This window comes from Cygnus olor, chromosome 5 (genome assembly GCF_009769625.2).
Source record: "Cygnus olor isolate bCygOlo1 chromosome 5, bCygOlo1.pri.v2, whole genome shotgun sequence".
Taxonomy (NCBI): Eukaryota; Metazoa; Chordata; class Aves; order Anseriformes; family Anatidae; genus Cygnus; species Cygnus olor.
In genome coordinates this window covers 26,912,149-26,984,237 of record NC_049173.1, presented here as the reverse complement: position 1 = coordinate 26,984,237, position 72,089 = coordinate 26,912,149, and the positions used below count along the sequence as shown (strand labels likewise).

General features: G+C 42.3%; 1 protein-coding gene and 1 long non-coding RNA gene across 2 annotated transcripts; both read left to right on the top strand.

The window, feature by feature from the left end:
- The first annotated feature begins 5,432 nt into the window (after positions 1-5,432).
- Positions 5,433-8,157, top strand: LOC121071461. Its single transcript, XR_005820616.1, has 2 exons — positions 5,433-5,785; positions 7,785-8,157. It is a non-coding gene; the product is annotated as an uncharacterized LOC121071461 (long non-coding RNA).
- Positions 8,158-40,681: 32,524 nt separating this feature from the next.
- On the top strand, positions 40,682-70,612 carry KMT5B (lysine methyltransferase 5B). Its single transcript, XM_040558334.1, is given in 13 exon segments — positions 40,682-41,512; positions 48,420-48,662; positions 49,539-49,686; positions 59,451-59,616; positions 60,899-61,008; positions 62,568-62,685; positions 62,687-62,735; positions 63,415-63,434; positions 63,617-63,753; positions 66,354-66,550; positions 67,927-68,121; positions 68,124-68,551; positions 68,553-70,612. Coding segments are annotated over 12 exon segments (2,571 nt in total). The 5' UTR covers positions 40,682-41,512; positions 48,420-48,502; the 3' UTR covers positions 69,396-70,612.
- The last annotated feature ends 1,477 nt before the right edge of the window (positions 70,613-72,089 follow it).

The following is a 72,089-nucleotide window of genomic DNA, read 5'->3' as shown; positions in this document are numbered from 1 at the left end:
CATGTTCTTCCTGTGCCCCCAGCACAAGAAGGCCCCGGGGAGACCTTACAGCGGCCTTCCCATTCCTAAAGGCAGCTGCAGGAGGGCTGGGGAGGGACTCTTTGTCAGGGGGTGTGGTGACAGGACAAGGGGGAATGGCTTTAAATTGAAAGAGAAGTAGGTTTAGATTAGATATAAGGAAGAAATTCTTCACTCAGAGGGTGGTGAAGCCCTGGCACAGGCCGCCCAGAGAAGCTGTGGAGGCCCCATGCCTGGAGGTGCCCAAGGCCAGGCGGGATGGGGCTAGAGGCAGCCTGTTCTCGTGGGAGGTGTCCCTGCCCATGGCAGGTGGTTGAATTAGATGGGCTGTAAGGTCCCCTTACCTGGTCTTCAGCGGTTTCTTTGCTTTCCCGCCATCCTGCCACAGTGCAGCGGAATTCACTCCTCCTGTCATGTGATGTGTAAGCAGGACACCCCATGTTGGCTTGCTTTTAGTGTCCCATGCTGAGTCGTCTATGCCAGTGTTTGGGGGTACTTAGTGCTGTTTTGGGACTGTACCCGTGATTTCTGTTTGGGGCTGAAGCAATATTGTCTTCCCCCTGAAGCAACACTGTCTTTTGGGACAGTGTTCACAGTGGCCAGGTGTCACCACAACAACTTCCTCGTCCTGTGCTGCAGCTTCTGTTTATTGATGGGCCCATGGCATTATAAAGCTGGAAGAAAGCAGGGAATGTCTCCCCACAGCCTATACACAGACATCTTGTGGGGTGGTGAGGACCAGTCTCTGAACATTAAGCATTCTGATCACAGGAAAAATGCTTTTCTCCCACCTCACTGGAAGCACCCGTCTCACTGGGTGTCTCAGCTCCTTGCATCACCCTGGCATCTGGAAATGGGTACGGGCAGAGGGCAATATCTCTACAGCTTGCCTTTCCACTGCCAACAGGGCTAAACATATCCTTTCTGTTTTCATAGGCTAGGATATATATTCAGAGGTAGTGCCAGTTTCCAAACTCGTCTTTTTTCCTCCCTTTTTCTGTCCAGACTTCCAAAGATTCAGGACTGAAACTTTGCTTTGAGCCCTTATCTAGTACAACCAACAAATCCTATGGCTGTTATCAGTTTTGCTAGATGAATAAATGAATAAAAATTTGATAGCTGAGTAAATTAATTAAATTCCAGTATCTGTATAAACACCGGGGGACTGGATTGTTTTCATTATCTGCAAGGAAAGAAATAATACCTTAAAAACAAAAGCCTAAGTTAGATCTGAAATGCTACTATACATATATACATAAGTTAACCTTCCAGTGTCCGGTCACAAAACCACTGGCCAGATGCAGGTCATGGCACAATCCCGTAATACACCTTACCACTAGGTAAATCTGGTGAAGTACAGCTGGTGCTTGTCATGGAGAATCTGCTGTGAAGTTTAGCCATTTAGAATCTCAACATTTTTTATCAAGGATTTCAAATAAGCAGATTATTTTTCCCCCCATTTTTGGCATGGTATGTGAACCAGAACATGAGTTAATGCTCTGAAGATAATGTCTAGCCCTTGGGCAATTGCTAACACTGTTAAAAAGAAACCTCTTTAATGCAGAATATGACATTGCAGAGCAGTTGCAAAAATCACAGTGCAAAAAGTAGAAGAACATGATTTTGCATAGCCCTGGGTCACTTCCACAGCTTTTCCCCATTGCTGCACAGAGATGCAGAATATTGTCATTATTTCATTCAAAGGTTTCAACTGGAAGGGTAAAGTGTAGAGGGGTTATTAAAGACCAGTTTCTGCAGATAGTTCGTAGACCTAAATGTGCTGGTAATAAAAAGGAAAAATGCTTTCTAATATTCTTGCCAGCACTGAAATACCAAACCTAGAGAGAGACAGAAATAAGGGTTTCCAGAGTACTGATTTGCCTAATCTTGCTGGTGTTGCACATGAAGAAGGTCTGGACAGTCTGAGAGCAAGACTTTTGGGGTTTGATGATGGCTGCTTGAGTGCTGACAGATGTTTCCTTTTCTAAACTCATTGGGGAGTTACCTAGCTGCCTTCCCTGAGGAGGCAATGGTTGTCTGAGCTGGTCTCCTTTGTGTTATTAGCTTCTATGAAGCATTATAGGCAATACTCTACTTAGTGTGCTGGAGGAACAGCTGACTCCTGTCAGAGCTTAACTAGGGTGTCTCTAGGATGGCAGTACCAAACTGTATTAAGGGGTTTGGGATAAAACTCTTCTCTGAGTTGATTTCTTCTGCTCTAAAGAGAGATGCTGTAGTACAGTGAGTCCTGGCATTAGAGCAATCCCACAGCTTCAATAGGAGCTATTTGGTTTTCAGCCTAAACAAAGGTGGTTCCAGTTAATTAATGGTTTCATTATCCAAAAGAGAATTTATAAAGTCTTAACCCCTACTCCAGCCTGAAAGCTTTCATGGTTCCAGCATCATCTACCCGAAGATCTCAAAGCAACTTATTATATTACCTGCTACCTTGGAAATTATCTCCCTTCCCCAAAAAGAGAACAAAACCAAACTTCCCAAAGTGGCCCATCATTTTGAGGTGTGAGATTTTGTCCACCTTTTGGCAACCTCTTTCCAGAGGTACAGGATCTTCTGCATCTCACAGGTCAACAGTGCTGCACAGCTCTAATAGTGATAAAAACCAAAATCCAGAAATTCCATGTTTGCCATTAGGAGGAGCTAAAGATAATGAAAACCTGGCTTCAAAAAAAAAAAATCAGAAAATTTTCAGGATTAGAAATAGAGCATGGCACTGTGTCTGAGTGCCATAATCTGAGATTAGGCTGACACAGGCCTCTGTGAAGGCTCTCTGGCCAGGCAATAGTCAATAACCCTCTTTGGAGTCCATGGAGGTTTTCTGCCAAGGGAAAGACCTGCATAGGGCTATCTTTGGGAATACCGAAAGGTTCCTTTGCAGGTGACATCCCAGAAGAACAAGATAGGGGGTTGAGGGTGCCTTTTCCCCTACCCATCATCCCAGAGTGCTGTGGTCCTCCTACCCTGACTAGGAAGAGAAGGAATGCGTGTTCCATCCATCATTTCCCTGGGGTGATTGCACAACAGCCTGAAGTGACTCAGCTGGAGAAAACAACATGTATTCAGGACCATGAAGTTCCTGGCCTCCAGTCTAGGGCATAGCAGTTGTGACAGATTTTATCTAGAAATGCAGATGACTCCCAGATTTGGTCCGCTGAAGTCCTGACGTCTGATGCTCTAATTTCTTGGGCCTCTTCTTCTAACTGTCCACTGCTTTTGCATGGAGATGTGTGTTCAAGACTGGATGGAGAACTAATTGGTTTGGGATATATGGTCCCAGATTAGCAACTAAGGGATTTGGTTACACCAGTTCATCAGCATGTAGCATTATTTTGGCCTCCCTTACAGTGATGAGGCAGTATGTCTAGTGCTAATGGGCCTTACTTCTATATACAGCTTGAAATGTTTTTTTTCAGAATGGGTCTGTGGTACAGGTGTTTAAAACACTGATCAAATGCATGAAGGAATATGTGTGTGACCTCTCAGGTCACAGAAATACATATTTTCTCAATGGATTTAAACAAGTTCTTTTGATAAAAATGAAAGATAGCGCACATTGCAACTAAAAAGTAGAACCCATACAAAGTTTCTTGGGATAACAATCAGTTTGCCATGAAATTTAAAAACTAGCTTGCAAAGTTTATGCCATCCTTTATTGTCTATTTCTGTTAGTACTTCTAACATTTTCTGTTCTCCCCACTGTCACAACATGGCACTGAAAGATGTAAGGCAGCAGCTAGTGCCTGGCAGAGCCCTCTTTTCTGCATGTAGGCCTGGCTTTGTGCTTTTATTTCCCCCACCATTGCTGCACTTTACAGCCTTGGGGAGAAGCCAGTCTGCGAGCCGATTTCTAGATGAGTAAGAGTCCCGCTTGTGTCTTCCCGTGTAGTAAATACAGATGGAGAATTTGTGTGATCTTGCTTTCTCTGTAGGGCCATGGAGTAAGTAATTCATTTTCCCCTCTCAGCACTGTTTTGTACATATATGCTTATAAAAAATTAGGAGCCAGAGAAACCACAGTGCATTTTCAGTTGCCATTGAGCCAGTGACGTACCAGTAATTAAAGAGGAGGAAAACTCATTTCTTTGTTGATTCAGGCTGGGCAGGGAGGAGTAGATTGACTCTCTATTGCCCAGGTTAGAATTGGCTAAAGCCCATTCACCACTGTGGATAAAGAAGACACACTTCTTTACTTCACTTGCATGCAAGGGAATTTTCCTTGAATAAAAGCTGCTCCGTGTTTGAATCTACCCTCTCCCTTGATTTTCAGCACTCCCAGCCCTCTGCTCGTGTTCTCTCTTGACAGGCAGGCTGGAGAACTCATTACAGTCCTGACCTGCAACTGCTTTCCTGCATCCCTCCCAGCTCCAGGTCTCACATCTCCAAACGTATCCTCTAGCCTGCAGCGCACCTTGCTTTTTAGACTGCAGTCACCCTATAAAGCAAGGACCCTAAAAACAGAATCAGTCCAACGGAGCAGGTAACGTTTAGGAGAGCTCTGAGTAGATAAATTCTAGTCTTTTCAGCATTAAGTTACAATATGTTTTTTTTCCCACCCTTGGTGGTGGGAGAACTCTCTCCTACAAATCAAACTTGTTGCAAATTACAGGGTTAATCCTTAACACCACGAGGCAGTCTCCATCACGTGAGTGTTTTGGTCCAAAGAATATGCAGTGCTGCAGATAAAGATGGACAGATCCTATTACAAGTGGAAACCCCCACCGCTCACTGCTGTCTTCTGGGTTAGAGGACATGCATAGGGGCAGCACTGCAGCTTGACAAGGGCAAGGCAGAATCCATGGTCTTGAGGGTTTATTTAAGATCCAGTTAGCATGTAGCCTTTGCAACTTAAAAGCTCACTTCTTTGCTTCTTTCCCTTATGAGTTGTCAGTATAGTATATGAACCTATGATTCTTCAGCTATGGGCTGCAGAGCCCTGAGATCCTGCTTATAAGAGGTCCTGAAAAGTACCACCAAAAACCACGTGTCAGGAGGCTCAATTCGCATCACTTGCAATCTACCCATCCACTGGAAAAAAATATCTATGACTGTAAGAGGCTGGAAATAGCTGATATTGGCCAATTACACTAGTTCTGGTTTAAAAAAAAAAAAAAAAAGTGTTATTTTATTTTAACATGCTACTGCCACATCTCTTCCATTCCTATTACTGCTTTCTCTGCGTTGAACAGAGTGCACCTTTCTCCTCCACAGTGCCCAGATAGTCCCCTAAGGAAGTGCACACTGCGTTACCTAACTGAAGAGGAGACACCAGGTGGACATGACAGATGGGGGACAGCGAGGTAACAGTGAGGTAATTAGAATTAGGAGCATAAACAGCGGTCGGCAGACATTTTGAGAGACATTTGCATGAAAATTGGATCTTTGCTTATGAAGGGTTCGCCGCTTCCTGCTGTTCTCACCAAAAAACATGTTACTTTGACATCACAGTTGGTTGCTATGGAAATGCTGATGCTACCAAAGATAGGACTGAGCTGAAGGGCTATAAAAAGTCCTGGAGACCCAGCTGAGTCCATACGCATTTGGGAGAGGCCACTGCAGCATTTATTTTCGGCGGCGGCACATTAGCCCATTAGGGTGCCAGAATGTGACACCAAATTTGGATGAGGGGACGTCACACCAAAACAGAGTGCCGTGCTGCTAGGGCAGGGAAAGTTAGGAGTAAGGGGGTAAGAAAGCAGAGAGGAAATCAGCACCACCCTGGCAAGGAAGAACAAAGCTCCCCAAAAAGGAAGTAAGTTTTAGAAAGAGGAAATGCTAAAAATAGGACTTCTCCGTTCCCCGAAAGATGTCATAGGCTTTAACAACCTTGTGAGATAAGTCTGTTAACTAATTTTAAGTCTCGGTAAACATGACCTTGCTAACAAATACTATCGCCGTTATTTACAGCTGGGCTGTCAGCAGGTCATCATCACCATTTATACTCCTAGAGCTGGTTAAAAAAAATGGATTTCCCTTTTCAATCTTCCTTTTTTTTTAACTGAAAGCATTAAAAAAAAAAAAAAAAACGAAAAAAAAAAAAACCTTTTCTGCCTCCCAGCTGTTGAAAAATGAGGAGTAATAATATCCTGAATTTGTCAAGCATTAATGTCAGTTTTCTGAAGGAGGTCGGTATGGGAACATTGCCTCTGTGAGGGGACTTTGCCATCTCCAGATGAGCATCCAGAAGAGACATCTCCAGATACTTCTGGATGCTGACCCAGGGCATGGCCAGAGCCATTTCTGTGCCCAGGAGCCTGCCCCCCTCTGCCAGGCTGCTGAGAGCTGCCCCTGGGCGGCAGCACGGCAGCGAGCAGGAGGTCTCCTCTGGTGGGCACTGCTCCTGAGGGCCTTTGGAAAGAGACACCTCTACCCTACATTTGCAAAATCTGGCACCTGCCTCCTTCCTGGCACGCTTCTAAGTCAGATCAGGTGACAGAACAAGTCCCGGTGGTTTTGAAACCAATGACATGCTCACTGGTTTTCACAATAAGTTTTCAGAGGAGCTTCTACTAGATAGCAAGTGTGCACTTATCCAAGTGTGGCTGCATTTCAGCAGCTAGGTTGTTCCCTGTTCCTGAAAATGAATGGAGGATTTGCCTCCACTAAGCCTAACGCAAGTAGTAGGTTCATCCCCCATCAAAATAGCCCTCGAGCCATCGATACCAGACAGTAGCAATGGGTGCTATTTCTCCTCCAGTATTATAGATCTTCAGTGGCCACAAAGAGCCATTATTCATGTTCTACATCCCATCCTAAAAGCAGCGCAGTGCTTTCTTCAAATATCAGTTTGTTCAGCACTGAATGAGAAGGAACATAAGAACAGAAGATGCTGCTTGGGTTTACAAGAAGCATCATCCCCAGTTTTCACAGGCAAGCCCATCATACCCTTCTGTACACTTGGTGGGCTTCATTTAGGCTAGAAAAAAGCAGAGGGCATGCTATGATCACAGAGGTTGTTTCTGTAATTCATAAAACATACATTGCCTGTGACATGACTGAGCAAATATGATATGGATGCTGCGTGAAAGTTCATCCTGTCTCCTCCCCTCCCACTGTTTTATGCCAGAGGAGCTTAGAAAGGGCAGAAACAGCTCTGCATGCCTGCAAGTTCAGGAGAGGCCTGTAGTATGTGTGCTTAAACAGAGAGTCTGGGACAGAACAAGAAGGGGAAAACTAGAATAAAACCCACTTTCTTTTAAGAAAATGCTGCAGGTGTCAGCCTAGGATGACGTGCCCATTTTCTGTCTTCCGTCATGCCCATTTTCTGTGTTTTCTGACAGACCTGCCTGCTTTTGACATGGGCAGATTACCCAGAGATGCCCCAGGGAATTTCTTCCCAATATTAACCCAGTCCTTCGTGCCGTGAAACTGGAAGAGATCACCATGGCCAACACTGTGACCTCCTCTACAGTCAGAGTATGTCTTGAGCTGCCCATTTGGGCATGCTGCTTGCTGCGTGCCACAAAACATGCCAGTGAAGGCTTGGGTCAATAGTTTGGAGTGCAGTTACCCACTTTGTAGAAAGGGATGTCCCTGTAAAATTGCAAGAAAGGTTGAGAACAACTGTTGACGATTTAATATATACGTCCCATCCCTCCCTTCCTTTGGGAGGAAGTGCTCTGGGAGAGTGGAGTGATGGCTCGCTCTGCCATAGTTTTCTCAAATGTAAAGCAGTGTATAGCACTTTGCTTCCTGCGTCCTTAGAAATAAGTACCCAGAAATCATTAATCCATCTTCTCACCTTATTCTAGGGGATGCACCCGTCAGAAGAGGGAATGTGTCACACCACTTCCTACAGAAGCAGCTTCTTTATCCTTAGTCCTGCAAAAGGCAAATGCCAATTATTAGCCACAGATGAGCTGTCATAATGATTTGGGTGGCAGAGAATGGCAAAGGTGTAGGAGAGCAGAAGACAGACAGACAGTTCCTTTATTATTTCTGTCTCAGAATTGCAGTGATTCATTCAGAATGAGAAATGGAGTTGCCTGATTTAAGCACGAACCTGTCTGACTGCAGGAGAGAGAGAAATGGGCCTGAAACGAAGCTCTAAGTTGTTTTCTTTCTCCTCCCCCTTTTCTCCCCTCCCTGTCCTGTTGACCTATGAAGTCACGCAGTGCAAGTTCATTTACGGCTTGGTCCCATTTGCTGTCAAGTCTGCCTGGCTTTTAGGTGATGCATGAGATAGATAATGGCACGACTATTTCTAGAGCGTGCCTGTTCAAACAGGGGTTGTAGGATTGTCAGTTTAAGAGGGTAAGCGCACAGCACCTCCCCTAGCCTTGATCTGGCTGGCCTCAGTCTCCCTGCCACCCCAGCCAGCCCCAGCTGCTCCAGGCAAAGGTGCAGGGAACCCTCACCTTAGCAAAAAGAAAATTCATCTTCCTGACACAGTGGCTAGAACTCTGCTCTGGCAGAAGCAAACCATGCATTCAGTAGGGTCCCTAAATCCATCAAAGCCAAGCATGGGTGTGAACTTTTCGGGGGGAGCTCCCTGCAGGTGCACCCTACAACGGGCTGCTCTCTTCTTCCCTGGCAGCACCCTCATCTCCCCCTGGCACCAGCAGAAAGTGGAAGGGTGTGCTGGGGATGTAACCAGCCACTGGCTCCAGCCCAGGAAGGACTTGCAACTCCACCCAGGCATCTCTCAGGCCAGCTTTATTTATTTATTTATTTGTTTGTTTGTTTGTTTTTCTTCAGCAAACCACTAAACAAAATGCTCTATGTGTCCACTGCGGATTCCTGCTCCCCAAATCTCTTGCAACTTTTCTTTGTAGCTTCTTTGGTCCTTAGACAGAGAAATGAGCTACCTCTGGAGCTCCTAATGAACAGAGCTGACTGGCTCCAAGCTTTGGCCGAAATGGAGGCAGATTTTATCCTAGAGGCACACAGGGATATACAGAGCAGGCAGATGAAGACACATGGTGGAGCTGAGTTATGGATCTCTCTGATCCAACCTGAGCTACAACTGGAGAATCCTAATTTAGGGACCTGCAACCCATTCCCTGCAGCAATTTAATTATCACAGCAATGCAAAACCCCTGCATTTACATTGCTGAGGCTTTACATTTTAATCTTTGTTAATGATGCCTGAAAAAATTAGGTTCTCTTATTTACTAAAGAAGCCCCCTGTGGTTTTTCGTTTTTGTTTGTTTGTTTTTCATGAACACTGCAGAAGTGCAAAATATTTACTGTTCTTCAATTAATGGCCACATTGCTATCATTTCTGCAATTCTTTTTATGCAAAGGTCTCACCAAGCTTTACTAGTACTAGTGAATCAAATCTCACCACCTAGCTCCTCTGAAAACCAGAAAGTATGTTAACTTCATCCTGCGGTTATTCTACTTCACAAGCTATCAAGACAGAGCCAAAAAATCACTCAGCAACTCAGTCACAAGTCTGAGGACCTCAACTCCTCCTTTTGATGCACTCTCTTTCTACAGCTTGCTCTGCTGTTGCCACAATGGGCAAGTAGACAGAGAACACAAGCGTTACAAAGGTAAAACCCTAGACAGGAAATCTCTCATCACACAAATGCTCCTTGAGGCGACTTACCAGGCAGAGCACAAAACAATGAGGATAAATTCAGCACAGAGAGCCAAATGCATCTGGCCAGGCTCCTTTAAAGCCAATAGTGCTGTATTTCATAATGCCCAACCTGCAACGTCTTGATGTTGAAATGAAACGAATGCTATTTGCTTGACAATCAAGACTGACCTCCAGATGAAGTTTTAACTAGACATGGAAATTAGGCATAAAATAAACTAATATATATACATATATATATTCTTCTCTATAGTATTCAAAACCTGAAATCTGTCCTGTACCTCTCCAATCTTCCCTTGCAAGCAGCCAGTGCTTGCTAGATTTCTAATCCCACTCTGACCTGTCAGCATAAGGAACTTCCCCCCTTGAATAGGATTTCCCACCCACCCCTCACATGTATGACACAATACTTGAGGTACCTGGGAAAAGCACTTGCCATTGTGTTCATATGTCATTGTTTTTCGTCATTGTGTCAAGTCGTATCAAAACAAAGTCAATTTAAGTACCGTGGGTGTCACTGTTACAAAAATAGTTGAATGGGCTATTAAAGGCACAATACCTTCTTTTGAAATAAACAGGCTCTTGAGATATATTGTAGGATGCTGCTAAATTTTAGCTAATTTTCCCTATTTGAACTTGTGGGAATATGTGTGTGTAGGTTTTGAAGAAAATAACTTGAAAGTGCTTTGCAGCCCACCTCCCAATGTCTCATAGACAACAGATTAAGAAATGCTGTTCTGTATCAAATCATGCCACTTGTTAGAACCCCTTTTAGGTTTCCTTTATTACTTAAAAGCCCATAAAGATAGCAACCTGTAACAGATAAAGTGCCATAAGCCTTCAGGTTGCTTGAATACAACAGTAGGCATGATACAGCCAGTTCCCAAGGGATTTTCAGCCAGTCTTACTGATCTGCTGTGTCACACAATTTTTTTTAGGTAAGTCCATACTAGCAACAGATTGTTGAGTTTCAGAACTAATAACAAAAAATAATTCAGCAAATTATTTTCAGCTTCTGAATCAGTTTTCATTTTCCTTGTCCTGAGCATGCACTCAGATAAAAAGGAATACCCTGACCGCTGTGCCTGGCAAGATGATGGAGCAGATCCTCCTGGAAACTCTGCTAAGGCCCAGAGAAAATAAGGAAGGGATTGGTGACAGCCCACATAGCTTCACTAAGGGCAGGTCGTGCCTGACAAATCAGGTGGCCTAGGGTAAGAGCTTCTCTTCTAGACACAGCACCCAGGCTCATCCTCCTGTTGCCAGAAGAACCGTGCTGAATATACTCAAAAAGGCAATTTAAGAATGCAGTATCTGCCAAAGGGTGCTCTCAAAGCGTGGATCTTGGAGCACTTTGTGTTCAAGGAGATCTGTTAAAATCCTGCCACTGCAGTCAATTTACTTAATAATTTGGCTCATGCCACCTCAGAATGGATTTTATTTTTATGGACAATTAAAAGCATCCCCTTTCATTCATTTTTGGGTGTTTGTTTGTCAGTGGGTTTTTGGTTTGAGGTCACATGGAGTCCTCTGTGTGCTCCTTCCCTGATCCCTACAGGGTAAATCAGATTGCAACTATTAATTGGAAAATACTTTTCAGTTTGCTGTGTTTTATTATATTTATATTTGTAATTTATATTACAGTCCTCTAACGTCCCCTCCTCATCACATGAGGAATCCCTTTCCTCACTCTGTGCACATTTTCCTGCATTCTGTAAATGTTTTAACAGAGTGGCTTAGGTCTTTTATGAACGATGTCTACATATTTCTCCCACTATTTGTGCTGATTGCTACTTCACTGGTATTGTCATCTACTTCCCATTTTTCTGCCTTCCGTCGATTGTCATTCTGTTAACTCCTTCCTAACTGGTACAGCACTGAGCAATCCTTTTCATCATCCTTAACTTGCAATCACTTTTTTTTTTTCTTTTTTAATGAGGATACATGATCCTCTGACACTTCCAAACTTTCCACAAAATGCTCTGCCTTGCCCCCTGGCACTTTCACGGAGTGCAATGTCCTTATCTCACCTTCTGGGTCTGCACTGTTGAGCAGTCTTATCTACTCCTCAAGTTTAATTGTACCGGCAGCTTTTAATTTCCATTTGACACTTTTGCTTTACTGTGTCTTTGTGTGTCCCCTGGTTCTCAAGGCTGCACAGGCTCAGTATCATCTTTTAACATGACCTTTCTTTCCAGTTCCTTCACACTCTGTGCTGCTGTTTTCTTGATGAGCAAGACAGGTTTCAAGATAAATCCTTCATTATGAGTGAAAACTGTGCATGGAAAAAGATTTTTTAAAACTCCCTTCTTTCCTAGATGTAGGCTGTCACCATACACTGTCCCTGTGCCCTTTTGTTTGACATTTTTCAGCCTGGCTTGCTGTGAGGCACACTGAACTGAACACTTCTGGAAGCCTGCCCGCATGCCACAACTGGATCTCTGCATAGCATTTGTAGCAAACATCTGCATTTCTTGAAGTTTCAGGTTTCAGGGCAAACCCACAGCTTCACTAGCTTCTCTGGAACCTGTTAACTTTCAGAAGCTTTTGGAAGTGGCTTGAGCAGGGTGAGTTCAGGTGGAAGTCATGAAAAATTTGGAAGTTTTGCTTGGATTCACCCAAAATTTTACCCCAAAAGCTTAATTCTAAGCTGAATCTGAAAGGCTTTAAGATTTTTATTTTTTTTTACTCTCTCTTCTGAATGAATTATTTAAAGTACAGTAATCCAAACTGATGTGACATTCAGGATTTGCAGTAATGGAATAACATTTGAAAGTTCATAATATATATGCCACCTTAATTCTGCTTTCCTTGTGCAGATCCAGATTGCTGTATAACCAAATGTAACCTTATGCATCTGCATCTTTCAGCAATATTTGATAACTGAGTTCTAAGCTGATGTGTTCACAGTGTGAGAAACTGCTGCTATTAAATGACCTCAATCCTACATTTTTGGACTGACTGGGCTGGCCTGTGCAATATTGTGCTCGACCAGTTCGTCTTATTGATACAAATATTCATTCACAGACACTTTCACTGACTGTGGGCCCCCTTACATGTGGTAGGGAGGGAAAGAAATGGGCCTTTTCTTTACCTTTGTTGTACCAAACAGGTGTGTGTGGATCTCATGCACAGAAGCTACATCCAGAGCCATCCTTCCCTCTGCTTAAAGTCTTTATCCACATGCTTGTGGAAGAATTGCTACCATTCTGAACACAGCTCACAACATCAGAAGATTTCCACATGGCTGAAAATGTTTGCTGCTACAGGAATTTCACTGTAACACAAGCAGGGATCTGTCAAACCAGCTCTGCCTCTCCTTCAGCATACTAGCATCCAGACACCCATCATGGAAAAATCCACGCCAGAGTCAACAAAGCTCAGACCTGAAGAACTAGCCTCGTTCCTGGCCTGCAGCCATGCTACCACTGCTGGCTCTGATCTCGTCATACAGCATCCTGTAACCTCGGGAGGGTGGGCTCGGGTGCTCACTTATGGGAAGCTCAGCTGCTGAGGGGCCGGAGGGGTTCTGTGGCAATGGGCTGCTGTGGGGGCTCAGCTCGTGTTTCCATTCCCTCTGAACTTCACTTTCTGTGGTGTGGTTTCGACCTAAACACCTCCGAGTTAAGCAATACTGAAGGCAGTCATTTAGCTGAGCTGAGCTGGACAATGTGGTATACCCGGAGGTCCCACGTCACTGCTGTCAGTGGAGAAGGTGATGGGATGTGATCGGTCCTGCTCCAGATGGTGGCTTCTTCTCCTTGCTAGCTCACCTCCTCTGACAGTTCCATCTCCACACTTACAAACACACGTCTAACGCTGAGAGTGCAAATAATGCTGGTGTATAAGCATGTGGAAACACAGGGGGAGCACTTCCAGTTTGCAAAGAGCTTCTAGATCAGCAAATAAGATGTAAACGTAAACCCTGCATATGTACATACACGTGTGTGCACACAGACAAATGCAAAGGTGGTGAGCCATGCCGTCTCATTTATATAGCTACTTTGATCTTCAGACTTATCTTACAATAATAACTTCCTTCTGAGCTAAGATAAAGGGGCATCTTCCCTTTCTAATATGTAGTGGAAAATAGAGACGTGAGCTGTATCTAAAAGAAATAGTCTCCCCTGCCTAGTTTGTAGGTATTTGTTGATGCTGGGTTATTAAAACCACTGCAGCACTTTTATAGAGGCAAGTTTGCAGACTCAGACTCTTCACGCACATGAGTCAGAAGCTGATGTGCAACATCCACTATAGGCTCGCGTTAGACCCTGGGGCTACTCTAATATCAGGGTGTTTCTGGACACCAGATCTCACTGTGCTGTGTTAGCACCCCCAGACAGCTTTCCTTCAGGGCTCACTTTCAGCAGGATTACTAATTGCCCTGGTACCAGGAAAGCATCGCACTGGGAAACTAGACGGCTGGACTTTTGCACTGACCTGCTGTGTGGCTTAAGACACCTCTGCCAGTTTCCTTTCTCCTAAACCAGGAATAGGCTGCCAGGCATACAAACACGTGCTACTTCTCATTCAGAGCTCACAGCAAAGAATTCAGGACATTTGTGGTGATTGTCCAAATGAAGACACCGACAAAAGCAACAGGGCAGCTGCCTCGGCTTCATTCTCCCCCTTCCCCTCCACATCACTGTGCTCAGAGGTAAAAATTTACAGACTTAATATTTGGAAGTGACCCAAATGCCTTTTGCTTAGATACCATGTGCAAATCGAATCAGGTCTTAGTTTAAGAATGTCGTTAAGAAATTTAACAGCTCTGCAGAAAAATAAAGTGAAAATCCCCCAGTCCCCAACCTTCTTTCCTCAGCCAGCAAGACAATCATAAAAGTGGGACGAGGCGACCAGAGAACTGAATATGCTGTAGTCCTTCCAGAAGTAACTTAGTTTTGGAGAAACAATAATAATAATTAAAACAGGCTTTGTTAACCAAGGAAAACTCAACCACTAACAAAAACAGAATTTCAGGAGGGAGGAAGGGGACAAGATACACGTACCTAGTTATAAGGAGGAGGTCATTGATAGAGCCCAAAGCACATCCTGATTTCCTCTTGTCAATGCTGCCCTCCTCTCACTTTAGAGTAAAACAGGATCAAGCAATGCCAATCTCTTTTTTCACCTTGGTTTCCCACTTGCCTGGTGGAAATTCATATCCTGTGGCCAGCAGACGTTATGATCCAGGTTGTCACCTGCTACCCGTGAGACAGTTTTGGCAGCTTGCTGGGCTAGGGTAAATGAGTTTGTGACTCATCTGTTAACAATCTGAAGGGACAGAGTCGATCCATGGCTTCCAGTCCAAACTTTTTAAGGCTAAGTGAAGTGTTTGAGTGAAATTCTGAGCCTGCCTTAGACTTCCACACAGATTCAGTGACCTGTCAGCTCAGCAAGGATCACTGCTTATGTCTCCTGGTGAAAATGAGCCCTGAAGGAAAACTGTCCTTACTAAGAGCATGTCTTCACAAAAGGCACTATAATGGAATCTGAATTCTGTATTAGCACCCCCAGACAGCTTTCCTTCAGGGCTCATTTTCACCAGGATTAATAAAAATTATTTTATTTTGCTTCTGTAAAGAAGGCTAAGGCTTTGGGTCATGCTAAGTCAAGGTCCTTGGAAAGAGCAAGAGGCCAGCATGAGTTTTTCACAAGCCAAGTCTAAACAGTGTTAAACAGACAAGTTTTTTGCTAGTCATAAGAATGTAAGTGATGTTATTAAAAGCTTTGGTTTTGTCAACAAAGAGGCTATTTTCTAGGAATTTTGGATATTGCAAGTGTCCATCATGTCCATCATTTCTATCATATAACAATCATGCTTTTCCAGCTCAAATCTTAAAATAACAACTCAGACCTTATCATCTGAACAGGGCCAAGTGTCAAGGAGGTGCCTTCATTACATGACAAGAGTAGTGCAGTCAGCCCTGCGCATGCTCAGTCGTTGTGGAACCTCTAGAGTTCCAGACACAGAACACCCTAGATGCAAAAATGTACAGAAAAATCTTCCTTACACCCTTCAAGAGAGTGAAGAGTTACCACTTAGACCAGATGAATGGATGAGTCTGCACAAAGTGAGGATAGCTAATAATGTGTACACTGGTATGATGGACGCTTGCAATATCCAAATTTCCATACTGGCATCTTACTTTATGCTGTACCACTCCTCCTTTTTGTCAGGAAATAGCTAATGTCAGAACCCAGAAATATTCGGGTCAATGTCCTACCTACAATTTTGCAATTCAAATGTTATATCATTTACAGTTTTTGTCTGCCTTTAAGGTGTTAACTATTTTAGCACATACAATTATACCAAAGTATAATTCCAGGATAAATAAACTGCTAGTCTGATCCAGAATTTGTTCTGATGTGCTCTCTTGGTATGTGGAGATAGGTATCCCCTGTTAAACAGGAAGGATGGGGCCAGGCAATAATGGTGATCCCTTCTATTTTGAGCTTCTGACACTGCCTTTCTGCCTTAGCCCCATGGGAACAATCACGCTGAGCTCTTGCAAGCAGAAGAGCTTATAAAAAAGGTGTTGGAAAGCAGGATGGCATCTTCATGGCAGAGCTGATGGCGGTGGTGGCTGTTGCTTAGGAATGCACGTAGAAGCAGAAGCACACGGTGTCGTGGGGAAATGCTTTTGAAAAAGCAATGGCTGAGGTTTTACCACAGAGAGTTAAGACCTGAATCCCAAAGAAAAATAAAAGTAAATCATTAGCAATGCAGAGGATGAGTGCATTATCAAATAAAGCCTACAGAACTAAAGGACTCTGAAAAAAACAACCAACCAACCAAATGAACAAACAAAAATAAAAACACCACCACAAATGTCACTAGATGGATGGACAATTCACTGTGATGAAGGAAGTCAAAGAAGTCGTTGTCTGTGGGGTCTAAGGTTCTTTCTCCCCCTTCCTAATGCTAGGCCTAGTGTCCTATAATGACACCTTATAATGACAGAGTGTAAGCCAAGCAGAAGATTTTGCTGACATTTTCTATATAACTCTGTTGCTTAGGAGAAACCAAAGCTCTCAGTTCTTTACTATCTATGCCAGGATAGTGATTGCTAAAATTCACTGAATGCCAAATTGTGTAACGTTTTATATATTACACATAGCGTAATTCTACTTCAGTTCCTAGCTTTCCTTGGTTGGTGATGTATCTGAGTGCCTCCAGCACCGCATTAAGTGAAATGACTAATGCCCACCACACGCTAAGCTTTCTCCCATCTTCTTCTCAAGTAGTATGTGCAGCAAAGTGTCTTCCTATCAGGCAGGTGCTTTTGTATCTGTTGTATGGGGTTTATCATGTTTGTTTTTTTTTAAGGGAAAAAGTGATTTTGTTTTCTTCCTGCACATCCAGCTCTTTATGTAGGGGTATATCTTTGCTCTTGGGAAGTGGAGAGCTTTGCCACAGTGCTTCGTCCTTGCTGGAGCCCATGCTGGCTCCTCAGAAAATTCTCTCTCTAATTTGGGGAGAGCTCCACCCTTTGTGAAGAGTCCCAAATCTTTGTTATAATCCTGAATAGCTTGGTGAGAAACTCTGCTGCCAGATCTTCCTGCAGTCTGACGCTGCCTTCCCTATCACTGGGTGTTGATTTTACCATCAAATAACGACATGTGCTGAATCTCCCTGACACATTACCCTGGACCTGGAACCTGGTGCACTGAGGGAGAAGTAAGCGAGTCAATGCACAGGCAGGAAATGGAGGTCCTCTTCTGGAAATGCTCATGACAGGGCTCTGAAACCAAATGAGTGCTGTTCAAAACTGAATGACCATATTTTCAGTTTCCAGACTGTGGAAGGATGTTAAGGGTTCAGTGGGGTGTGGGAATATAATCCAGCGAGGGCAGAGTATTCACACAGCAACAGAGCGGGGCCACTAACAAGTTCTACTGCACATGCAGGAATAGTAACTTTCATGGGCTTATAACTCAGCCAAACTGGGCAGGGTTTTTGCAGGGATGGCAAAAAACACCTTTTTAACTCCAGGAATATTTCCTTGCCAAACCTCAAAGTCCTGTGCCAAACCCCTAAGGTACTTTTACTTTTCTCTTTTTCATTTTTTTCATTTTTTCATTTTTTTCATTTTTTTCATTTTTTTCATCTTCTCTTCTCTTCTCTTCTCTTCTCTTCTCTTCTCTTCTCTTCTCTTCTCTTCCCTTCCCTTCTCTTCTCTTCACTTCCCTCTTCCCTCTTCCCTCTCCCCTTCCCTCTCCCCTTCCCTTCCCTTCCCTCTCCCCTTCCCTTCCCTTCCCTTCCCTTCCCTTCCCTTCCCTTCCCTTCCCTTCCCTTCCCTTCCCTTCCCTTCCCTTCCCTTCCCTTCCCTTCCCTTCCCTTCCATTTTTATTTAAAAAAAAAAAAAAAGATGAATCATCCGAGTTTTGGACGCGCTGGTGTTTGCACCCAGGCAGTGCAATAAGGAAGTTCCTCCATCGGCAGCTCAGCCCGAGCCCTCCATTGAAGTAACAACCTGGGAGCGGAGGAGAGGAGAGCAGAGCGGGGAGGAGGCAGAGGCTGCGTTGGCAGCCATTAACTCCTTCCATCCATTTCACAGCTCTCTGCAAAGCGCTGCCCAAGGGGCACGGGAAGATTCATTAACACACACATAACACAGCAGCAGGGCATGCTGTGACTGAGCAGGGACGTACAGGAGGGGGATCTGCTTATCCCATCCTCACCTCTTGCCCTGCCCTGGCATTCTTCAATGGAGTAGATCACAAGCAGTGGAGGCGACTGCACTGCACAGAAACATCAGCCAGGTTTTCCTTTCAGCTGCTTGGTTCCCTTAATTCTCTGGGTTAGTTCCCATTTCCACCATCTCTGCCTTTGTCTTGCTGATGCTGGCTGCAGCTCACACTAGCTCATCAGTCCTGCTGAATAGGGGCTGTGCTGAGCATGGTGCTGCGAGCTTGTGGCCACCCTCAGCCACCACACATTTTCCTTCATAGGGGACAGGAAATCCTTCCTTATTGCAAGGGACAACCTTGGGAGATGAAAAGATCTGTTTTAACTCTTTCCTAAGTGGTTGAAGAAATGTCAGTGTAAATTGCAAGCCACTGCTCATGCCTCCTTGCCCCAGCCTGCACTTATTTGCTCTTTCTGAGCACTTGCTCTGTAGGTGGGATGCTCAGGGAATGGCTGCTTTACAAACCAGTAGCTGCAGACTGATGCAAACTGAGCATAAACAAAGGAACTACCTCTTCTTCCTTTACTAAAGTCTTCCCAGATTAAAGAAGCTAAAACCATCCAAGACACCAAGATGGGGAGCAGAACCCCAGTAGCTAACTTCCACAACTCAGTTTATTTATTTGCAAACAAATCATAGGCTGAAACTGAGTCAGCAATGTTTGTTGGGTTGTTTTTTATTTGATTTTGTTGTTGTTTTCTAGGATGGGACAGGGAAAAGGTCTCTCTCTCCTCTCTTTGTTGGAGTTCCCAAGGCTGGGAGGGGACACAGGGAATTTCCCTTTGCTGCTGAATCACATCATCACTACTAAACATTCTCCTTATCCATTTCCCCCACCATAACTGGCAGCTAACTCAAATCCACAAGCCCAGACATACCTGTGGGATGACCACTGGCGGTTCACTGGCATCCAGTGGCCTCCCAGTCCAATGAGCTAGGACCTGGGACTGGGAGCTGGGCTCTGGTTCTGCCTTTGTTGATAGCTGTAAGGCCCTTTAGGACAAGTGACTTAATAATGTTCCTATTTTCTTGTAATATTTTATGTGTTGCGTCTCACAAGAGCAACTTGCAAGAGGAGTGGTTAATATGTGCATATGGTGCCTACTACTATGGCATCCTAACCCAGAGTTTTTCTCTGGGCTGTACTGTATTAATAGTAACATACAGAGATTACCCAACTCAGGATACCTATGATACCTAAAACAACTCTAACGTGTGAAGACAACTTCCAAGAGCCTGATGTAGAAGGAAAGTAAAAATTACTTTTTTTTTTTTATTTTTATTTTTTTTGCTTAACAGACCATGGCAACAACACCAAACCCATCAGCAAGCAGAAGAATGAATAGCCAGGCTGTTGTCTCATTCAATAAACAGTATGAATATGTATGAACTGGCAAGCTCAGCACAGAATTCCTCAAGTTGGGGCACCAGGGGTCCAAAAGGAAGGTTAGCATGTCAGATTTCTCCAGTTACCTCAGTTAAAGCGTAGCAATGACTTGCTTCATGTAGGTCAGAAACCCTGGGTTTATGTGAGGCCTACAAATTAAGCATTCCTGACAGTATTTTGGTATTATTGCTGCTGCTAACTCACAGTCCCCACAGAATACTTCTGTTTGCCATTTCACGCATCATATCATTGTATATAATCTGTCTGGATGAGGCACAATTAAATTACGGTATGAATCTTGAATACTGGACATCCAGCTTTGAATTTCAAATACTTGTGCACATGTATGCTGATCCCTGAAAAAGTGGAAAGCAAGGCAGTGCAAATATTTAACCTCTACTTCCCTGCCAATTCTGTCTCTCTGTAAGTGATACAGAACAAAGATTGCACAGGTTTTCACTTTTTCTATATGAAAATAGCAGAGGTCTCAGTGTAACAGAACAGAAAGCTGAGAAGGCATGGGGAAAAAAGTAAAATTAGCAAGTAGGTGGTGTGAGAAAGAACGACCTTTTCTGTCCTGCCTCTGTAATCTAGCTGAAGCATCTCCTATCCAAGTTCTAGGCATCAGCAGGCCAGCTGAAAAGAAACGCTTCCTGGCCCTTATAGCTTCAAATGCTGTCAGTTCAACTAAAGCAATGGTCAGTTCAAATAAAGCAATGCTGTTTTTCATACAGCATCCTGCCAGCTGCCTGACCTGCTGCACTGTTGCACGCAACTGCATCCTACCTCGGCAGAGGCTGGTACTGCCCTGATCCCTGATAGCTGGAGGAAGAAGCGTGCCCTAATCACGTAAGGAGTAAGGATCAGACTTGCCCAACTCTGCAGCTCTCTGGAACTAGTCTCTTCACTCCCTGTTTCTCTCCAGCATTTTGTTTAGACAGAAAGACTCTTGGCCATTCAGAACAGGAGCCTGGAGCTTGGGCAGCCCACAGCAAACCGATTTCCAAGCTCAGCCAAGTATATGGTCTCAAATGAATAGCAGCAGCACTGAAAACAAGTGGAGAGTGCCCAACTTTAGTTACACTGTGTATTTAATAATGCTTGATGTCCAGATGCTTCCATTTTCTCAGCAGACCACTTCTCTACTCATCGGAAATGACAACACGAGAGATAAAAAGTTAAAAGGTACGAACAGATACACTACTGTAGCAAGGATTTTTGGAGAGGATTAAAAAATCACAAACTGACAAGATTTTAAACTGATTGTGTCCTTTTGAAGACTGAAATAGCCAAGTCCCATATGCAACATCTCTGGCCCCTGGGGGTTGCCCTCCTACTTCTTTTGGTTTTAAATACCAAACACTCTTCATTTTCTTCATTGTCCGGCATTGCTTCATCTCACGTGCAGCAGCACCCAGCACTTACCTATGTTGAATTTCATGCAATTTCTCTTTGTCCAATGGTCCAATCTATGTAGATCCCTCTGCAAGGCCTCTCTTCCCTCCAGGGAGGCAACAGCACCTTTCACTACAACCCTTTGAGCTCTACCTTTGAGCCGGTTCATCACCCAGCATAGCATGAACCTGTTTATCACACAGGTGGATAATTTGTCCAGAATGGTGATGTGAGGAGTGGTATAAAAGGCCTCGCTAAAATCCAGAAAGATTACATCCACTGCCTTCCCTTCATCCACCGAGAGGGTGACCTTATCATAGAAGGAAATCAAATTACTAAGGCAGGACCTTTCCTTCATGATCCCACGTTGACTATGCCTGATGATAGCTTTGTTCTTTAAATGCCTTTCAAGAGCACCCAGGATAATCTTCTTCCCAACTTTTCTCAGAGTACTAGGCGGCTCAAGATCTATCATCAATATTAGAAAATGAGGCAAAAAATATATTAAATACATCCGCCTTTTCCTCATTCTTGCTTGTTAGGTGACCTTCTTCAGCAAGTATCAGTCCAATGTTTTTCTTAGACCTCCTCTTGTTGTTGACATATTTTTTAAAAGCCTTTTTTTGTTGTCTGACACCACACTGGCCTATGTCAACACAAGTTCAGCTTTGGCTTTCTTGTTTTCTCCCTGCAGATACAAACTGCAGTGCTGTACTCTCTCTGTGAAGCCTGACTTTGTTTCCACAGACCACGTATTTTCTTTTTCTGCCCTACTGCCAGGAGTTCCCTCTTCAGCCAAGCCAGTCTTCTGTTCCACTTTCTTGACTAGCGGCACAACAGGCTTGTCTGCTCCTGGACTTTTAAAAGGTGATTCTTGAAAAGTTACCAGCTCTCATGGACCCCTGCACCCTCTAGAGCCAATTCCCAAGGGACACTGCTAACTAGCTCCCTGAGTAGCTTGAAGTTTGTTCTCTTAAAAGCCAGGGTTGTGACTGTGCTGGCATTTTTTCTCATTATACCAAAAATTTCAGCTCAACTATTTTATGATCACTATTTTATGATGATGATATGAGGCCAAGGCAGCCACCTACCATCCCCTCTCCCACAAGGCCTTTTATATTCTCAAATAACAGATCCGGGAGGGCACCTTCCCTCGTTGGTTCCCTCAGTACTTGTGACAGGAATTTATCTTCAATGTGCTTGAAGAATTTCCTGGACTTGTTTGTCACAACAGTATGATACTCCCAGCTCATGTCTGGGAATTTGAAACCTCTTTTAAGGATGAGAGCAACTGATGCAGAGATTTCCCCTAATTGCCTGTAGAACAGCTCATCTATGCTATTATTCTGAGTGGGTGGTCGATAATAGACACCCATGACAACATTTACTTTGCTATCTGTTCCCTTAATGCTCACCCAGAGGCCCTCTACTGCAACATCCCTAATGATAAGGGCTGTACAGTCTAATCTCTCCCTTACACACTGTACAACACCTCCACCTCACCTGCCCTGCCTACCCCTTCTGAACAGCCAAGAGCCCTTGCCAGAGAGACCATCATCCTTTTCCAGAAGCTCTAAAACGTTTAGAGCTTCATCTGTTGGACAAAATGAGGTTCTGTTTTGTACAGCTTTCTTGAGCCACATTCCTCTGATTACCTGGGAGATGTTTCTTTTTCAGATGTCCTGCCTTATGCAGCCATTGACTTCAGCTATAATTATACCCCTAGGTCCGTGTGGCAATGGACATTTCTTCACAGTACGTGCATTTTTTATGGGCCACTACACCCATCTTGTAGGAGGAATTCCTTCACAGACCATGCTTTATTTTTTCTTTGTCAAGGCACACACTTGAAAGCAGAACAATCCTTTGTGGTGTAGCAAATGAAGCTATCTTCTCTTGCAAGTACAAAACAAGCGTCTTGGAAGAAAAATTGCCTTATCACAATTTATATAAGAAGCCTAGGACACCACTGCTCTAATGAAAAACTAAAGATTGACAAAGTACAGGTTTAAATCCCTTAAAGTGTCCTGGAGATTATCTAATGTTACATGATGAGAAACATCATTGGAGCCCATGAGAGTGTGCCTGTGGGACATCCATACAAGTTTCCAGTCTAAACACGGAACCGTAGTCTCTTGACTATTTAAGTTGCACTTGTTTTTCCCTTGCATTCCTTCTCCTGAATTCCTTCTCAGTGCATTAATTTATCTTGTGCACCAACCTGAAGAAGCTCTAAATCACAGCATTCTATACCTTCTTCCTTTCATATAGGGCATTGCCTTACCCCTCAAGACTTCAAAAGGGTGCCCAGTCAAGCAGAGAAGGGCAATTTGCACTTGCTGGGACTTGCACATGCAACCACACCCTTTCAAACCACTTGGAAGGAGTGCCTCAGAGCAGGTTTTCCCACTGAGAGACCTGATCTTCCACCTGTTGACCTCTGGCATGGAAATTAAGAAGGAATCCATTCAGTGGACTATGCAAGGGTTGTGAGAAGCCTGTTCCTGCAACTTCCGAGAAAATCTCCTCCTCCTCCACCTTTCTTTCAACCCCTCTTCCAGGGTTGAAGAAATACTTCTTATTTGGCACATCCGTTCATTTACAGACACCCTGCTGCATAAAAAAAGGCATGCAGTGAAAGACTTTTACTGTGTCTATCCAGAACTTCACAATGAGTAATAATAAAATCAGTAACACACCTTCTCCATGGAGCACAGAAAAGCTGGGAACAACTCAGCTCAAATCAGCCATGCCACAGGAAAAAACTCAAAGTAAAATGGAGGCTGAAGACCTGCAGGCTTCAGATGTCGTCACAGCATGGAGTATTAAACTGGCTAGCTCAGATCCTGAAAACCACTTAGCACAAACAGTATGAAGATTCATGAAGGCTATTTTACACCTTTTAGTTTGCAGTTAGTTCAAGTATCTCCATGGAGTCTTCCCAGAAGACAAACCCTAAGAGGAAGAATGCAAAAACCTCACCAGATTTAGTAATGTCTACTATAAGGACATCTAAAAAAGACCTTGCTGTGATCAGTATTCTAGGAAAAAAAAAAAAAAAAAAAAGGTGTAAAGAGCAGGCAGGAAGTGTTTGTTAAGGCAAAGGAGGTTTGGATTTTAATCTTCCCTCTGATTTTTGCATAGTTTTGGCACTTATATTTAACAACTCTGTTCTAGTTCCTATCTCTGAACAAGGAGCTAGGTGTTAGAGTAAGCTTATGCCAGTAATGCTAACTAAGCACTTGTGATCCTGAGAACAGATGGAGAAATGCAGCTGAGTGGCATCATATGCATTTTACTTGTTTCTCCTTTCCTCTTTACTCCTAGTCCCCACTATCAAAATTAAAGATTACTGAATCCACATAGTCCTTTCCCATTTAGGGCCAATACCCAATTTCTTCTGTAATATTTTCTAGTGCTTTATCAGTCCAGTCTTACATGACTCATAAAGCTTTCATCACTTTCTTCATGAGATAATTCAACAGTCTCCTAGACAACATGACAGCAGTACAAAGGTCCTAAAATTAAGCAAGAGAAGCTGTATTCTAATTTTTCCATAAAGAAATCCTGTGAACGAACCTGGCTCCACAACTTTTCTCTTTGAGTTTTTCAACTAATGCCAAACTGTTATCAAGCCTCTGTATTATAGCTAAAATCTTCTTTATCTATTTCTTTATTCTCACTGTCTTGTTTGAATGCAAACGTGACTCATGGTTAGAGTCAGAAGCTGAGTTCTAGCTGACACTGGACAATTTTGAGTCTTGCTACACAGCCACTGAAGTGACCAAACATTTCAATTTAATCCAGATGCTGTCAGTTCTTTGTTGCAAATTGCTAATGCAGAGTTGAAACATTTTTCTAACCACTCTAATCTGATATCATTTTTTTTCTCCATTACCTGCCTAGGTCTTTCTCATTCAATAGCACCCTTCATCTGGCAAAGTGAACCTTGTTGGACCAGGTATTGATTTTTTTTAAAGATGACTAGTACTTGTTAGTTCAGAAATCCAACATACTCAGGTAGAAAGAATTCCTAGCTGTGGAATAAATGGTCCTCGTTTAAGAAAAGATGGTGGGTATGAGGAAAGGCTTCTACAGAGCTGAAGTTCCAATGGTGTTTAGTTTACCAGAAACCAAACATTCTCTGGACGTCTTCTGTGGAGGGTACACCTCTGCCCAAATCCCAAAAGGTGCTTAAGCAACTAAGTGGACATTAGCAATCTAGTTACTCATGGATTAGTGATGAAGTAATATACTCATAGCGATGAGCATGATTTCTGCTTAATATTTCTGAAGTTCAGCCATGCTCAGGAGCTTCAGGACAAAATCTGTTATAAAACACGATGAGTTACGAAGAACAAAACGGCCTTGAATGTCTGTCAGTTAGAGACCACTTGGAGCTTGGTGTACCTACACAAAAATAATGAAAAAGAGAGTTGTTCTTGTCAAGATTTGAACTGAACTCTTTGTGTATGCGAAGCTTAGGGTTATTTGATAACTATTTAGGTAGGTAAACAGTAGAGTGCACTACATGCTTATGTTTTATAATAAGGGGACTCAAATCAATATAACAGGAAGAAGGTAGCAACTGGAAAGAAAAATCAACAGAGAATTTTGACAGGATACCATCTCTCTCTCATATATCACTTATTACTAGAAAGCAGTAATAGAAAATGCTTATTAGGTAGAATTTGCCTATTAGGTATTTTCTATACATTTATAAATATATATACACACACAGCCACGCATACAGATATATATAACTTAAATGCAGTGAAGAGCTCTGTATGACCCAGAGGACCAAGACGGAGGATGCATTTGGTCTTGTGTAGCCTGATTAGACAAGGATTCTCCTCAACCGTGTTAACAATCCAGAAGCTGCCACTGAAAGAAAGAAAATACCAGTCAGATTTCTCTGAATCACAAGGAAGACTATTCTCATTCAGTTACAATACATAAAAGCAAAATAAATATAAATAAATATATATATATTCTATTAGGTAGAATATGTCTATAAATACCTGAAGGGAGTGTGCAAAGAGGTTGGAGCCAGGCTCTTGTCAGTGGTGCCCAGTGTCAGGACCAGAGGAATGCACAAAGCGAAAAATGGAATAATGCAACCATGCATTTGGCCCTTCCTTTAAAACGTGCTACCTATTAAAGACGGAAAACACAACTATCTTTTTTGTAAACTTCTCATTTGAGCTGCAAAGCACCAGGATTTTGCCAAGTTCATTCAGAGATCCAGGAATTAGTTCATCTACCAGATGGGAGAACGAAATGCTGCAGATGAAGGGGGGGGGGGGGGGAAAGGGAGGGGAACATTAGATATGAAACATAATATCCCTCAGGCAATTATATTACCCAATTGTGTTTTCATTAACATTCAATATTTCTTCTTTTAACTTGCAACTTGTATGCCCTGTATTTTAAGGCATCAAATTATACTGCCATATTGAGGCTTATTTAAGCAATCCCAGTAAGTAGGTCAGCCAGTAATTTACTCTTGGTTTATTAGAGTGTGCTAAAAGAAAAGAGCAACACCGTTATTTGTTAAACGAGCAGCTGGACCCAAATTTTGGGGGGAGAAAAAGCCATTAGTTGAGAAAGTGTTTTGTTAAGATTTCTAGCATAAAGAAAGGTATAGCAAAATCTGTTTGTCACACAAATTTGTATAGCAAGCAAACACAATTAGAGCAGCTTCTCTTCCATAGCAGGTTAGATTAAGCATCAGGAGGAACAATGCAGCAAAGAGCTCTGTATGACCCAGGGGACCAAGATGGAGGATGCATTTGGTCTTGTGTAGCCTGATTAGACAAGGATTTTCCCCAACTGTGTTAACAATCCAGAAGCTGCCACTGAGAGAAAGAAAAAAATACCAGACAGATTTCTCTGAATCACAAGGAAGACTATTCTCATTCATCTACGATATATAAAAGGAAAAATGATGAAGTTACGCTTATTAAACTAGGATACCCTTCTGGAGCCAGAACTCAGGTATTTACTTGTGAACTAATCTCCAATTTCCCAATGTTCCCACTGGAAATTCTCTCCAGTACTGTAACGCATCAAACAAATTGTAAAGAGAATTTATTGATTTTGATGTGTGGCTTTCGGTAAATATGTATGGCTAGGATGAAGCTTTTAAAATACACTAACTGAATGGCATACAAGGGGAGAAAAGGCCAAAGACCTGGCCTTAAAGCTGTGAGATCAATGTCCTAATACTTGTCCTTCCCTCTGAAAGTGACATCAGCAGCTCCTCCATGTGAATACCTTGCAGTGAGGGATTTTCATGGATTTAGATAAAGATGAGGGTAATGCCCTGCCTGTGCAGCAGCATCCCCCCCAGAAACTGCCACAGTGACTCAGAACTGGTTATTATGTGCATTCTTAATTAGCAATCATAAAGGAGGTAAATCGTAATGTTCTTCTGCCTCAGTCCTTTTACAACAGTGCAGCTCTGCCTGGGCTGTGGTAGTGAACCAAAAGCTTTGCTGATGTTGGCCTCAAGAGCTTCCTTGAATGGTAGCGCTGAATTACAGTTCTGCCTTTTCCCTTACTTAGAAACTTCATTTTTAACAACTTTTATTCATGAACTAACTGGTCTTCCTTAATGCAGGGGATTATTTCAAAAGTTCAACTTCCCTTTCCCTTTTCCCTCCCTCACAAAGAATTTTTTCTTTCATAAGCTCTGAAGCAAAAACATCATTAAATTTCCTTTCAAATCCCTGCTAGAAGGTTTAATGGTAAGCTTATTTCCAAATGAGCCTGCAAGAAATCAGGAAGAGCATTTTACTAACAGCTTATTAAAATATCCTGATAAATGTTTATATTTATAAAAACGTAGAAGGCAATTGAGATGGTCATGTTGCTCTGCTATAGGCAAGAAAGAATTTGGGACAGTGAGAAAGGATTGGTATTCAGAAGGTGAAACATTCAGATAGCCTCTGGTTTCTATTTATTTCTCTCTTTTCTAAGTTCATAGCTTATGGCAGATAACAGGATGTTCCTGCTAAATATTAGCGAGCATTGAGCAGTTACAGAATACATTTTTGGATGTGTTAAAGAACCACCTTTCTACAGAAGGTAGCTTTTACCAAGTCCCCACTGTTCAGAGGGTTGGGAAGCCTTGGTAAACGTGTGCATATAGGCATCACCATTTTTAAGGGTTTGGAAAGTATATTCTCAAAATACGAAGTGAAACTCAATGAATTTGGGTTGTGCCAACACAATGGAGGACAAAAATTTCATCAGAAATTCCATTTCAAGAAAACTCCAACATTCCTCTGACACTCATCCTGTGACTGAAGAGGATCTGTCTGAAGAGTCAGTATCATTTGTCAGCTATGGCCACCTTGTCTGCATCCAGGCCCTGATACAGCAAAAGTAACCAAACAAACCAAAACAAGAGATACATGGCCTGCATGGCTTCACCATCACCTTCAAATGACTCCAGCAGAGGAGAGGGACTCACAGGAAAACTTAAAATTCTCAATTCATTTTGAGATGGTAGAGGAAGGTGGTGGAGTCAAAACATATAAGCAAAGCATAATAGTGGCTTTTGCCAAAAATATATGAATAAGGCCATTAAAGAGCACGCATGTCCCCGATATGATATCCACACATATCAGCAGATTGATGGTCAAGATAAACAGAGAGAAGACCTGAAAGGATCAGTAGTGCCAACAGGCAGCCACAAAACTAATACAGTCACCCTACTTTGTACAGGGTACACAAATCAGGCAGGTTACAGAGGGTCGGAGGGGTCAGGTATTGTGAGGGATGAATCGCCTTTCTTCGTAATTTTCTCCTAAAAGAGGAGGATTAAAAGGAGAATTACAAATAAGATTGCAAACAGCTAGAGAGCAAACAAGGATCCAATAATCCTGTTTGAAAACAAGCGGGACACTGTGCTGCCCAAAAGAAAAGAAAAGGGCACTGTCGCTCTGCCCTGTGTACCTACTGTCTCACCACAAGGTGTTACTGGGACACACACAGTCCATTAATAGACGACTGGTCAAAATTCCCTCCACAAAATTCCACTTCAGAAAACCTTTTCCTTCCAAAGAAACTGAAAGCCCAGATAAAAATCAAATCATCCTACCCACAAAATATGACAACAATTTTCACATCAAGGAACAGATAGATGTATACCTAGACAAAGACAGCAAGGATTTTACAAAACCTCTGCTGTATATTATCTGTCTGATATCATGAATCACCAAATTACTGGCTTAAGCCCTGTGGAGTTTCCAATCCCTGGCATAACAGAGTGGGATGTGGGCTAGAACATGCTCTAACAGAACACCTCAAGAATACAGCACTTGCATACTTGATACAAAACCCTACTGAAAATTACACCAAGAGTCACCTCTGCTAGTTCTGCAGATACCACTTACTTGTGCTTCAACCAAACACATTTTTCTGCCTTCAGCACGCAAACATATGAGGAAAAAAATGTGCAGCCAAGAGAGGTTTGTTCTTTTTTTTTTTTTTTCTTCTTTTTTTCTTCTGTTTTGTGCCTAGTATATGTAATAAATGGATTGCTTCTTGACCAAATACTTCCCAGTCAGGAGGGGCCTTTTGTCTTTGAAGAGCTTACAGGGACTGCGACTAGACCACTGCTGATTGCTTGTCCCATGTTCTTGCTGGTTAAAGTTTCAACCCCAACACAAAGCAAGAATGGAAAAAAGAAAAAGAAAAAAAAATCTGCATTTCTATGGGAATACAGAAATTATCACCTGAAATCTACACAAAAAGCTTTGGTTTGAAGATGCAACAGCCTTCCTGGTGACACCCAACCTGATGGGCCATACAGCTCTGGCAAGTCAATGACTGGAAAGAGAGGGCATCAGCATGAAGTGGCCTCTTTGGGGCAAGGATGGGTGAGACTGGCTAACCCTGTCCTACTAGCCCTGCCTGCTCCTCCTAATGCGTACCGGATGAAGGGAAGAAAGGCCTAGAGAACAGGTTAGCTGTTATTATGGGGTGCAATAGGCCTGGGAGACCAGGAACTATATATCAAAGGAGGTGATGCTGGGTAGGATCTTGTGAGCTAGAATTTTGGTATTTAGCATTAAGCTGCATTTGCAGCCCAAATATCACTTTAAGTAGGCTTTAAACTATTTTTTAAAGCATCTATATTGTAACTGAAATCCTTGATCTGTTACGTGTATCTATATGTTCTGTACAGAAAAGGAAGGCAGAAGCCAAGAGTGTACCTATATCAGACATTATATGTTTATACAAAAATAATTATAATAATTAAAGCAAATTTATGTTACTCCATCAAAATGGAAAGAAGGCCCAGGCTTATCAGGGAGCTATAATAAAGAACAAGTTTGGCTTTCAGTCATGCAGTTCTTTAGAGAGGTTGCTGTTAAATACCAGGTACTTCTGCTTTCTTGTGGAGAACACCGTATCAGGAGTAAAGTTGGACTGGAAAATTAATGATTATCCTTTTTTGCTTCCCAATTTCAGCATGGAAGCTGTTTCAAAATGAAGCAAGAACTCATTCTGTTATTTCTCGAGGCAGATGTAAACCTTTAACCTGTAAACCTTTGCAGATTGCTGTCATTGTACACTAATCCCTTTGCATTTAGCACAACACTGCAGATCCAGTAACATCTTTGGTGACCGGGGCTTGCACACAGTTCCCTTTATGAACAGGACCTCAAGGAAGTCCCTAATGACTGTTCTTGAGCCTGGAATTCTGCTGTGGACACATGAGCCCTGGCAGAGTCTATCAGCCTTAATTAGGCATACTTAGGCTAAGTAAGGCTGATAGACATTTAAGAAGGCATTGCTCTTACCCACAGGGTCCTCAATGAAACAAAGGCCTTCCCACTGCCATCTGCTTTCCCTAAAAATTCACAAACCGTGATGCCAACCTAGTAGTCTTTTCTCAGGACTAAGCATTTTTTAGCTGCCTGGTAGCCAGCAGGTAGTTAATTTTTTCCGGGTTAATGAGGATGTGAAGAAGGACACATTGACAAACTCGGCTCTGACTCCCTCAGAAGGAAAAGTCATGCTGTGCAAGATGCAGCTCAGGCCATTTTGACCTTTCCTGTTGGCAGACAGATGTTGGAGAAGCAGCTTTCTAACAGGATGGTACAATGCACTTCTGAAAGCAGGAGAAATACGAAGTTCTTCAGCATGTGATAAACCACAGACTAGAAGAGCCAGGATCTCCTGAAAAGAAAAAGGGGCTTCTCATCAAATATTCAGAAATGTCAAGGAATGTTTCCCCTATTGTCTTATGTTCTCTTGCTTTCATTTAACAGGAATGAGGATGGACAGCAAAGCATAGAAAGGAGAAGCTAGATTTATTTGTCTTCTGTATGTAAGCATTTGTGCAAGCATCTACTCTGATCACTTCATCCATATTCTCATTAACCCAGAACATGGATGGAAACTTCTTGTTTATCCTGGTGCATCACTGAAGAAGTTTCTCTGCTCCTCTCCACCTCCCCTCAGAGGCATATTGGAGTTCTTCAAAGCAAATGGCTTTTGGCATGCAAGTGGCTGGCCTTCAGCTACAGACTCAGAGCCCCGAATCATGTGAGCCAGATCTGTGCTCAGTCCTCGAGCATAGGCTGCTTCTTAGTCAACACTTTATTAGAGCAGTATCTGTGCACAGGGGCCACTTTTTAGACACGCTTAAATCACATAGCAATCCTGCGGGGTAGATGTCATTAACTCGTGGGTAGGCATAAAAAAGAGAGATAATGAACTAACAGACAGAGCCAGGAGATTAGTGAAAGGTTTCCTGTGCAAAACTAGAACTGCGTGGAGGAATCTGTCATCCCAGTCCTTTCCTTTCATGCTCACTGAGTTCGGTTTGTAATCATTCCTCTTACCTCTGCCACTTTGCAGTTTCACAGAAAGGCCAAAGTCATCAGGATGCAGCCCATAATGGAGGGGGGGGGGGGGGGGGGAAGAAAAAAAGAAAATCAAGCCAAAAAACTTGCTGCCAAGGAAAAGCCCGATCCAGATGTTTTGGTAATTTCTCACTTGCCTGTACTAAAAACAAACATAAAATTAACAAAAACCAACAAACAAAATGGATACAGCCAAAATTCTGTGAAACAATTTCCACCTCTTCCTTTCCATCCAACCTCAGTGAATAACAAACAGTCTTTTCACAGCTTAGGACAGAGCCACCAAGCTACCTCCACATGCACCCGTGACAGTAGCCAGATGCTTTCTTCCAAACTTCAGCTCCAGACAGAGCTTCAAAAAGTGTGAAAAGATCATTTCCAGTCACACTCCCAGAGCAGATTTGGGTTTGTATTGTGCTAGACCTGTGAAAAGCTCCACAGAGAGCGAGCAGGAAGACAGAACGTATTTCAATGTGTTTCACATTCACAAGGAAGCAGGTCAATTCTGACAACTCCTGAAGTAATAATAACCGAGGCAGATTTATTGCATTGCTCTTTGGAGTCCAGTGAGACTTCCTATCATGTTTAAGGACAGGATGTTATCAAAGCCGTAATCCCATTCCTCTGAGATATTCATGCCTATAACAGGCACACCGAGTGACTGTAAAACCTCAAAACCATAGACAAAGGATCTATTTTTCTTTCCATTCAGAGTAACCAAAGCCTGACTTATCTACCCCAAAGACTCTAGCAGAATCCACTGTTAGACAACCAAACTGGCTAACTTGACCTTCAGACCAACAGTTTCAAAAGCATCTGGAGCAGCTAGTGCCTGCTTTGTGACCACTTAGAGTGGTCTATAACTGCAGAAAGAGCAGATCAACAGCCTAACTCAGTCAGCCTAAACTTAAATAGCTGGCGATTGGGAAAACAGGTGGGAGAGTTTCAGAGAACTCCATCTCTACGGTGTGAATTTGCCTTGGACCTTCGAGAACCTCTCCTGGAGATGAGAAGTGCTCTAAAACAGGGCCCCCGTCTCCCGTAGCATTGTGTGACGCTCCCCTCTGCAGAGCTGCAAGGGTGATACAGCAAGGAAGCTACTGTACCTGGAGAGCTGCATTACCAGAGAAACACCACAACTGGTATATATCTTAGAAGTGTTTTTGACCACGTAACTGATAGCTGGTACTGTATCCGAATGCCTAACAAAATTTGTCTGTCTTTTAAAAAGCATTTTTTTCTCTCTTCCTTCCAATCTGCTCCCAAAGCTGTCTTCAAAAGATACTAGCCTCCATCTTAAGAGAGATGCAAGTAAAATAGAGGTTCATTAGTTGCCTCTGTTAAATCCCCAGCCGTTTTCCCTTGTTACAGGTGTTGATAAGTCTAGTCCAAACTTGCTTTAGCTCTTACTTCTTATCCTCCCCAACAGCAGATGAATGAAGCAGCCAAGGACAGAATTTGTTTAACTTCTCATCCTTGCCCCACCCCCTAACTAACCTCTGGCATTTTTCTGAAATGTGTACTCAGGTAATGGAAGACAACCTTTCCCCTTTCTGAGCAAGCCACGAACACGACAAACTCCATTTTGCTCGATGAGAATGCAGCAGAGTTGCACACAACTTACTGTTTGTCACTTGATAGAGATGCTCTATTTTTTCTAATTTTTAATCTTTTTACAGGGAGATGAGAAATTCTCATGCTAGCCCTATGACATGAAGTGAAAATTGCACACACGGAGACTTTTCTCCTCGCTGAACCATTCCTGGGTAAAGCAGCCTCTCTGGAAACAATAGCTGAAGCTTGAGGTTTCCACAGGGAAAACAGAACATCATGCTTGATTTAATGCTTTCTCAGGGGATTCACTCTTGCCAAAGTGCCTGTGTGGTTTATGTCAGAAGGGATATGTGATTCTCATGTGGACCCAGTGCTCCCCGGGAAGTAATTCTTTAGTACTGATGGAGCATAACAGAAGTGAGCAGCCCTTGGATTAAAGAGTGCACCTGAGAACTATTCTCCGTGAGGAGAAAACCAAAGGCTCACCTGACGCTGGGAGGAGAAGGAGAAATATGAATATCCACATCTCTCTCCAATATAACCAAAAGCAGTGACTAGGAAAAAAATGTCATTAGATTCTGCGGTCAGATAATGAGCAGAACAGGGTCAGTGCATCAAAATCTGCGAACAAAAATGTGAAATAAAGAGTCTGACCTCCGAATCCTTTTAAAAATGTTTTTCATCTGCGAGATAATTCATACAAGCAACATATACAGGCAAATAATGCCTTGATCAGCATGCTCGATTGCAATCAGAGCAGTACCATCAGAAATTTGTCACCATCCTTTACTCTAAAGACAAATAAATAAATAAGACCATCTTTCATAGTAACAAAGCTTGCGAGGTGAAAAAGCGTTTGTCCTTGCCCTGCCACTTGACACTAAACTTCCCTTTGCTGTTCACAAAGCTGGAGGCTCTGTCCAGTGACAGAACTGCAGATACCGTGATTTGGGGGTTAGAAATCTGTAGCAGATACATGAAACTCCACCCTATCTTCCTACAGGTGCAGTCTGGATGATCCAAAGAGACTGAACAGCCAAACCTGGCTCACTGCTACCTGCCATGGATCTCTACGTAATAAACAGTACATGTTTCTTTCAGTAGCCATTCAGGATAAGATATGTAACCACCTCTATTTTGCAATTTAGAGTGATTCAGGGACTGAGAGCACTTGGCTGCTTGCCGCTTTTTATGAAGGAATTGTCTCAGAACTTACAGAAGTAACACAGACACAGGGAGAAATAATGTACATCATCACTCCTTGCAACCCCACAAACTTGCAGTGATTTGCCAGTCTGTATAGGGAGGAAAAGCCCAGCTAAAAAAGGGAGATCAGAGAAAGGTGCTGAAGCATAGCATAGGACTGGTAGCCTTCCCTGTCTGTACAACAAAAGAAAATGAAAAATCCCTCCCAATATAATGAATCTCTGAATGACAATAGAGCTATGGGGTGACAATAGAAATCTTCCTCCTCAAGCATGAAAATACAAATACCTGAGATCAATGCAACTTAAATTTGTTACTTGACAAGCTCTTGTGTTTTGCTTTGTTGTGTTTTTTTCCCTGCACCCTTCATATAAACTGAGTCCAAAGTTAACAAGTAGACATGTAGAAACAAGCAAAAACAAACAAACAAAAGCAAAAAACTAACCTCAATTTGAAAAGGAAAAGGAAAGAAATGGATTTAGATTTAATTTGAGAGGAAATGAAGGAGCCTGTTCCAGAACTGACCTGGAAGTTGCAAATCATGGACAGACCGTGGTCCAGCTGTCCATGTGTCCTAGGTATGGTTCCCAAACATTTAAATGGTAAGAAAGGAGAGCCAAGCTTTTGGATATATGCTACTACAAATCCATAGGCAATTCTAAAAGCATCCAAAGGACAATAACCCATTCCAGAAAGCAGGAAAAAAAAAAAAAAAAGACATTTTTCCTGTTTCTTGATACCCTTCTGTGCATTTGTATAACATCTAATATAGTGGGATCCCAGCGTGATCGGGTTTCGTCCATAACACTGTAATGGCAATAATGGGCTTGCTGAAATTAGTGAACTCATAACGACTTCAAAGGGCTTTGCCTGAAGGCAACAAGCAATTTCTGGAGCCTGTTTTTCTTCAAATTCTAACCTTTGCTTTCTGTACAAATATCATCTATTTGTACCTCTTCGAGACAGGTCACTTACGCAGGCAGATGTTGGTGAAGGAAAGCAGGAGTGAAGGAGGATTTGTTTCATAGCAAAGCAGCATTTCTTGGTGATGACAATAAACGCAGCCCTCTCCAAATGGCCAGTAAGATCTAACCATCACCAAACAAATGCCATCTCAAAGAGAGAAGGCTGGAAGGATTTTCACTGGCATCTAGCTAGCATCTAAACACTCACTGGAAGTTTTGTCAAGAAATTCTACATCTTCAGCAAAAATAATACACAGAGATATTGGCAAATGAATTCCGACTGCTCCTTCCTGCCATGCAACTCTTCATCATTTACTCTCATTTCCCTTTTCCCCTTCCTTCCAGAACTTACATTACTTGTTGGAAATGTATCCCTTGCTTGAGAAACAGGATTTTGTAACATCCACTCCCATCTCAGTGGGAAGGAAGAAGGATATGGAAATGAATAGTAGTTAATTTGCTTGCATATGTTCACATTTTAGAAAGATGAGATAAATCTGATGGGGAAGTATGTATCATCGCACTGAGAACTCGAGAGAGCGCCTAAGAATGAGTCTTGGATGTTAAGGTGGGATGGCATGTAAGATAAAAACTCTTTTACCATGCAGGAATTTTATGGAAGAAAGAAAGGGGTTTCTCCCTAAACAGGGATAGTGTTAGGAGAAAGGACAATCTCTTCCCTGTACACGAGGGATTTTGGTTTCCAGGTGCCTTTTCCAGACTTCTGGATCTGTTGCCTTCTTCCTAAACATCCAGTTATTATTAGATAGCACTTATTCCTGTTCAGCATCGACCCCTTTTCTACCTTTTTTGTTTTGGACATAGCTCAATGTGAAGAGAGAGAGTGACTACAACACTGAGGTTGCTGGAAGAGAAGATACTGACCTTATTCATATTTGATGGTTGGAACGATGATGGAGAAAACAAAACAAAACAAACAATCAAAAAAACAGGACTCATGTAAAAATCTGCAGGTGTAGATTAGCTTACTTTAAAAAATAAAGGAAAGGGTTGGTGTTGATATGCATTAGCAGAGAAAATCTGCCTGCCTTTACTGCAGGCAAGGAGCTGAGTTTTCACACTAGTCATTTCTGCACCGTGCCCCTGTATTACAGTCATATAAAAAATCCCTATAATAACTAAGAAACACAAACCTCTGTATTTTATAAATAACAATCTGCAGACCCGAAGTGAATACAAGGATGTAATTCACTCTAGGATTTCTGCAGCTGTTAATAAATCACTCAGGCTGCACTCTGGCAGCTTATGACATCAGCAGAAGCCCTCAAGTGAATTACAGCCACTCATTTACCCAGAGGAGGCCATCTATCATCTATTATTGACCATCTGTTACCGAGAATATGTACATTTTGGATAAATTAATAAGGTTCTGATAGAAAAGGTCTTTAATTGTATTTGGTTCTTACATTCGTGATGTTTAACTTCGGGTTTGTAATCATCAGTAAAAACGGTGTTGTGACACCGCTCAGAGTTTGGGGAGGCACAGTGACTAGTATTTAAGGCCACACTCCGGCACGGATGTCAGTGGAAGGGACTGATCCTCTTAAAGATGTCACAGGAAGATATTTCCTTGCTCGGCGTATAAAAGGAGCACATTCTTAGTGCGCCCATGCCAATACAAAAGTGCCCATCCGCTGCTTGCTGTGGTGTCTGCAGTTTGAAGCCTGTTACCCTTTGTACAACATCATCCCTTCCAAACAGTAAAAATAGCAGCTATAGGACATCTGCTTGCTGCAAACAGCAGATAAAATATTACCTAAAATGAAAGATCAAGCTCATTACCCCTGCCTAGTTACTTTGGCTCCTTCTTTGTATTTCTTTCTATTTCCTTGTGCCTCTGGTTCCCTGGGTGTCATTGCTGTGCCCTTAAAACCAGCAGAACTGACCATATGGATCTGGGTACGGTATACCCAGTTTAAAATTGCAACAGGACATACAGCACTTACGAGACATGGTTTTATTTTTAAAAGGGAAGGTTACTGTCAATGCTTTGGCAAACTGAGATTTCAGCATAGCGCACATAACGATATAGAGGAGCGCTTCTGGGCGGTGAAACTGAGACCTTCAGAGTAATGGAGAAGGTGGGGTCGAACTACCCATGGGAGACAGCTTGGGGCACGTCAGGGTAACAGAGACTTCAGTGCTGGCTCAGAAGTTTATCGCTGTTGGTTATTTAGTATTCAGCATGCTCTGCTCCCACATACTCCTTGCAATGCTCTAAGACTTTCAGCCAGGCAGGCCTGCTAAGGAGCCAGAACACATAGGACAACCTGGCTCTGTTATTGGCACATAAACACTCCCAGATGCCCGTTTCCAAAAATGCTTACACTGGGGCTATGCAAAAGTACCGCAGAACAAAAGTAAGGGAAAAGAAGAAAAAAAAGCCTGTGTGGCTGAGTTAAACTGTAAAGTGGTAAATGGACTTTTCAATTGGGATTATATGTTTGTGCTCCTCAGAATTACCCACTGCTACAGTCTTCTTCAGCACAAGCTGATTAAGAGCTGTATGTTTTTCAGCAGCAGCTGATTTTGGCTTTATATCACTGGAAAGGTTTTGTTGCGGTTGCTGTTCTTCATGGAGAGGGAAGGACTGAAGTCCTGACTCAGAAACTGCAGCTGTGGACCGAGGTTTGGACCTCTGCGATGCCCCAAGAAATTGCAACACAGCAGCCTCCACGCATACCTCGAATCCAAAGTTTGAGTTTCATTGCCCGAAAGATGTAGTTTTACGAAGCTCTTCATCACATAAAGATCTTAATAACTACAAATTTTCAGTAAAAACTGGATGCTTTCAAATTTTTTGCTACATTAGGAGCGCAGTGCCATAGTGCCTATGGGATGTCAAAAATGCAAAAGCTACTATTCCCAAAGTGAGGCGATCCACAAAATCAGCAAAGAGCAAATGCAGTTCCTTTTAAATTTTATAACAGTAACAATTTAGGAATACTACTTTGGGAAATAAAAAATACTGATTCTTGCCAATGCACACTGAAATAAACTCATCTGTTGCCTGGCATATGCTCTAAATCTTTCAGTCCTCTGTTATCAGGAGAAAATTATCGAGCAGAAGTCACAAAATCGCCATGTGACTGAAATATTGAGTAACGTGACTGAAAGAAATTTTTACTCCTGCAAAAAATAATGCCATTGTCACAGTCCTTTGATAATTAGTAAGAAAACAATACAAGTTTTAGATTTGAGTCCTTTCACATTCTGGTGGGGATTAAGCCTGTTATGGTAGCATTAATTTAGGAAGTGAAATCAACACTGAAACTATTGATGGGTTTTTCGGAATAAATTTCTGAAATTACATTTATTTGGAGTTAGTCACTGCATATCTACAGTTTTTCAGAAAAAATAGTTGCAGTCAAAATTGTTTAACATAGTAAACTTAGTATGGTATGCTCTCAGGCTTTGACCACCTGACTTCCTTATTTCAAAGCCAGTATTTTGTGTTATAGAATGAAAGAACTAAAATGGGAAAATGCTATAAAGTAGGAAAAAATTAAAAAAAAAAAAAGTAATCTAATGGAAAAGTGTCTTTTTTTTTTCTTTAACTTTTATAATTGTTACCTAGGGAGCAGAAGAAATAAGTTTTAGATAAACGTATTCTGAAAAAGCATCCTTTCACACTCAGCCAGGGCTTTGTTTTCAGATCACCAGCTGGAGTCCATAGTAAATAAGTTTTTTTGTGCGCCCTGCTTCAGCTACACCCATTGCTGGAGCTATGACAAACCCTTGTTTCCACCAGGACCGAAGCTGGCATCTTCCATTCTGGCAATATCTGAACTTGGGAGATGACTGTAGTCATTCCTGTAAACACACCGAACAAGCTGATGCGTCTATAAAGCAATATTCAAATGTTGTTACTAATATTATCAGTGTCACTGCTTGTGGCCCTATTAACAGCCAATTCTGGCCTGAAGTAAATCTTCCGGGGATTTATAATTCAGGTGTAAAAGTCTGTGCTAATCTCGTTTAGCGACTCAGCCTAAGTCTCAGCTTCAGAAGTCATTTCTTGTTACTACAGTAAAATCAATGTATTTAAAATTTGTTTTGTTGGAATACATGCCATTTCCAGATACTGTATTGCTTGGGTAATTAAAGCAGAATTAACCCCAGTTCTATGTGAAATTACATTTTATTTAAAATCTTTAGCTTCCTACTAAGGATAATACCAGAAGACAACTGAGGAATTGATATCCCTGGCAAATAGCTGTGGAGAGGAAAGTTGCTGCGTGGTGAACCTGTTCCTTTTCCACAAGCGTTGATGGTACCTTACAACGAACTCAGCCTAAAAGGCTTCTGGTAAACTTAAAAAAAAATAAAAACATATTGGAGAACAAGAACCGCAATGTGCGTATCATATTGTGTATCAAGAAACACACAGGATAACTTAGTATTTTAAGGATGTAATAAAACTTCTCAACTTTGAGTAGAAAACATCTGAGTTTTCCACCTCCTGCAAGGGGACAATGGTTGGCAGTAACACGTTTCCCCTCAAATGCATTTAATTGAGCACCGAACAGAAACACGTTTCCTGCTCGCAGGAGGTCCTGAGGTGTCCTCGCTGCAGTTTTTACCGGCACAAAAAGCGCCTTTTGTTCCTTCCAGGGGGCGCCCACACACCGCCCCCGGCCCCCTCAGCAGCCCAGCGGCCACCGCCTCCCCGCCGGGGCCATTTTTAAATGGCCCTGCGAAGACGCGGAAGAGGGAAGCAGGTGCTCGATGCTCCCTGAAGGGGCTGCCTCAAGCGGGATAGGGCGGATAGTCCCCCGTACATCCTCCTCCGAGCCCTCAGGTCTGAGGAAGAAGCGTTCAGACACACGGGGCGCGCAGCCCTCTGACCGCTCCCCACCCGCCCGTAGCTCTGAGCGACCCAGCCCCACGGTGCGGGGACGCCTCGCATTTAAAGGGCAGCCCGCGCGGAGGGATCCCACCGCCGGGACTTCTTTCCTCGCACGGCCGAGCCGCCCCAGACCCCGTTTCCTAACCCCCCCCCCCCCCCCCCCCCCCCGCGAAATCCCTACGCTGACTGCACGGCGCCGCCATGGGGGCTGCGGGCCGCGCCGAGCCTCCTCCGGGGGCTCGCTGGATCGCGGCGTGAGGGAGAGGAGGAGAAAGAGGAGGAGGAGGAAGAGGCGGCGCAGGTTGAGAGAAGGGGAGGTTTATTTCGAGCGCTGTATCCTTCCGCGAGGCGCAAGGCGGCCGCGGTGTCCCTCCGCCGCCGGCACCACACGGGCAGGCGGCGTCTCCCCGGCCGGGGCGAGGAGGTCGTGGGCTGCGCGGCGGAAAGAAGAAGAACAAAAACTTCGCAGCGCCGCGGCTTGTCTCGACCGCCGGAGCGGCGGAGAGAGGGCTCCCCGCGGAGAGAAGGAGAAGCGACAGGAGGGGGGAGCGGCGGCGGCCCGGTCTCGCCGCCGCCCCGCGGGGGCTCCGTGAGGGAGCCCTGGGGACTCTTTTTCGCGGGGGCCGGCGGAAGGATCTCGCGGCGGCTCTTGCCATCGCCTCCCCCCTGCATCGCTCGCCCCTCGGCGCCGCCATCTTGGATTTTAATCCGCCATTTTTTTCCTCCCCCCACTCGGAATTATTTTTTTTACCATTATCGCCGCTTTTTTTTTTTTTTCTCCTCCTGATTTTTTTCCTCTTCCTCCTTCTCCTTTCTCGCCGGCTCTCCTCTTTTCTCCCCCACCTTCCTGCTTTTTTTTTTTTTTTTTTTTTCCTCCCCCCCCCCTCGCTATTTTCCCTTTTGATGATTCATTTTTTCCCCCCGGCGGAGGCTGGGGCAGCACCGGCGGCGGGGGCACCCCAGCGCGGTGGGCGGCCGGGAGGTGAGTGACTGGGGGGGGGGGGGGGGGGGGCGTGTGTGAGGAGGGGGCGAGATGGCGGCCGGCGACCCCCGGGGCCCTGCGAGCAGGGGGTTGTGGGGTGATGGGGGGGGCTGTGGGGTTGGGGGGATGCTATTGGTTTAAGGGGGGCTGTGCGGTGACGGGGGCTGTGGGGTGAGCTGTGGGGTTTAGGGGGTGGGGGGGGTAAGGGAGGGGTGTGGGAGTGAGGGGGGTGGCCGTAGGGTTAAGGGGGGGGGGTGTGGGGTCGGGGGGGATTAGGGTTAAGGGGGGGGGTTGGGGTTAGATGTGGGGGCGTGGGGTTGGGGGCTGTGGTGTTAAGGGGGGTTAATGGGGGACTGGGGTTAAGGGGGAGGTTAAAAGGGGGGCTGTGGGGTTAAGGAGGGGGCTGTAGGGTTAAGGAGGGGGTTAATGGGGGGCTAGGAGAGGAGTAGTGGGGTTGAGGGGGAGGTTTGGGGTTAGGGGTGTGTGGGGTTAAGGAGGTGACCGTGGGGTTAGGGGGTCTGTGGGGTTATCGAGGAGGTTTGGGCTCGGGGCTGTGCGGGGTTAAGGGGGGCCTCGGGTCGCGCTGCGGGGCCGCGCTGGGGCCGGGCGGCCGGGGCCGAGGGGCGGCCGCAGGCGGGGCCGCGTCCCCGGGGGCCGAGGGGCGGCGGGGCCCGGCGGCGGGCCCTAGGGGGCAGCAGGGGGCCGGGGAGCGGCCCGCAGCCCGCCCGGCCCTCCCCGGCCTGCTGCCTCCTCGCCGGGCAGCCCTCCAGGCCGGGGGGGGACGTTTGGGGACGGGGCCCTGCCGCTTCCCGAGCGCTCCGTGCCACCGCTCGGCGTGGAGTCGGGGGTTTTGGAGCCGTCGTTACTCGCTGGAAAAGCGAGAGCAGGGTCCCTGCGCGGCCGTGTCGCAGACAATAGGAGGATTTTACGCGTGTGGCTCGGTGCGGTTGGTGTTGGGGGGAATTCAGCACGGGACAGCGCGTAGGAGGTGGCAGGCTGGTGAGAGCGTGTAACTCTGGGAACCCCAAAACGGTGGGAGCCTTTAATCAACGAGGCTAACGCTTGTTACAGAATAAACAATTGATACGAAGCCATGTCCCTTCTCTGGAGTCCTGTCACTCGAGCTATGGAAGCATCCTTTCCTGCTTTCATTTAAAATGAACTTTGGCTTTGTATAAAAGAAGGCTTAAAGAATCGAAGTAGCACCGTGTGAGGAACTCAGAAAGATTTCAGTAAGATTAAGTAAGCACATTAGGCTCACTTGATTGAAAAATAGGATATCTTTTTGTTTACCTTTGTGCTGTTGTGTTTCTGGAGCCCGGCAGAAACACACAAACCAGCTCTGCGTTACGCCCGGCTGAGCGGGCAAGCTGGAAGATAAGACTTGTTTAAAGCCCCGCGTTAGTGCTGCCTGTTCGGTGGACATGCGGCTGAGGTGCCCGTGTGCACCTGCTGACAGCACCAACGCGACTCCTGCAGCTCCGTTTGGCTCCAGTCGCGCTGCCCCACGGCAGGACTACAGCTCCCAGCGTCCTCCTCGCGGGGAGCAGCGGCGGCCCTAACGCAGCGGGCGGCAGGTAGGGTGCTCCCGGGCTGAGCAGCGAATCCAACGCTGGGCTCGGGCAGCTCAGAGAAAAAGCATCTGGGAGCAGAACAAGCTGACGTGCTCCTGACCGCTTCCCAGAGCGCGTCTCCCCGCCTCCCCATGCTGTCCTCCTGTCCCGCGAGCAGCTCAGTGTCCCTGCTCAGCTGTTGTATCGTCCCAAAGGAGGAGGAGGCTTGCGAGTGGGCACAGGCAGGGCAGCCGTCGGCGTTAGGCTGCTGTGAAGTGCTCGCTGAGCTGCAGTGCTGCTCGTGGCAGCCAGCTCGTGCCCACTGCGGCCTTGGCTGAATGTGTTCGGCTCATTAAGCCAGCAGAAACGACCTGCGCCTGCCTGCTGGCTTAACGAGGTGGAGCCCTTCAGGGTGCTTGGTGTTGGCTTGCCGCAGAGTGAGCTTCGCTCAGGTTCACCCCAAAAGGGCACCGTGGTGGAGGAGGTGAGGGGGGAGAAGGAGCAGGAGCTGCTCAAGCCCTGCTGTCCATTCATTCCCTCTCTGCCGCTCCTTTATACTGGCATACTGTTCCTTCTGTGCCCGCGTTGGAAACTAATCCAGTTACAAACTGGTAGGTGAAAATCTTGTGGCTGCGAAAGAACAGGCACGGGAGAAGGCGGGAATGTGTAGACAGAGCTATTAGGGAGGGACTGGAGCACAGTTTGGGGTCAGTTTTGAATCTGTGTCCTGTCACAAACCTGCACCCTGGGGCTGCAGCTCTCCAAGAGTTTGGGTCGTCCTGAGTGAGTTTTACCATGGTCCTGGAGCCTCCAGTGCTGTTTCTGACCCATGTCCAGTGCTGCCCTGAGCCAGTCCTGAGAAGTAACTAGTTGAAATACTACGGGAAAAGCAAATGTTTTTCTTGTGTTTTAATTTGCTGAACAGGTCCGTGCCAGGGGCAAGCAAAGTCTAAATCGGGTGTGAAATCAGGTGGCCAAAGGCAGCATCTTCAGCGGTGGGGTTTGCAGAAGCCCCTGCTTTGGGTGCTTGTGACACCGCTGAGGAACTGCAGCCTCAGCTCCCGAATCCCTGAGGTGCTTTGGGACCACCTGAGCTTTCTGTAAGATACAGCTTGGGCTCCAGAGATTTGCAGGACATAAACCAAATCTCTGCTTTTTTTTTGTGGCCTTCTGTGGTTGCAGAGACCTGTGCTCTGTGGCCAGTTTTGCTTTGGTTTACTACCCTTAACAGCAGTTTGTAGTGTCACGTGTGGGCCTACGCTCCCATTTGAAGTGACGCTCTGCCTTTTGTGAGCCTGAAGCAGAAAGGGAGGCACAGAATGCTTCTGGCCTCTCAGAAGTAGTAACGGAAATAAGGTGTAGGAAAGCTGTAAGAACGGCTTGAAGCTATGCGAGTTTTTATTCAGCTCAGCTTTTGCTCAGCGGCTGTCTCTCATATCCCCCAAACTTGAATGCGTTTTAGTAGTGCTCATCTTTTGTTGCTCAGGTGAGGCGGTCGCGGTGAAGCCATCTACAGCCTGGTGATCCCACAGGGAAACTGACTGAGTGCTTTAGCTTTGCCTCCCAAATTCCCAATCACTCTTCTTTTAGAGCTCCCAGCAAGGGAACATCCCTCCTCTCCTGCTATCACTGATTTGTCCGGAGAAGCAGGAGATGTGGTCAGTGGGCCTTTTTGTTTGCAGCCTGCACCTACTTTAGGTGCTCTCTTCTTGAGGAAGATTTTTTGCAGCTGTAATGAAATTAAAAAAATGACTGGGTTAGATATCAGAGCTTACTCTGCCTGCCTGGGCACTGGAGGGGAGGATGACCCTGCCTGTTTGGGAACCTGGTGGACCAAATCCCCCGTTTCTGCTCGAAGCTGTCCCTGTCCTTTAAATAATAAGGATTTATATGCACAAGCTGTGTTATGGAAGACTAAAGTGAATGATAGTTGAATTTCTTAGGGTTACTGATATATACGTTTGTATGGTTTAGGGTTTATTGATTGGTTGATTTTGTGCAGCTGTGTGTTTTTTTTCCTCTTTTCCCTCCCAACAAGACATAATTGACTTGATAGATTTCACAGAGCGGAGCCCAGAGCTTGGGAGGATCAGCCAGCCTTTGAAGTCTGTTTTAACAGTCACAGAACTGCTTTACTCAAATGCATGGAGTCTTACTACATTTTCTACTGTACGAAGCCTTTTCATATGCAGTAAAAATCAGAAGGGTTCTCTTTAATCAGCCTCAGAAACACTTGTGGCTGCGGCTGCCTTTGGGAGGGCCTGCTAAGCAATGGCAGCGTGAGTCTGCTTCAGGTGCTTCCCGATGGTGCTGAAACAAAATAATGCTCAGAAAATGTGTCAATAGGTTCAAGAGACTGAACACGAGGTAAAGGAAAGTGAGTTTTTGAGAGCCCGGTTTTAGTGAAGCACTGAATTGCTCCGTGAGAGGCACAGCTGAGCTGCATTTCGAAGCTTGAGGAAATAGTAAAACTACAGTGGTAGGAGTATAAAAAGCAGTAGAGTTACAAAGAGTAGCAGTACGAGTGGTAAAGGCTTAACAGAGCAGGGACGTTTCCATCGCTTGGAAGCTGGGGTTGTGCTGGTGACCATAAAAGCGTGGATAAATCCGTATGGGAAGTGATCTGTGCGTGGGGCCAGACGTTTGGTGGCAGAGCCTTTCCCCAGGACTCTGTAGGAGTCTGGAGGTGCAAGTGGGTTCCAGGCAGAGCTGCTTGCTTGAGTAGGGAGGTGGATTTCGTCTCTTCCTCTTCTCCCTTCATCCCTAAAGGGACTGTCAGTAGGTGTGAGTCTGACAGGGCAAGCAAGTCACATCTGAGGCTGTGCTGGAGGGTCACCCAGCAGTGATCAGTGGGGCATCTCTCGCTAGGTTGTCTCTGGGCGTAAGGAGCTGTGATGCTCGCTGTGAAGGAGCCCTCTCGGTGGGGCCATCTCTTGAAAGCGGCATTTGTGCGTCGGTGGAAGGGGGGCAGGGGCAGCAGAAGCACACCTGCGTTCCCGAAGTTCTTTGTTTGGCCAGCGTTAGAAAATAAGAGGCAGCAGTCGACAGAGACAGAAGTTTCCTTGCTCGCCAGGCTGCTAGGTTCAAATGAAGAATGGGTTTTCGTGAGGGTTTTTGTTGGGCGTCACTGAGTTACTTGCTGGTTTTGCTGCAGGGGAGACTTCGGGTGTCATCTCTGTAAATATATTCTGCAGCAGAAGCAAATATTTATTTTTCCTAATGCTTACCATGGTGTGAGTGTTCTTCTGTGACCGTGGTCCTTCTTACCTCTGCTGTCGTACTTCCCTTTGCCATCTCGTGTTTAGACAGAAGCATCTCGCTGCAGATAGCAGCCGCCCTCCCAAAGCCTCGCATCATCTTCAGAAGTGGGTTTCCTTCTCCGTGCAGCAGCCACTTTTTTTTCCTAGCTCGAGTGCAGCTCTCGTACTTGCTAGCTGTCAGTTAGCTACTGCCTCGTGCCGGTATCCGTCTGCAGGTGGCTTCGTGCTGCCCTTGGTTTGCCTGCAGCTCCTTAGCTGCAGCACTCCGCCACGCCACGGTTCGCTCCTGGTGACAAAGACTGAGGCTGAATTTGGTAGAAGTCTTCAGTAGTTTGGTTTAATGCTCTTTATTACCATGGCTACTAACATGGAGCAGCAGGATTTAATTGGCATGTACAGACCTGTTCAATAAATGGATTGAGGAGCGGAGAGAGTGAAAGGTAAGGGTTATTCTATCACGTAGATCTTCCGAGAGCAGCTGTATTCCAGAAGAAGTTTGGGTGGCACCAAGTTTTTCTTTTATTTTCCTTGTTAACATATCTTTGTGTATATATATTTATCTTCAGGTAAAAGCCAATCCCTTCTGTCACTGGCAGCAAGAGAATTCCTCGTCCACTGAAATCCTCTCATTTTTGTCTCTACATTGAGGCAGTAGCTCAGCTGCTTTGTCCTCGGTCTACTCCCGTTGCACTTGGTCAATAATCTTCCTGTTCTTCTGTGACAAGTTGTGAAAGCTCCTAAAACCTGTAAACCTCTGGGTGGTAGCTCTAGTAAGATGTTTGAGGCGATGCAGCTGTTAAGTCGCTTGTCTCCACTGTCTAATGGCTCAGGTTTCTGAATCTTTGTGAGTAACTTTTAGTTACTTACGATCTGGCCATAAATATTTCTGTGGCTTTAAAGCTTGAACACATAGGTGCCCAACAGAAGTCCAGCATTTTGCCAGCCTTGGCTGATTAAAAGCGGAGCTCCTACAGGAGACGCTATTTCAAAACGTCTGGTGGTTTCTGATGAATTTCTTCCGCTGGATTTAAGTGGGGTTGTTCCCTGATAACAAGTGCTGAGCATAGACAGCTTGAGCACTAATGCTGTTGGAGTTTTGTTAATAATAAAAAAAGGCACAATTTATTTCTTTGTGCCAAAACTGCAAAGAGGAGAATGGCTGTAAACCAAGTAAATGTTCAAATGCATAAATGCAATTGTAAAATTGTGCAGATCACCGTAAGACCTTTTTTTCCCTGCAAGTTGTGGACAGTTATAGACACAGCCGTGTACAAAAGCATTAGTAGCTTTCTTGTATGATAATTACTTATACAGAAGGTATTCAGACTGCAGGCAAAAACTAGCATGTGCTGTGCTGGCTGTTCCTATGCTGTACATTTAATGCTCCGCTTGGGACCCTACGTATCGCTGGCCCCTTGAGCCAAATGTGTTGTGGTGTGTCGGTTGGTGGTTGGTTTTGTTACCTGGACCAGTAACTAAAATAACCGCCCAGGTCCTCTAGATCATCACTTGAGGGTTTTTTGAACTCTAATTCTTAAATGAGGTTGTAACATCTTTCCCCCACCTCCGTTCCAAAAATGCTGTCAGCTTTTTGTGTTTTTTAATAACTCGCTGTCATCTTCATTACTTTTTAGGGGATGTTTGTATAATGTCGTTCGTAGCTGTAGAGTTCAAAACAGGTTACATTATATTGATTAGGAAATCTAATCTTAATTGGGAGTATATGTAAAAGTGACATTTTGGAGTCAAACACTTTGTATGTGACGTTTTTTGGAGTCACACAGCTGTGTATTTGTGTGTGTCCCTGTATAATTACGTAGGGGGTGTGTCTCTCTCTCTGTATAGATGTAGTCTTTAATTTATCCGCTTTAGGATTCTGCCTTTGCTTCCAGATGTGGTAGTAAGTTGTAGGACAGTAGTTCACCCGTGGGTGTCTGTATTTGTGACAGTTCCCCGTACTGGTGCTAATCAACTACTTTTCATTCTTCCTAATGCAAATAGAGCTCACCATCTTTTTTTGTTGGTGTTAAAAGTCGTGTCTTGGAAACAGGTCTCCGGTAAGTTCTAATTATGTTTGTCTTTTTCTTCCAGTAGGAATTGGAACTGAAATTATTCATCCACTTCTCCGAGCCTTTTGAAAAGAGACTAAATGCAACTGGGTCAGGCTGTCTGGGGGAATGAAGTGGCTGGGAGAATCCAAGAACATGGTGGTGAATGGCAGGAGAAGTGGAAGCAAGTCGTCTAATGACCACGCACAGAATCAGACCAAATTGCAGCATGCAGGAAAGGAGAATCCGAAGACTGGCAAAAATGGAGTTGAGAGAAGATCAAATAGATGTACGTACATATTTGTGCAGTTTACTGTTCTTTGTGGCTCACCTTCCAATTTGCAAGTCCGGCTTCTGTCAGATCTTAATTCGCAAAGGAGGTGGGCATTCAGCATGCAGCTCTCATCAGAAGTATTAATTAGGTTTGTATGTGTTGGATGTAGTAACTAATTTCAGGAATATGAATCTCTTCAGATCAGTTTAAAAGTTAAGTGAGAGTAATTGTATTTTGCACATAACCAGTTCAAAATTAATTTACATACATGATGGGCACTAGCTGAGACCTAGTGTGATTGGAAGTAGATAAGATCCCATTTGAGTTACGAGCCCAACTCTTAGTGAATTTGCATGTAGAAGTAAACCCCGTTTTCAGTGAAGTTACATGTGTCAATAATAGTTACGAAACTGTTTTAAGGAACATGGGTTTTTATTTTTTGCTGTTGACTTGGGGTGAAGAACAAAATATAAAATTGGAGTAAACCCTTGATTCAGGTTTTAGGAGAATCCAGTTTAAACTTTCATGGCTTTGTCACATCTATAGACCTGAATGGAGTTGGATATGATTGGATTGCATACTCCGGAGAGATGCTTGCATTTGGGGAGGTGGAGAGAGCAGGAAACCAAAATAAGACACCCATAAAATGTATTCTAAAAAAGTCTCTTTGCTGTCAGCTATACTAACCAGCAAAAGCAAGAGTGAGAAATTTAACTGTGCTCCTGCTTCTTCAGAAATTCTATTATCTTCAGGGTGGTTTTTGTTGTTGTTTCTGTTTTATTTTGCTTTTTAACCTGCAACCTGCAGTTGCTCCTCACCCACCCACCCCCATGTAGCTGAGTTTTAGAACGTTCTATAAATGATATCTGCCTTATGCTTTCTTGTTTGCAGGTAGCGGTGCTTCAGGATTTGAGGGTCAAAGTCGTTATGTGCCTTCCTCTGGAATGTCTGCCAAGGAACTGTGTGAAAACGATGACCTAGCAACTAGCTTGGTTCTTGATCCCTATTTAGGTTTTCAGACACACAAAATGAATACTAGGTAACTCGTCTTTATTTTCGTAGAAGAGAAATGGTCCTCTGATTACATCAATTAAGATGATAACTGGAATTTCCTGCATGTTTACAAAAGTCTGAGAAATGATAATTTGCGAGTGGCTTCAGCCTTGGAAATGGTGCTGCCTTTGAGACTGGAACTTAGAGCTCTGTAGCGGTGTAGGTCTTCCTATCAGCCTTAACGACAGCTTCTGCTGTGGAACAGAATGTTAATAGACACTGCTTTCTAGCTTAAACAGCTAACTAGTCCTAGGTTTTAAACCTTTAGTCACTTGAAATAATATTTCAAAGATGAGAGTTATTGTTTGGGGAGCGTATTTTCAGTTTATTTCACGGGCTAGGTTTTTGTTTGTTTTTTTTTTATTTGTCCAACATCTCAAGATTTACTTCCTGAGCACTCCAGCGTTGGTGCCACTTGTTCTCAAGTTGTTGCAGATCCGTGCTGAAGAAATGCTGCTCAGATATGTCTGTATATGTAAGATAAGTTAACGTGCACACTTGGAGCCTGTTTACCAGAATTGCACATGCTTTTGCACTGTTACACACCTGTATGAATACTCCTGCCTAAATTCAGTGTGGACCTGTAGTTTAGTTGTTGCATGCTTCTTCCTGGTCTGCAGACATACCACCAATTAGAAGTGTGCTCTATAGATACCTGTTAAGCTTTTGTTTGTGTAAAAAGATCTGTATTGGCAGCTTAATGAAGAAGCTGTATATAAGTAAGTATCTAAGGATGGGAACTATATGCTTCTAACTGTACAAATAAATGGGGAAACTTTGGTCTGAGTTGGGGTTTCCAGGCAGCACATCATGAGAAGCAGGCTTCTCAACCCTCAAAACTGTTGCTGTGGATGTTTTTAAAGAACCTGTGCATAACCAGAGTATCAGTTAAGTAGATTTTGTGTGTATTTAACAAGGTGATCGTTTGACAAATGAATGCTAGATTAATTGGTGTTCCCACGTAACATAAATGGTAGCTGGTATAAACTGACCTTGCAAGTTGTACATGAAATTGCAGTAATGTGGTCCTAGTAACTGTAAAGACTTGCTCCAGAGAGATTTTTCTTTTTCCATGGAGTGTGCAACATTCGTCTTTAAGAGGAATCCTGGCAGTCTCCCTGCTCTTTCCATGCTGTTGGTCACAATAAATGTCCACACTTGGTAGATGCTCAGTTGTCGTAGTATCTTTGTGTTTCCAGCAGTTAATTGGGCTAAATACATATGCTCAAAACCCCATTTTTGTTTGTCTTTGCTGCATGAGTGGTAGTCTAAAACTTCACAGAAGTAGCTCATTCTTTTGCTTTTTGCTAAAAAAGGGAATTCTGTATTGTTCAATAGTTGGAGAAGCTGCTTTCTTAAATATTATTGTTTCTGCAGATGTTTTCAACACATAAAATACTTTTTGAATTATTAATTTGAAAGAAAAGACTACACAAAGGCTATCATTGTGTATTCCTTCCTTTCTCAGACTTGGAGAACAGTTACAGGCAGTCTTCAAGACCAGTAGTTAATAATCTTGGAGCACTGTGGGAAATACTTAGGTGAGGCTTAGAACTTCTATCAGAAACTCATCTTCTTGACTCTTTCTTAATGTCCAGTTGAGAGGGTTTCTGTCATTGCAAAGAATTAAAATAAAGGTATCAGCATAGTTCTTGTTTGCCGTTCCGTGCAGCGATGACTTCTGCTTATTATAGCTACGTATCTTGGATTATCTTCGTTCTGTCTAATAAGTTGTAGTCTTTCTGCAACTCTGGAGATTGTTGCCATATAACTCTGAGGGGAGGTTGGGGGAAGAGAGTATGAAAAGTCTAGACCAACTGCAAAATGCCAGTACCTGAATATTGAGTTTGTAAAGTTCTCGGGTTTTGCCAAGAGTATATTGGTCAGAGAAGAAACGTATAAAATTCTAGTAAAATATCTGGATGATTACTGGAAACTTTTCTCCTGGTTTACCATTTTCTTTATACTGAAGCAGTAGTAGAGTGGTGACGAGAACCTGACTGCATTTTTGTTTTTTTCCCTCGAGGCAATAAAATGAAGGTCCCCAATTCCGTCTTGGGAATTGTGCTCTTAGCTTTGTAAGCTGTCAAGTCAGTAATGTCTGGAAGAGCTGAAAGCTAGTTCTCAAAAGACTTAGGTCGGATCCTCACATGAATTTGTCCATTGTCCGGTGTTTCGCTGAAATCTTTTCTTGTCACCGAGGATTTGACAGACCGCATAAAAGGTATCTGGAAATGTCTTTAGAGGCTTTACCCAAAAGTTACTTTTATTTTTTTTTCATCATCTTGGATTTCCAAGAGAAAAGCAGATTTGTTTCTAGAGCTTCTGGCCCTCTTTACAGGCCATCTGGTCATCTTCCTAACATTGGTAGCTCATACCTCAGCAAAAGAGCAGGTTAGTAGTTAATCAAAAAAAAAAAAGTGTTAGTAAGTATTATCTTGTCAAATGTAGATATTCCAAGAGGTTTTGTCGTTTCTTGTACAACTCCTGTTAAAGTAGACAAAGGCTATCCTGCGTGTATCGTTAATACGGTTTGTATGCGTGTTCTGTTTGTAAAAACAAAACCCATTCGTTGTTTTGCAAACTATTATTTCCCGGTTTGAAGGTTGTCAAACACTAGGGATTCAAACTGGCATTTGTAAAAAGTGACTTGCTGATTATCTTACCAATTCATATACTCAGTTGCTTTTCCCCAGGCTGAGGCTGGGTCCCAAAGCTGCGTGCCTCGATTGCTAATCCACCTTTTAATATATTGCCTAGTGTCAGTATTTCAATCTTAAACAAGTCTCTTGATCGTGCTGCTGCTGTTACCTGTCCCTGTTGTTTCCTGGTTCCCTCAAACTTCAGCATCGTGCTGGGGATGACTGAAAGCAGTTCCAATGGCTTTTAAGTTTCCTGGCAATTGAGGAAGTCAAACCCATCACAGCCTGTTTCAGGAGAAGTTAGGGTGTTTCTGAGCTCCGTGCTGCTGCTGTGAGTGAAGTTACAAACTGGTGGTTTTGTCTGATGAAGGAGCAAGCTTTAAGAACGATTGTTTTCCAGAGCAAATGTGAAAAAGCGTGTTTGGGGATGGTGTATTGGAAGCTGCTTTCTACCAAGAGCGCAGTGTAAGCAGTCAGTCATTCCTGAGCTCAACAGGGTGCGCCACTCTGCCCCTTGGGGTCTCTGTGGCAATAAAGGCAAAAAGGGCAGAGCGGATCCACATTGCTTGCATCCACGGGTCTGTGCTGAATCTCTTCTCTGCTCTTCAGCTTACTGCAAACTAATAATTAAAGGAGTCAAGAGTCATCTTGACTGAATGGAGTTTAGAGGTAGAAAAAGTTATTTGGCACCCGCTGAGGGAGGTGGCACGGCCGTTTGTAGTTCATTTTCAGCGTTGTGGCACTGTGGAGATGTTGTGTTAGAGGCACACGGCTCCTTTATGCAGTGATACGCTTTTTCATTCTGAAGTTTGTATGTTCTTCAGACACCATTGTCTGTGTACTGACTGTCAAAAATGATTTTGACTTGGGTGTAAAATCCGTCTTCCCCTATTTTTATTTTGTACTTTACTGAATTCAGTAAAGTTGCCTAACTTGCTCCTGGTTCTCTTCCTCCTCTCTTGTCTTTTCCAAAGACAGTGACATGTTGGAATTAGCTGCTATGCTGCTGCTGTTGAATGCTTTGGATCTAAAAAACAAAACAAAGCTACTCTTGCACGTTTTTTCTAGTTGCACCTTTAGCTGCACTGCATTAAAAAGTATTCTATTTCCAAAGGATGGAGAGGCTTACACACAGTAGTCATGCTGACTGTTAAGTTAAATTTGTGGTGTGGAGTGGCAGAGTAAGAATGAAGGGACGCGGGCTCTCCCTGCTGCGTTCTGTCCCCAGCATTTATTGAAAAATGCATTTACTTGACAACTATATTAAGAAGAATGGATTTTTGTGGCTGCTGGAATTCTTGTTACTTCTCTTTAGGCTGTATTTGGGCTTTGACCACAGTGGTATGTGTACGTTTTCAGTTCAAGAAATTTTAAGTAAAGCAGATTACTTTATCATTAAAAAATGTGATCTTGAACTTTGGCCTTTAAAGAATATGGGATTTTTTCTTCTGATAACAGCACTGGAGATTAAACATGGAACGACTTGGGGGGGGAATGTTAACTACATAAACTGTTTCCGCTTTGATTATAAATAGATGCTTTTCAGCTCTTGTTATACTGTCTTGAAATGTTTAACAACCTTGCAGTGCTAGCTTTTGTGCTGAATCTCTGGAATTAGATAAACAGTAATTTGCTGTCTTTCTACAGCCACTTAAGTAAAATACTGTCCTGGTTTCAGTTAGGACAGAGTTAATTTTCCTCCTAGTAGCTGGCAGGGTGCTATGTTTTGGATTAGGATGAGAAGAGCGCTGATAACATGCTGATGTTTTAATTGTTGTAGAGCAGTGCTTACACCAAGCCAAGGACTTTTCAGCCTCTCTCTGTCCTGCTAGCGAGCAGGCTAGGGATGCAGCAGAAGCTGGGAGGGGACAGACCCAGGACAGCTGACCCAAACTGGCCAAAGGGGTATTCCATACCATCTGACGTCATGCTGAACAATATATAGGGGTGGCTAGCCGGGGTGGGGGGGGTGGCCGGCTGCTCGGGGATAGGCTGGGCATCGGTCAACGGGTGGTGAGCAATTGCATTGTGCATCACTTATTTCGTACACATTATTACTATTAATACTATTATTATTATTATTATTGTTGTTATTCTTTTCCCTGTCTTAATAAACTGTCTTTATCTCAACTCACAGGCTTCACTTTCCCGTTTCTCTCCCCCATCCCAGAGAGGGAGGGGGGAGGGTGAGCGAGCGGCTGTGTGGTGTTTGACTGCCAGCCGGGCTAAACCACAACAAATACCTATCAAGGGCTTGTTGTTGAGAGGCCAATGGGATGCTGTGTTTTGATAAATTCACTCTTCTTGGTGTTCCCAGTCAGAATTTCAGAGTTAGGCCTAGCAGTAAAATTCTTTGTCATGCACTGGTACCGTCAGATGCACGCATTACACGGGGTTCCGTTCTGGAACCCTCTCAGGGTCTGTTATCCTTTTTGTTCAAACTCACTGCTCTCAGTGACTGAGCAAGGTACTGTGCTTCTGAGCTTACCAGAACCTCTCCTTTAACTTCCTTTATAGGCAAGCATCTCACTGACCTTTGGCTTTATACCTTGGAGTTTCAAGATTCTTTAAGTATTCCTGAGGTAAGAGAAACTTGAGAGAGAGAAAGAGCTTTGCTTCACCAAGCCATTTTCCTACATTTTGCTTGTTGAGACAACCTCAGTTTGGCCCTTAGCTGGGATATGATCATCCTCTAGCTGGTTTGAAAATTGCAGTAGCCTAAGGTTGTTTTGGTTTTTTTTTGGTCTTGTTGGCTAGGGAAAAATAAATATTTCCTAGGGAAATTTAAAAAGTTTTCTATTCTGCAGCTTGTCAGGATACTGTGATAGCTGAGTTTGTCATTCCTAGCTTACTTCTAACAGCCAGACTGTTTTTCAGCAGACTCCATCCATGTTCTGAGAGACTTGGTCCCTGAAGCTGTTCACAGGATAGCTCAAGGAGTCAGTGCCTGTGATCAGGTTCAAATAGCAGAGCATCTTGTCCGGTTTCCACGATGGAATCTTATAAATATACAATTCATGGGAGCAAACCAGAAGTTTGGATCAGCATAATTCAGACTTCAGTTGGCTCTCTGTTCAGAAACAGGGGTGTTTTGTTTTGTTGGGGGGGAGTTCAGGGTTGTTGTTTGGTTTTTCGAGTGCTCTTTCTATCTCTCTATTTCTCTTTGAAGTACTCTCCCATTTTACTGACACACAAAAGCCTTCTTAGGCATGTTTTTTTAATACGTTTAGCTGCACTGTCTCTTCAGGACCTCTTCGTGGTGTTGGTAAACAGTCATGTAGATGCTTCCAGTAGATAAATAGATTGTTAATGTCATGTGTGAATGAGGAAGCCTTGTAACACCAAAATTGTAGTGCTTCAGATAGCTTCTCGTAACTAGTTGGCTTCCTGGTAGGTAGTGCTGGGAAAGACTAATGAATAAACTGCTATTTCATAATGCTCCTTGGAGAAGTGAAGTGTCTCTATTAAATACAGCAGGCCCTTGGGTTCTTAAGGAAGATAAAGCTTTTAGGCTTTCCTGGCACGTTGGCTTCCGTAGTGTCCCAGATCGGCAGGTACCTGTCCCAGTCTACATGGCGATAGCCACTTGAAAGTACCAAGGCTTTCGTGTGGAATCAGCCTCACAGTGTTCTGGATTAGCTCAGACTTGATGCTTTCAGTGCAGTTACGTGTGCTGGTGAGCTGTGAAAAACTCACTACCTCAAGGTACAAAGTGTCATTCTGTTTCACTAAGTTTTGGGAACCCTTGAAGTGAGGTGCTCTACATCGTGTTGCTGGTTTCCAGTCTCTTTCCATATACTTTTGGACGCTTCTGTTGCTTGGTTGAACACCTTTTTGTCTTTTTCTTTGTCTCTTTGCCATGTAAGTAATCTCAGTAAAACATTTGGATAGAGATGCTGCAGGAGATCCTTGCTAAGATTTTTGAACCCTTGGCTAATGAGTCATGTACTCTGAAAGACCCAGTTCCTGTTTCAGATTTCAAATGCCTGACATACACCCTAACGTTATCTGACCTTTTAATGGTTCAGTTTGTTTGCTATCCCTTCACCATTTTCCAGCCTTCTTTTTGGTCTTTTTAAGGCTTGGGGATATACTGTTTCTGCTTGCCAGGAAAGATATTGCATGAGTTACAGCTGGATCAATAAAGGAATTCTCCTAGTGGTGTAGAATGCCTTAAAAAAATAAAGAAAAAGAAAAGAGAACCTGCAGAAACACGTGCTGAATGTGAACCGTAGAGGTATGCAAGATTGGTGCCTGGTTCTGAGCTACCTAAGGTAGCTAGTCCAGTCTAGGTGTCTAGTCAGTCTCTGAGAACAATATGTTGTGGAAGAAGGGGATTAGGAGAGCCACTTTGGGGCTATAAGATGTGCTAGAGAACATAGGGTGTGGATTCTTTTTCTGTAGGTGTGTTGACACTGTTTAAGCTTTGCATCTGCCCTGCTTTTTTTTTTCTTCCTGGGAGTTAAGATGCTACTTCCTTTAGCCAGCATGAACCAAAATGCTGCTTAATGTATTATTGTGTCTATCAAAACAAAACATCTTTCAAATGCTAATGCAATATTGAATGTGATGGTTTTTCTATCTGTCTTTGTTCCTGCAGATTGCTCTTCCAGGGAAAAAGAGATCAATTTCCACACAAAAAAATGAAAAAGAGAGGGCAGTCGTGCATTTAGCCCAGAAAGAATGGCTGAAGACCAGTTTTTAGCAGCAAATCCTATTCCTTTTCTTCCTGTAACGTTTGTAGTTACAGGTGTAAACAAACTGCTGACCCGTCAGGTTTGTGCGTGGCGGTGTGTACTTGTGCTACAGTACAGAGGGTCTGTGTTTTGAGAGGTGTTAATGATTCCAACTGAAAACGAGTGTCATCTTCTGAAACTAGTCAGCTTCAGTTCAGGCGATCTCATTTTAAATTCCTGTGATACCTGAGGATGCTTTGTGACTTAGGACTGTCAAACCTGGGAGAGCTCCTTTGTATTTTTAGGTGAACTGGGAGATTGTCTCCAGCTGGTATCTGACTGGGAGTTGAGGAGGACTTTGTATTACAGATCAAAATGCCAAGTGTGTCATCTGAAGGGAATTTTCTTTCACAATAAGGTCTCATCAGCTTGTTAGGCAGTTTGTTTTGAGGGAGAGAGGATAAGTATGTTGTTTTTTTAATTAAAGAACTTAATTTGAAACTTTGGCATAATATTTACTTCATTTTTAAGTGGGTATGTTTTAGAAGCACATCATCTGTTTCTTAACAGAAATACTGTAATTTTGTTAGCTCTGATCCCAGCCAGAAGAATACTTATCTGAAGTCTTCTCAGAACTACTTACTGTATCTTCTGCTCTGAAAGCTCTCAGGGTTATGCTGATAATTTTTGCAATATTCAAAAAGATCTAAAGAATTGCAGAGTCGTTATATTACAAGGAAGCGTTTTCAGATGGAGACTGCAGAGAAGATAGTTCTGTGTAAAAGCATGGAAAACTGATTAACCGGCACTGCCCCTAGAAGTGGTAATACTGTTAGGAGGCCTTTCTTTATTGTATCAGGAGCATGAATACAGCATTTTTCTTCCTAATGAATCCCCTCCATTATTAGCTATTTCTAATTAAACTAAAATTGGGATCTGCAGCACTTGGTTATCAGTCAGGGAGCTGATGGAGTTCCTTCCACAAACTTAAACAACTAAAGAATGTGTTTCTCATTTTTTGCTTTTGTCATCAAATCCAGGCTTCATTTGGCAAGTAAGAGGAAGTAAAATCAGTATGGTAAATCCCCACTAAGGATAAGGAAGCTAGTATACACTTAAAGAAGCAAATAATAGGTCTTAACAGCTTTTGATTAAATCCATAAGATTAACTTGTTTAACTCTTCTGTCATATGCTGTGTGAGCTGTAGAAGGAGCTACAGAAAATCGTTTCTTGTGGCCCTAGGAATTTTCTATCTTTCTTAGGTCTCCCCTGGAGTGTGCCATCCGATTAAAAGCACACAACTCCACTCCCTCCCTCTGCCCCAAAGCTACACGTGGATATATGCTTCAAGATAATTTGTAGAGGTTTGACATAATCTCGGAATTCTTTCTCTTGATGGTTTTGTAGCTCAGAAATGGCGCTGCTCCTTCTTGCGTTAACATAAGGCGTTGTTTTTTCTGTAATCATTTTATTCTGTTGAAAATTTGAAGGTCGGTTTGTCATAAACCTCAAGCTTTGGGAAGAAGCCAGAATTCTCTGCTAATATACAGGGGTTTATTTCCAGATTTTTGTCTACCAGTGATTTTTAGCTATGCAAATTTTCTGTAGCCAGTATATTTTGGGGGAAGAAAAAATAAAACTGTATGGATATGTGGAAGATCATTCTTACAGTTTGTTACCTGTGCTGTGTGTTACTTATTATCAAAACTTTTTTGTGAAGTCACTGATGGGTGTATTTTCTATGAATGCAAATAGTAAGTTTGTTTGGTAGGGCACGAGCTGATTTGGAGTCCCTCATGAAAATAGTTGCTTATTTTCTATTTAGAGTTTTTTTTCTTCTGACTCGGACTTGTCAGTTGCATCATCTAATTGTTTGTTCGCTATTTAAAAAAACTAAGTGTAACGTGAGGTTGTAAAGAGCTTAAATTTTAAATGACACATTTATCTCCCAGCCCAACTACAAAAGCCAGAACTGTGCATAAATCCCTTTATTAGGAAACTTATAACATCCAATTAATTTTCTGGATTTTCTTGTACAAATGTTTTTAGTGATAGTAGATTGTCCTAAATCTCCTAACCAATGACACTTCTATTGTACTAGTTCTTTAGCTGTTTTTTTTCCAAGTGAGAGGTGTTGAAAATATTGAAATGTTACTTATCAGCGATTTGTTTTATAAATAAAATGTGCCTCTCAGCAGAATAGAGGGCTTCAAAGTTCCGAGCAGTATGCTTGGCTTTACCTTACCTTTCTCCTTACCTCAGGAAATGAGGGGCTGTGATTTGATTGCATAACGGTCAATTTCTTTATGCTAGGAGTCGATTTCTTTATGCGTTCATCTGGCTAGCAAAAGATCTGTGTGCTGTGAGTTACTGTGAGGAAGAACTGCGAATGAATAACAGTGGACTGGAATAGCTTTATTCTTTATTTCAGATTTCGACCTATAAAAGGAAGGCAAGAAGAACTAAAAGAGGTGATTGAACGTTTTAAGAAAGATGAGCACTTAGAAAAAGCCTTCAAGTCCTTGACGTCAGGTGACTGGGCCCGGCACTATTTTCTTAACAAGAACAAAATGCAGGAAAGGTTGTTCAAGGAACATGTAGGTGTATTTGTAATTAATGTGCTTTTTCAGATGGTTGAAAGGCTAAGAAAATGTACAAGTTTCTTAGGATTGTAGCAGTAGTAAAGGGAAGTTATTTGTTGCTCTGTTATATATTACTTGTTTGATTGCTTTTTAACATGAACTTCCTTTGTTTTTCAAAACCCAGAGAACTTGAGAAGGGGGTTTGGGGGAAGGCTAACTTTTCATTGCCTTTTATTTAATAGACATGTAGAAAGAAAAACAAAGTTGCTTCTTCTGCTGTTGGCTGAAGTCCTAAGCAGAGGAGAGAAGTCCTACTGATGGGAGAAAAGAGTTTTGAGGACTTTTTTGCTGTTACTCTGTTGGTTTTGGTTTTTTGTTTGTTTTCGTTATGGATTTTGGGTTTTGTTCTAATGTACAGCTCTACTGTAAATTGAAGTGTGAGTCAAAGATGAAGGAAAAGGGAGAAGCCCTGGTACAGCAATATGCCTCAGCTGTTTTGGGTATAGGGGTTTTACGTGGGAACATCATTCCGCTTCCTCCACTTCTAACATCCCAAAATGAATTTTGTGTATAGCACAAAGGTCATTGACACACAAATTTGCAAAGAAATTGTAATGTTGTTTTACTTTTTTTTTAAAAAAAGAGCTCCTTCAAGAAAGAGTATATTGTTTGCACAGCCATCCAAAAGGAATTGGCCTTTTCCTAGTCTAAAATGAATCAAATGTAGTAGTATAGAATAAAGTAGTCAGCAAATGCTGCCTTCTAAAAATATTTTTTGAGTAATAAAACTTCATTTTTAACTAAAGCCACCAAAAGGAACAACTTGAAAACTTGAACTGATCCAGCAATTCATGAATTCAGTAGCTAGACTTCTCATGGAAGTAATCTGGAAAGATTACTGGAAAGAATAAAATTGGACTTGATAAGATTGTTAGGTCTGAGTGGTTCTTAAAGACCCGAGAAGAATTCTTGAACACAAGTATTCAGTGACTTAAAGAAGAAATTATCCATTTTCATTAGCTGGACCAATTTCATTCCATTCAAGGCATCTTTAACTGCTTTAAATTTTTTGGATGGTCACGTTATCCATGTGAAGATTCTTGCAAGTCACTTTGAAGAAATAAGGTTAACATAATGTGTATAGTTAAAATTTAAAAACAGAAATATATGCATTTCAGCACAAAACATTCCTTTGCAATGTATTTTTTGTGTCTTTCTTACATTATTTTATATAAAGCTTTTCTTGCTGCTTTTGTTTTGCTTTTAATAGAATAGTATTTTTTTTCTTTCATCACAGGTATTTATTTATTTACGGATGTTTGCAACTGACAGTGGGTTTGAGATACTGCCTTGTAATCGGTATTCTTCTGAGCAAAATGGAGCCAAAATAGTTGCAACAAAAGAATGGTAAGTAATACAGCTTACTGTTGCATTCTGTTTCTGCCAGTTATTTATTATTTCTACTTATAAATCAAATTTGGGAAATTTTCTTTGACTAGTTAATATTTTATATGCATCTGTGAGGTATTCCCTCGTATATCTGGACTTAAACTTGTATACTGAAAACTCTATGGCTATGTTGTTTTCTGTCAGAAAATTATTTTCTTCAAATCATTAGTCATTGGTTTGCTATGAGAAACAAACCCATGTCAAGACTTGGATGATGTCAGATTTGTTATAAAACAGGTAATTGCAGGGGGGGGCGGGGGGATGAGTTTTCTACCACTGTGAAACTGAGGGATGTTATTTACGTATTTTGATTGTGCAAGATAAATCTCTTTTGGAAGCACAAAGCTGGAACCCCAACGTATTTTTCCCTTCTCATTTTTTCCCATTTGAGTTTCAAGGTAGACGTGTCAGCGGCAGCACTACAAGATAGCCAAATTAATCCAGATTTTTAAATTAATTTTCCCTTTCTTCACCTCCTCCCTCCCCCAGACATTTCTATTTGCTTTACTGTGTGTCTCTACATGCTCATAACAGCACATCTGAGATCACGGAATCATCTAGGTTGGAAGAGACCTCCAAGATCACCTAGTCCAACCTCTGACCTATCACTAACAAGTCCTCCACTAAACCATATCACTAAGCTCTACGTCTAAACATCTTTTAAAGACCTCCAGGGATGGTGACTGAACCACTTCCCTGGGCAGCCTATTCCAATGCCTAAGAACCCTTTCAGATGATGATATGCTATCCTGTGCTGGGTAGGATTGAGTGGCTAGGCATTACACTGGCAGCATACCAAATAACCATGCTGTTATTGTGGGGCTGGGGCCTCAAAGTGTGGGAGAGCAAGCTTCAAGAAGGCTGAGGCCAGTTTCTATATCATGATTATAGCTGGAAGTTCCACAGTCATGGTATAATCGTTGTTTTTTTTTGGGGGGGGGTTGTTTTTTTTGTGTGTGAGATTTTGTTTTTAATTCTCCCTTACCTGATTCTTTGAGGTGGAAGCTTTGTATATGTAGGTGTGTTGAAAATGAATCAACTTCTTGTGCTCAAAATCTTGCCTGACCATCTGAGAGAGACAAACAAAAGTCATGCTTCAAAACAGTTGGAAGACAGTCAGTAGTTTGAAAACTACTGTTCAGACATAATGCTAGTAAGGAGTGTTGAGCAGGTCTCTGTAAAAGGATAATTTTTGCACTTAAAATGCTTGGCTTGAGGGAATAAGTAAAAATGAAAAAGAAATCATTTTAGTTTTAACAACTGTAGTAGATGAAGTAATCAACTCTTTCAGTCTCTTGCTTGCTTCTTCAGGACACCATAGAAACAATGATGGTGATGTCTGTCAGAAGTGATGTATTTGGTACTGTATAGTAGCAAAACAACATTTATTTCATATAGATGAAAAAGTGTACTTACCCTAATTATTGACAGCTTTTGTTTTTGTGAAGAAATGCCATGCTATTATACTTGGTAATTTTTGATATGTATTCTTACTTTTACTACTACTTACAATAAAGGAAACGGAATGATAAAATAGAATTACTCGTTGGGTGTATTGCTGAACTATCAGAAATGGAAGAAAACATGCTGCTGAGACATGGGGAGAATGACTTCAGTGTAATGTATTCCACGCGGAAAAAACTGTGCACAACTGTGGCTTGGTCCTGCTGCATTTATCAATCACGGTGAGTAACGAATATAGGAACTGTGTTTAAATGACACAAGCAATTCTGTTCAGAGGTGTTACTGTATGTGAGATAAATGACACGGGACTTCAGAGAAAGTATCTGAATCTGGTATACTGGAGTAGTGTAGGACAAAACTCTGTTGGGAGTTCACCAAATCACAGCTAATTAGCTATAAACTGGGAAAGTCAAAGGAGGCTCTGGAAAGTGATGCCTTCATCCTTCACAGAGGTTTTGGAACTGGCAGCTGAATTAGTGGAGCGCATTGGGGTCTACTCTGATGTCTTGCTGTAGCAAAGTTTGTGAATGTAGTCAGCTGTAACATATTTCTTAGGTGAACTCCTTGTGCCTCCTTTACATTTTTACACAGACCCTTTGCTTATTCTGTTGCATTTGTATGCTGAAGGAAAAGTGGGTAGGATTTACGATAAATCCTGTTACCTTAAAAATGAGGGAATTTGAAAACTTGTAGGTAGCAGAAGAGCTCAGGAACCAAATGATATCGAAGTGAATATCTCCTGATACATACCTTTATGCAATGCTAATATGACTCCCAGTATTTAGTTGAGATTCTAGAGTTACTGAAGTCAGAGTGAATCCTTACTTTAGATATCTACAACTATTCATGTTTCAGGTCTTATCAACAGTTAATTGACTTTATCTTTTGGACCTTTTTCAGATTGCAGACCTAACTGTAAGGTAAGCGAGACATTGAAAGTAAATAAATAAAGCACCCCACACTTTTTTTTCTTTGTCCCTGCACCTTTTCCTCCCCGACTGTTTTACTTCTTGTTTTCTTACTTATATACTGTTCAACCTTAATGACTAGCCTTTCTTTTATTTATTTTTTTTCCTCCCCTTCCTGTCGTCATCTTCCCAAGTTTGTGTCAACTGGAAGAGATACAGCATGTGTGAAAGCTCTAAGAGATATTGAGCCTGGAGAAGAAATCTCTTGTTACTACGGAGATGGCTTTTTTGGAGAAAATAATGAATATTGCGAATGTTACACCTGTGAAAGGTATGTATTGATATAAATAAGTTTCCAATGGAATTTGGCATATTCATGATATATTTTGTGAAACTGAAGGCACCTGTTATGAGTACTCAAATTTTTGATACATTATTATTGCCTCCTAATTATTCATCATAATAATTTTTAATTGTTACTGGATTATCTTATTTCCTGATAACTCCTGCATTCTGTTTTTCTTTTAGTTTTCTGTCTTAGAAATAGACAAAATGACAAAAAGTAGTCTAGATTCTTTAAAATATTTTTCTGAGTAAGGTAGAATTGGAAGGAAAAGCAGTAGTAGCTGCTATGAGCTCATTAGCATCTGGCTCCTAATGACAGCTTTTTTTTTTCCATTAGAGAAGGCAAATTTCTCTGTTAATCTGAAGTCCTGTTCTGATGGAAATAGGCAAAGTAGTTCTCACCTTATATTACTAGAACTTCATAGCTGAAGTGTTTATTAAAGGTCTACAAGTTTGAACAGTACTTGCCTGTCCATTGCACCATAACAGCAAACTTGTTTCTATTTGTTTTTTTACTCAGGTTATCACAACCTAGCTTCTTCACAAAATCAGTTGAAAGAATTTCATAGTTGTTTCCTGCCATGGCAAAACAACTTCTTACCTTGAGCATGATGGTTCGACATGATTTGTGCCAGCCTTGCCTGGTTCCAAGAGGAACTATGCAGAACCCATAACAATTCTGTTAGTTTGAGCTAATTGTAGAGAGAAGAAACCTATGAAGGACAAAATGTTAATCATATTGAGAAATAGCTTAATGCATACACGTGTAAATAGTTTCATAACCAACCTTCATTTTTACTAGTTACTTTGGTCACTAACAATTCTTGCAATTCAAGGGAAAACCTGTTGTTGTGGGCCTCCAAGGTCATATGGTGTTGGTAGATCATTCCAAGTGAAGGCTGCAGTCTCAAGGTTTATCTAAAGAGTTATTAGTAAAAAAAGTACTTCAGTCCTGGGAGCTGTTAAGTATTGAATAAATGGGTACCATGAATATTTTTCCTTGCTGCTTGGAGAGATATGTCTCTTTTTCTTTTTGCTCAAGTTTCTTTGATTGTTGCTTTGATGTAATATGGACATACTTACTTGCAGGACAGACCAAGATCATATGTCAGAATATTTTCTCAAACTTGTCATCTTTGGATTTTAAGTCCATGAAAATGTTGTAGTTTAAAGCTAAGACTTTGGTAATTCTCATTTCAAGAATCTACTTTTCAGTCACAAAATTGTGTTACAGAAGTCAAATATGGGAAGTTTGAGTTTAGGGAAGCTGAGCAAAGGAAAATGAGTCCTTAACAGCACAGACAAGCCAACCTAATAGATGACTCTGTTATGAAAAAGGAGATGTGTAATGAAGTCAGTCATCTCACTGAACACCAGGAAAAATAATTTTTAAGTGATGAAATTTTGACTATTCTGCAAAGACTGTTAATTCTGTAATGTTAAAATGCTGGGCTTGTAAGAGCCTGGGGGATATACCTGGGAGCTGAGGGAAGGTTAGCACTGTACAAATATTTTCAAGCCTCCAAAAACCATCACCAAGAAAATGTGCATTCACACTGTTAGGTGAGTGAGCATGCTGTTCATGATGTCTAACTGGAGTAACTGGGCACCGAAGATGTGTCAGAAGGCAGTTGTGGTTATTTATGGCATTGATCTGAAGCGACTGCTGCTTGTGCTGAGTTCAGCCTAGTATCTTATTTTAGCTGCCTGTAATTTGTGGAATTCAAAATAATACTGAAAAAATGTTCCATATCAAAGAAATACCAGTTAATTTGAGAACAATTATTGTATATGCATAATAATATTTAACTCTGTGCCGCTTGAGATCCTCTCCACTCTCTTTCTGGCGTACTTTTGGTTATGCTTTGTGGATTTTCTTCCAGTGCAGCACACTGGAATCCAAACTGAAGTTGTCTTCGATAATTCTACAAAGTGCAAGCTTACTGGATGACAGAGTACCAAAGTGAACCTGTTAGTAGTGGTTGAAATGCAAGTGATGGAATTCTTAATCTCCACCCTTTTCTGTGATAAATTAAAAAAAAAAAAAAAAAAGTTTCAAGTTTACTCAGATGTTTTTGTGGTAAATAAAGACTAAAAGTATGTCAGTTCCAAAAGTAAACAGAAACATGAGATAATCTTATTCAATTTTGTGCACTTTATAACTCTTGCTGATGCAGTAACAAGCATTGTAACTGGAGCTGGCATTTTTTTAATTAGGCTGCTGTGAGTAAGAAAAACAATCCATTTAAACTGTTACCTCAGTTGATTTCAAGTAGTGTTTCGAACTACTGTATTTCATTTTCACCTGCATAACTTCATTATGAAAACATACTAAAATAGACAAAAAGAAAAATCGCAAATTAGGTTCTTTCTTCTTCCAATAAATAAATGGAAGGTATTTCTGAACATCTTGCTGAAATGAGATACTTATGTAGATATTTTATTAAAACAGCCCACAAATCCTAATAAATTCAATGGTTCTTGGTATTGTTTATCCATATATAACAAGATTCAGACTAAAATATAAAACAAAGATATAAGTTTATACTAGTAGCTATTAATATATTGTTATCCTTTTCTTTACAGACGCGGAACTGGTGCTTTTAAATCGAGAGTGGGATTGCCAGCACCTACTCCTGTGATTAATAGTAAATATGGACTGAGAGAAACAGATAAACGATTGAATAGACTCAAAAAGTTGGGTGACAGCAGCAAAAATTCAGACAGCCAGTCTGTCAGCTCTAACACTGATGCAGATACCACTCAGGAAAAAGCTAATGCAAGTAAGTATGGGGAAAACTTGGAGTGCAGGACTAAAGGTTTCATAAAAAAATGAGAAACTTTCACTGCGATGGAATTGCTGTCTTAATGTTGAGATGCATCTCAAATACTGGTCTTTAGAACTGTAATTGATTCAGGAATCCAAAGGTAATTTATATAGCAATTTAACAGTTTTCCTTAAGCCTTTCTGTGATGAAAGGTAGTACATTCTTGTTTTGTTCCTATGTTCTCATTTTCGTTTTTTATGTATACCAGTAGCTAATAGCTAGTGACATATTTCTAAATTTGTTAGCTAAAGAGCTCTGTTGGTAAGTTACATACTTTAGAAATATGGTAAATAATCACATGCAGTACTATTGTTTAGGAAAGAAAACTCACAGAGCTTGAGGTATCTACATTCCGTAGGAAAACAGTTTTTATATAAATACTCCTAGTAGAGATTATCAAGCAAAATAGCCACTTCCTTTAGAGGTGCTTTAAACTGAGCACCTATTCCCTTTCTGCATCCAGGACTGATAGTTCAAATACCTGTTCTGAAGTGACCGTGTATAGTTAGTAATCTCAGAAGAAATTGGAGGGGATTTTTGTTTCTGATGCTCTTGAGAGACTTCCCTTCATCAAGTATCAAGTGACATTTTTTCCCCACAGAATGTAGGCAAGATATAAATAATTTCAACTTTAGCTTAATTAACAGGTTTTGAGTCACTTCAAATATTTTGGTTCCATCTGTCTCCTATTTGCTGCTGTGAAACTGAAAAACAAGACAAAAAAAACCCACAACCTTTTCCCAGTTATATGATCTCTAGTTATAAAGCTTTGGAGTTGCAGCTTTGCTTGGGCAGGCTGTTCTCTGTTGCTTATCACTGTAAGTGACAGGTGACAGACAACTGGATATTTGAAAATGAAACCATTACAGTAGTTAAGTTTTGGTTTTGTCCCCCAAAAAGAAAAAATCGTGGGGTTAAAACAAGAGCTTGCTGATCCTCAACTTTTGCTGGAATAATACTCAATAAATGCTGAGGATCATGCAGGATCAATTTGTGGAAAATTCAGTAGAAGAAGAAATCGAATAAAAACAAAACAAAGAACAAACAAAAAAAACACCAAACTTTGTATATTAGAGGTAGTAAGGGAAGTGTACCTGGAATTTAGAAGTACTTTTGACTTTTTTGACAATCTTTTCATGTCTGAGTTGCACATTAGTCAGTTTGTCTCCTTACTGCATACTCTATAGTCCGTTTGACAGATTCTGATTAAAGTGATTGCTAAAGCCTTAGCTAATTAAAGTTTTGGTTAAAAATAAATAAAATAACTACAGTGTTTGGGGAGTGAGAACCTCGGGTTAAATCAGTGTCATTAACACCCTTTTCTTTTGCAGCTAACAGAAAATCTTCAATTGGCGTAAAAAAGAACGGCAAAAATAGAACATTAACCAGACAGTCTATATCAAGAATTCCAGCATCATCAAATTCTACCTCATCTAAACTAACTCATCTAAATAATTCCAGGGTACCAAAGAGACTGAAAAAGCCTGCAAAGCCTTTACTTTCGAAGATTAAGCTGAGAAATCAGTGCAAAGGCCAGAGCCGAAGAACGCTTCTAGAAAGCTCGAAATGGGAAATTTAGTTCTCAAAGAGCCTAAAGTAGTTTTATATAAAAACTTGCCCATTAAAAAAGATAAAGAATTAGAGGGACCAGTCAAAGTTGCAGTCTCTAGTGGATGCTTAACAAGGCATGCAGCGAGGGAGTATAAACTGAATTCTGTGAAAGGTGCTCATGAGCATGGTGATATACCACCCTGCACATACATAACAAGGAGGTCAATGAGAACAAGGATGAATTTGAAGGAGACCTCTGACATAAAGCTTGAACCAAATACAGTGGATAGCTATAAGAATAACTTGACTGGAACGCGATCGGACGTTTTAGAGCAGCAGTCTCATGTGACGAATGAAAATGACCTGGCTCATGGAGCATCACATAAAGGGGAGGTTAGGTGCCAGAAAAAACGATGCAGGCATGTCAAAAAAGAAGTCTCGACAAGGAAAACTGGCAAAACCACCTGCAAAAACAGATGAAACTGATAGTACGCACAATACACCTGTGACTGATGAAGTACCAGATTTGATCAGTTCTCATTCAGAACACGGAGATAGGAATAACGTGGTAGAGACACCTGTTGGCTATAAAGACTGTGTCCCTGGATCTGGTGGCTGCTCTGTTGTAACATCTGACAATTTTAAAGCGAAGGACAGCTTTAGAACTGCAAAAAGTAAAAAGAAAAGACGAATCACGAGGTATGATGCACAACTAATCCTTGAAAATAGCTCTGGGATCCCTAAACTGACTCTTCGTAGACGCCACGATAGCAGTAGCAAGGCAAATGACCAAGAAAATGATGGAATGAATTCTTCAAAAATAAGCATCAAATTAAGTAAAGACCATGAAAAAGATAATAATTTATATGTAGCAAAGCTAAATAATGGGTTTAACTCAGGATCAGGCAATAGTTCAACAAAATTAAAAATACAGCTAAAACGAGAGGAAGAAAACCGAGGGACGTACCCTGAGGACCTTCATGAAAATGGTGTGTGTTGTAGTGAAACTCTCTCCCTTTTGGAGTCGAGAATGGAAGTAGATGATTATGCTCAGTATGAGGAGGAAACAGCAGATGAATCTTCATCAGAAGAAGATGATGAAGAGGAAGATGATTATGATGATGAATTTGATGACTTTATTCCTCTTCCTCCAGCAAAGAGATTAAGGCTCATTGTTGGCAAGGATTCAATAGATATTGATATTTCTTCCAGGAGGAGAGAAGATCAGTCTTTAAGGCTCAATGCATAAGCTTATAGGTCTTAAACTGACCTGGATGTCATTTTTAAAAAATAAAAATATAAAAATTAAAAAAAAAAACAATAAAAATTCCATTTGATTATTCCTCAACTGAAGAACTTTCTGAAAGACTTAATGGCAGCACTTCTTTATTGTTTATTCACCTATCAACATAATATTGTAGAAAGTGTACAGCATACTGACTCTTCTTAAGTCTGATTTGTGCAGATTTTTATTGTACTTTTTAATAGCCTTCTTATGTGCAATTCTAAGTTAGAGTAAGAGGTAATGCTCTGTTGTAAAATAAAGGCTCAAGCAAAGTTATGAAATTGCATCAAATCTTTTCCATGCAGGACAATGAGAATACAGTGTGGCTACACAATTATTTTTGATCTGTAAGAGCATTAGTTTGCTCTTACAATATTTGACTAAACGATTAAAAAGAAATCATAGTAGCAGCATATTTAAGGTTTTCTAGTATATGTTAATATCACCAGCAATGAACTACAGCTTTTCAATTTATTTGCTAGATGTTTTTTTCCCCTTGGAGTTTGTCAGTTTTAACACTGTATGCTGTCCCAGACGTACTGTTTGTGGCCTTTGTTATAGTAGCAAACCGTTGGTTGGAAGTCAAATTGATTTCTTTAAAGAAAAAGAAAAAAAAATTAAAAGGTGTTGACAATTTGCTGACTTTTTAGTACATTATATGTACAAGGGTAGCAGTATGCAGAATAAAAGTTTGGATATGGTGTATTTATTGCTTGTTATGTAAATTAAACACCTTGTATTTAACACTTTTCAATACTTTTAGATAAAATTGTTCTTTGCAAGAATGATTGGTGCTTATTTTTTCAAGAATTTGCTGTGAAATAATGTGATTACAACGGGCAACATTTATCCAATGAACTGCAGCTATCCTGAGTTGGTTCTTCATATTTTTTCTGTTGCACTTGTAAAATGCTACAAGGAGTTTAAAGAAAATCTATTCACTTTAACTTATGATAGTTTTATGAAATTAAAAACAACTAAGTCACAGCTTTTGTTCTGTGGTAACCTATAAAATGTTTGTCTTTTAAGAACCAGTTGTAAAAGACTGAAAAAGTATGTATATGTTGTAAATATTTGTGTGTTGTGAGAAATTTTGTCATAAGAAATTGAGATAACTTGCCAGAAGGGTTTTTAAGTTTAGAAATACATCCATGCCAATAAAATAGGAACTTGTAAACCTAGTTTTAAACTCTGCATCAGTTGGAGTTCTTTGCTTTTATGTAGTTCACTTGATACTTCAGAGTCTACTTTATAACAATGAAGAGCATCAGGGCAATGTTTGGCTCTTTTTTTTTTTTTTAAATAAAAGAATGTTAGGAAAACTTACCACTTGTGGGCACAATGAACTTGTTCTTATGTATAAATCAGCTAATTTGCAGACCTGTTTCATGGAAACTCTTTAAAGTTACCATATTTCATAGTTGTCATAACTGTGTAGCAGTTTGGTATTTGTGTTCTTACTCAACCATGGGTTAAGGTTTAGAGTTCTTGTATCGAAGGGTGCAGAAACATAAGTCACATCAAAAACCATATGCTGTTGTATTAGTTTAATCCCCTGTTAACTGCATAGTATTTTCATGTCGAGTCCAACCCTCTCTGCCCAGAGGAGTAAGAAATTGAGTTACGTGACAACTGTCCTACCCAGGTTTGAAAGCACTGAGTAACGTGTGAGTAGATTTCCGTATGAGCTGAGTAGAGGGGTCTGGCCAGCTCTGACCCTCACGTCTGTATTCTGAGCAGAGAATTAAGTGTAGAATTAAACATAATATTTGTAACTTCATTTTCACAATGTCCAGTCTTTGTTAAAGGCCAGCTGTGTCTCATGTACAGTGTGTGTGTGTCTATATATATATATATATATAAAAAGGCCTGTATGTAATGCAGTCTTTTTTTGTCAGACATGGTTGATGGAAGGCTGAATGCAAAAGGCTTGGGTAAGTACGCTGACGTTTCTGAGTCCTGAGTCAGCTGTGGGGTATTGTCTTGTGGGCTTTCTACTTGGAGTGCATCGTGTGAAAATGAGTCACTGAAAAAGTAGGTTACAAGGAGAAGAGAATTGAAGAATTATTAAAGAATTCCCTTGTGGTAGGAAATTTACCAGCAAAGAGTTAATGACAAATACAACTCTTTCCCCAAGCCCTCACTCATGTTTTCACTGGGTGAAAATCCACGTGGCTGTATGAGCGAAGGATGGGACATGTCCAACATGATGCTCAGTGTAGTGTGCGCAGGGACAGCAGCCCTCCGGTTCCCCTACTTGGCTCCACAATTATTCTTTCTTTCTTGCATTCTACTTCCATTACAAGTAGAAAACTTCCCTGGGATAGGTTTTCCTACTACCTCGTATTTCAATGTGGGCTGTTTTATGCTGTCAGGTGTAACAGGCTGCGAGGCTAAAGAAATGCTCTGAGCACCACAGAGACAGCGGGTTGGCTGCTGCTTTACAAGCATCCTTGCACAAGTGGTGCATACCAAGGGCCCTTATAGATGAGGGCAGGTTTAGCAAGAGCTTTTGGACATTGGTGGTAGGAAGGATAGCTGTGTAACTTGGCTGGCTTGTGTCTTTGGCGTGGAGAGTCAATAGAGAGCAACGGTAAGGCAAAAGCAGATGGTTATTCTTTCCTGTGTCTCTTTGGCATGTAAAATTCATAATTTATA